Below are 72,089 nucleotides of genomic sequence, written 5' to 3'. Positions count from 1 at the left end.
GACGCCGGAGTGGTTCACGCCACTCCATCCCACGGGATCCCCGCCCCACCGGGTAGGGGAGAATCCCGGCCTAGATGTTTTTTTTACAATAATCTGGTACTGTCATGATTATCCCGGTGAGGGTAGTATTTCATCCCAGCTTTGTGAATTAATTGAATGTTCATCCCTCCAGCTGCCCTGGTGGGATTTGAACTCACGTATCAGTAGCATTAGTCCAGGGATGACTAGCCCAGTAACATCATCACTATCCTACTGTCCCATTCGACACAGTTGATCATGAGGGTCCAGGTGCCCTGGCTCCCTCACTGTGCTTTTATTAGCTCACACTTCAAATGAAAATGAAATGAAAATTGCTTATTGTCACAAGTAGGCTTCAATGAAGTTACTGTGAAAAGCCCCTAGTCGCCACATTCGGCGCCTGTTCGGGGAGGCTGGTACAGGAATTGAACCTGCGCTGCTATGAATTATCTAGGGCTTTCCACCTCCTGTGCAGGGGAGCTCGTATTCAGCGTGGTTCACCGGGAGGCTGATTGCTCCAACCCTGTAGGTCTGGTGCTGGTTATAACATCCAACGAACGGAGCACGCTGCAAGGTGCCCAGCTCCAGCATAATCTGGCTCATTATGTCATTGACTGTCGGAACAGAAACATTGGTTCGAGGAAAGGGGCTCAGGACTAAGTGGACAGCTCTTTCGGTGAGTTAGCACAGGCATGATGGACTGAACAGCCAGAAGTATCGGTGAAAGAAGGGTAGTGATGGGTCCTGGCTATTTTGATCCACTGACCACTTGCAGTTGGGTTTGAAGTTAACACACTGCAATCTCACCTAAAACTGGGAAGACGTTGATTTTAATATGTGGCAGCACAGTGGCACAGTGGTTAGCATTGCTGCCTACGGCGCTGAGGACCTGGGTTCGAATCCCGGCTTTGGGTTACTGTCTATGTGGTGTTTGCATGTTCTCCCCATATCTGCGTGGGTTTCACCCCCACAACCCAAAGATGTGCAGGATAGGCGGATTGGCCATGCTAAATTGCCCCTTAATTGGAAAAAATAATTGGGTATTTTAAATTTATTTTTAAAAAGTTTATGTAGGGTGCTGTTTCCAAGGGCCGGTGCAGACCCGATGGCCGAATGGCCTCATTCTGCACTGTAAATGCTATGATTCTAATGTTATAAGCAACAAAGTTAATTAAATGCAGAACTTGTACATTTGCACCAAATCTGCTCAGCTTAAGTACTGCCCATTGAAAATGGGTGCCCAAAATTTCCGGAAGAATAAAGAGAGTGCAAACTTTTCTTAAAAATGAACCCCGCAGTTTGACAAGAAAATAATGTTGTGCAAATTGTGTTTCATTTGCTTTCTTTTCAGACACGCTACTGGTACTATTGGACATTTTATTACTATTATTTTTGAAGTGCAAGCATGGGTTCCCCATAGGAACATCAGTGTCTTGGAAAGGCAGGAAATTTTCACCAAGTGATTCAACCATTTTTTTAAATGTGCCAGTAGCACAGCATTGCCACTTGATGGCACTCTTAGTACATCAGTCCCATTAAAACAACAGGCAGAACTTGGAAATCCTCCCAGAGTTGATTTGGTCCATGTTTTCTTTTCAATTAAATACAAATATTTTGCCATGCTTTCTTGTGCATCCTTTTTGTCTATAAGCCTTGCTTTGTGATTTTTGATGAGTGTGATCTTTATGTCCTCCAGCTACTTGGTGACTGCCCCGCCTATATATGTTAAAACTGATATCCTCTGGTGGGCAAAGTGTCAATGGGTTAACTAAGGCAGTGGTTTTCAAACCAGCCATCCTTCGCAACCCACGTCAGCCGACCTTTGCGACCTACGCTGCCCAAACTTCGGGACCCACCATTTTCACTTACCTTTAATGTGATAGGTGAGCCTGCTCGGTCCTCACAATCTCACTTGCTTTGTCATTCAATGTTACATTTCTGCTGAGGACTTCAGTTGATGCTATAAGATCTCACTGCATCTGTTGAAAAATATCAAGAGGTATGTCCTCGAACTCGCCATGCTTAGTCTTGAAATGCCTTTGAAGTTTATTGCCAGTATTTCCCTGCACATAACACACATGAACTTTGCGTCCTGATTTGCATTGGCACAATTAATAAATCCATACCTCAAGAAATCATCTTTATGCTGCTATGTTCCTGTTTTCAGCTTCTTCTTCATGGGTTGTTCACCAGAGGCCCTGGAGCTCACACCAACACTGCTGACAACTACAAAGTGGACAAATCTCTCTCGTGCCTGTGGCGATATGCCTGTGAATAATATTGCATGCACTTAGCAGTGTGACCTCATACCAGCAGGTGGCGTCAGACATCAGTCATGTGACATCTGGCTATCAGCAGAAGGTTGTAAGTCATACACCAGGACAGTCGCTCATAAGGGTAGTTCCAAGAGAGTCTCAGTGACTCAATCAATAACTTGGTCTATAGCATTCTGATTGTTACCTTACCATGGGCAGCACGGTAGCATGGTGGTTAGCATAAATGCTTCACGGCTCCAGGGTCCCAGGTTCAGTTCCCGGCTGGGTCACTGTCTGTGCGGAGTCTGCACGTCCTCCCCGTGTGTGCGTGGGTTTCCTCCGGGTGCTCCGGTTTCCTCCCATAGTTCGAAGATGTGCGGGTTAGGTGGATTGGCCATGCTAAATTGCCCTTAGTGTCCTAAAAAAAAAGGTTAATGTGGGGGGGGGGGTTACTGGTATAGGGTGGATACGCTCGGCACAACATAGAGGGCCGAAGGGCCTGTTCTGTGCTGTACTGTTCTATGTCTATGTCTATGTGTACATCAATAAAACAGCATTCTAGTTAAGTCACCAGCAATTTTGTAGATTCATTGCAGAGACAAGATCACGGAACACAACAAGGTACCAGGAGTGTTGAAGATTTGAGAGTAACAACAGAAAAGGCGAAGTTAAAAAAACCGGAGAACAAAGAAAGAAGAAAGTATTCTTCGACCAACCTAGTGAAATGCGACCATTGGTGACTCAATGAAATAATCGACATTGAAGTTTGAGATGGAAGGTTTAAAGGCACACCACTGATGTGTTAGGCACATTGGTTCGATGTGGACTGCACTCGATGCAGGGAAGTTAGAAACAGACGTCTAACACTGGAGAAGATCCAACACTGTTTTATTCAACTATAGAACTGATAAACATATTCAGCTGTGGGTGGGCACTATACTGATCTGACTGGTGACCTTGTAGTAGCCTGACCAGACTTACTAGCTACCACATGGTGTTTGCACTTGCTAGCTCGTGGACTCTGACTGTCTCAGTAGCTGGGTCCCGAGAGAGCGGGAAACCTAGTGCCCTCTGGCTTTATAGTGGTAGTGTCCTGTCTGGTGATTGGCTGCACTGTGCTGTGTCCTTACTGGTCATCCTGTGTGTCAATCACTGCCTGTCTGCATCTCATTATATACATGAGTGGCTATTATGACAACCACCAGCTTCAAGTACCTGGTAACGTAGATGAAAACTAGCGTGTTTTCAAACTGCAGTTTAAACTCTTATGTCTCAGCCCTTGGCCTGCAGGCACAACCTGACGAAAGGTGAATTGCGTTGCTGCTCACGGTGGTGGGTCCACAAGCAATTGGAATATATAATTTGCTTTTGATCATGAAGAGGAGAGCAAGAGGCACGGTTCTTTGATCGGCATTGCTCTACGAAAAAAAATGAAACATTTAAAAGATACATTTTTTGTACACGTACCCAGAAATCAGGTGAATCTTTCGGCCGTTTTGTCACTGACTTGAGGCTGAAGGTCCAGTCCTGCAATTTCAGTAATCTGAAATCCTTAATGATCCGGACCAAATAGTATTTGGTATATCAAATGAAAAGCTCTGTGAGAGATTGCTGCAGGAAGAAGACTTGATATTGGAACAAGCAATGAAGATTTGTCATGCGAGTGAGTTGGCTGCACAGCAAATCAGTATACTCAGCTCAAAACATTTTGCCGCCAACATCGAGGAAGACGCCAGCACCATCAGCACTGTGACACAGGTCAATAAGAAACGCGTTCTCAGTGTGGACGGCCATTTTAAGCGGCCCACAGGAACCGCCATCTTGTGCCAGAAATGTGGCAATCAACATGACCCACGGTAATGTCTGGCCTTTGGAAAAGAATGTTCCAAGTGTGGTCATGTTGGCTATTTTGCAAAACAGTGTTTTTCACGTCCCACAGTGGACCAAATCAGATCAGTCAACATGGTTGATGAGATGCCTCCGGATGAACAGTTCTTCATCGATCTCATTGCAACCAAGGACCAGAAGAGTCCGACCCAGAAAGATGAAGATATCATCTCAAAAAATAACAAAGTTAGTAAGAACAAACCTGATGTCATCGAAACCAGATGGAAAACTTTAGTGTTCATGAACGACTCATTAGTACGCTGCAACCTTGACATGGGAATGAGAGCCAATGTCCTCAGTCGGTCTGCTTTGCACAGAATGAACATGCAGCTGAAAGTCATTGATCGACCGGCACCGCCGATACGCTACGGTAAGAAAAAGATTGAGACGTTGGGTGAATGTGAGTTTCAGCTAGGCGTGCACGACACAATGTACCATTTTATATTGTGGACATGAAAATCAAATCCATCATAGGAGCCAATGCATTGTGAGGCCCTGAACCTAGTTGAGTAGCTGTACGTTCCAGACAGTGGATGGCCAGCCGAACTCTACAAATCCCAACGGGATCTGAAAGTGCAGTCATTCGATGAGGATTCAGCAGAAGTCCAGGCGGAGGACAACAAATCAGACTAAGAGACAGAAGAGCCAAAGAGCATTCCATGTTCTGAGTAATAAGTCTTCAAGAAGGTGTATGTACTCAGTGGCATGACGCAGGAGCATGATGAACCTGTATTAAAGCATCTACAAGATGTGAATGTTAAAGGTTCAGAGCGTGGGCAGCACGGTGGTGCAGTGGTTAGCATTGCTGCCTCACGCCGCTGAGGCCCCAGGTTTGATCCCAGCTCTGGGACACTGTCCGTATGGAATTTACACATTCACCCTGTGTTTGCGTGAGTTTCGCCCCCACAACCCAAGGATGCGCAGGGTAGGTGGATTGCCCACGTAAAATTGATCCTTAATTGGAAAAAAATGAATTGGGTACTCTCTAACTTTATTTTTTTAAAGTCAAAGAGCTTCACTCTGGAGTTTAAGTTTGAGCCTAACGAGTACTTTTCAAATGAGGTACTTACAAAAGTATACCAGATGGAACCACGGCCTGAGAAGCTTGAATCTTCATTCTTTGATGAACTAAAAATCATGGGGTGCACAGGCTGCCAGATCAACTGGAAGAAAGGAAAAAATGTCATGTTGAAAACCATTAAAACGAAGCCGCAGCATAAGGGTCGGTGTACTCGCAAAACAGTTACAAAAACTGTACCAAATGACTCCTTTCAATTTCTTGAAGTACTACGATGACATACATGCTGACTACGATGATGATGCAGGTAGCAAAGTTGCAGAAGATGAGCCAGAGGAAGACGACTATGAAACGTTGGTAAACCTGTTTCACAGGAGTAATGGTGAGCTTGATGAAGGAGTCCAAGAAGCATTACTCAGGTGGCTTGGCGGGAATGATGAGGTGGTCACAAGGGAAGTGCAAAAGCTAAGCTCTGCAATGGTGCACTCTGAAATAAAAAGTGAGATTGCAGTAGCTGACACCTCGGAAGAACCGAACTCGAATAAACTAATCACACAAGACATCGTTCCAATCTCCAGAGGCACAAGATGAATCATCTCAGGCCTCTGAAATGGTTCCAATAGTCGACTCCCTGCTGCTCGAGGCTACTTCAGCGGACGATGAGTTAGAGGAGCTGATGATTATATCACTATGTAGTTTGACAGATCACATGTACATACTAATGTAAAACTAAGGGGCTGGTTTAGCACAGGGCTAAATCGCTGGCTTTGAAAGCAGACCAAGGCAGGCCAGCAGCATGGTTCAATTCCCATAGCGGCCTCCCCGAACAGACGGTGGAATGTGGCGACTAGGGGCTTTTCACAGTAACTTCATTTGAAGCCTACTTGTGACAATAAGCGATTTTCATTTCATTCATTTCATTTTGTGAGGTGTGCTCTGTGCACCATCTTCAGCTGTATCAGCCCCAACCTCATGCATGAGGTGGAGGCATCCACTCTCCGGAGAACCTCACACCAGAACCCCTCCTCCATATCCTCTCCCAACTCTTCCTCCCACTTTGCTTTGATCCCTTCCAGTGGTGCCTTCTCCTCTTCCAAAATAGCTCCGTAAACCGCTGACACTACCCCCTTCTCCAGTCCCCCCGTCATCAGCACCTCCTCCAGCAATGTGGAGGCCGGCTCCACCGGGAAGCTCTGTACCTCCTTTCTGGCAAAATCTCGAACCAGCATGTATCTAAACATTTCCCCCTGCTCCAGCCCATACTTCGCTTCCAGCTCCTTCAATCCTGCATACCGACCCCTAAGAAACAAATCTTTTAGTGTCTTAATCCCTTTCTCTTCCCATTTCCGAAAATTTCCATCCCACCTCCCTGGCTCAAATCTGTGGTTCCCCTGAATCGGCATTTCCCTTGTCCCTGCCCCCAACCCGAAGTGTTGGCGAAACTGCCTTCAAATTCTCAATTAAGCTATTATTACCGGACTCCCTGAGTATTTCCCCGGAGCTATCGGGAGCGGCGCTGTTGCAAGTGCTTTCAATCCCGACCCCCTGCACAAACTCTCCTCCATTCTGACCTACTTGGAATCAACCCCTCTGACCCAGCTCTGCACCTTCTCCTCATTTGCCGCCCAGTAGTAATACATCTGGTTCGGAAGACCCAAATCCCCTGCCTGCCTTCCCCTCTGTCGCAGCACCTTTCTAACTCTGGCCACCTTCCCTCCCCATATGAATGAAATAATTCATCCCTCAATCTCTTCTCTCTGAAAAAAGCCTTTGGCCGGAAAATCGGCAGGCATTGAAAAATAAACAGAAATCGCGGCAACACATTCATTTTAACCGCCTGTACCCGACTCACCAGTGACAGAGGGAGACCATCCCACCTTGCCAGATCGGCTTTCACTCTCCCCACCAAACTAGAAATGTTGTACCAGCAGAGCCCCCCCGCCCCCCACCCACTCCTGGGCAACCTGCACCCCCCAGGTACCTAAAGTGAGTCCCTGCCCAACGGAATGGCAGCCCCCCACCCCTGCCCCCACACCCAGCCGAGACACCACAAAATACTCACTCTTGTCTCGATTCAACTTTTCCCCCGAGAAAGACCCAAACATTGGAAACAGCTCCAATATTCCCCCTATTGACACACTCGGTTCCGACATGTATAACAGCAAGTCATCAGCATATAAGAACACCCTATGCCCTATCCTTCCCGCACTATTTCTTTCCATATCCCCAAACGTCTTAATGCGATGGCCAACGGCTCAATCGCGAGTGCAGACAGCAGGGGGGACATATGACATCCCTGTGTAGTCCAACGGTGGAGAGAAATGTATCTCGAGCTGATGTTGTTTGTGCGGACACTCGCCCTCCGCTCCTTATATAGCAGCTTTACCCAGTTCACAAATCTTGGCCCAATCCCAAACCGCTCCAGAACTGCCATCAGATACTCCCATTCTACCCAGTCAAACGCCTTCTCAGCGTCCAATGCCACAACCACCTGTTTCCTTCCCCTCCGCCGGTGCCATAACCACGTTCAATACCCTTCTAATGTTTGAAATGGGCTGCCTCGCTCTCACAAACCCCGTCTGATCCTCACCTATCACCTTCGGGAGGCACTCCTCCAGCCTACCCGCCAGTACCTTTGCCAATACTTTTGTGTCCACATTCAGAAGTGATATGGGCCTATACGACCCACACTCCGTCGGATCCTTACCTTTTTTTAGCAACAGTGAAATCGATGCCTGCCCCAAAGTTTGTGGTAACACCCCCTTCCCTATCGCCTCTTCAAACATCCCCACCATCAGGGGTGCCAGCTTATCCTTGAATTTTTTATAATATTCCACCGGAAACCCATCCGACCCTGTGATGAACCATCAATCAAACGCGAGACGAGTTGCTGTACAAAAGTTAGGCTTTAATAAGCTAGAAGTTAGCCCTGCGGTCGACTACAGTAAATGGATGACCGCCGGGCGTTCTGGCTATTAATACCTCGATCTGGAGGCGTGGTTAACTCAGCCTCTCGACCAATTGGAGAGCCGTCACATGACTGGTCTCAACCAATCGGTCGAGACGCACATGACCGACCAGGGCCATTGGTAAGCCGGTGTTCTGCACCAATGGCAGACAGCTATGCAAATCATACCACCACATTCACCCCTTGCGGAGAAAGAAGCCGTGGTGGGGTATCAACGAGAACTGGGGGGCAGGGGGAGCGGGGGGGGGAGGGGGGAGAACTGGTGGTATGAGTAGCAGCCAGAGAAGGGAGAAAAAAATCTTATTTTTTTATTGGCTTCCCACTGGCCCAGACAATTAACAATAGTACAAAATGTCCCAACAGGGTCCATGGAGTAGTTGTAAATTAAATCGATTCAATCAGTCTTTTCGATGCCCGTGACGTCCTGGCAGACCGCCGTAGTGGAATAGGTGACGTTGGTTCAGCCGATGGTGGTGGTTCCGCTGATGTCCTGGAGTCCGGGAGCGATGGTCCTTGAACAGTCTCCGACACCCGAGCTGGCGGTGGAGACGCCATGGATGGGGAAGGGGTGGCCAGGGTGGGGTGCTGGCGGAAAAAAAACAGGGGGGGGTCTGTGGTGAAGAGGGGGAAGGGCGCACGCCGGCGGGTGCCAGGTCCCGGAGGGAGACCGTGTCCTGCCAACCGTCGGGGTACTCCACATACGCATACTGCGGGTTAGCGTGGAGTAACTGGACTTGTTCCACCAACGGGTCGGACTTGTGCACCCGCACATGCTTCCGGAGCAAGATGGGTCCGGGGGCGGCCAGCCACGTCGGGAGAGGGGATCCGGAGGACGACTTCCTGGGGAAAACAAGAAGACATTCATGAGGTGTCTGATTTGTTGCGGTACAGATGAGGGAGCGGATAGAATGTAGGGCATCGGGGATAACTTCTTGCCATTGGGAAATAGGGAGATCTCTGGACCGGAGGGCCAGTAGTATGGTCTTCCAGATGGTACCATTCTCCCGCTCAACCTGCCTGTTACCCCAAGGGTTATAGCTGGTCGTCCTGCTAGAGGCAATGCCCCTGTTGAGCAGGAATTGACGCAGCACGTCGCTCATAAATGAGGACCCCAGATCGCTATGTATGTACGCGGGGTAGCCGAACAGGGAGAAGATGGAGAGGAGGGCCTTAATGACAGTCGATGTGGTCATGTCGGGGCAGGGAATGGCGAAGGGGAAGCGGGAGTATTCGACAATTACCACCAGGAAGTACATCTTGCGGTTGTTAGAGGGAAGGGGCCCCTTGAAGTCAATGCTGAGATGTTCGAAGGGGCGGGATGCTTTGATCAGATGTGTGCGCTTGGGGCGGTAGAAGTGCGGCTTGCACTCTGCGCAGATGTGGCAGTCACGGGTTACTGTCCTGACTTCCGCGATGGAGAAAGGCAGGCTGCGGGCCTTAATGAAATGATAGAAGCGGGTCACCCCTGGATGGCAGAGGTCTGCGTGGAGGAAGCGGAGGCGGTCTATCTGCGCGCTGGCGCAGGTACCGCAGGACAGGGCATCAGGAGGCTCATTGAGCTTCCCAGGACGATACAAGATCTCATAGCTGTACGTGGACAACTCGATCCGCCACCGTAAGATATTGTCATTCTTAATCTTGCCCCTTTGTGCATTATCAAACATGAAGGCCACTGACCGTTGGTCTGTGAGGAGGGTAAACCTCCTGCCGGCCAAATAGTGCCTCCAATGTCGCACAGCTTCGACTATGGCCTGGGCTTCCTTTTCCACCGAGGAGTGGCGGATTTCGGAAGCATGGAGGGTTCTGGAGAAGAAGGCCACGGGTCTGCCCGCTTGGTTCAGGGTGGCCGTCAGAGCTACTTCTGATGCGTCGCTCTCGACCTGGAAGGGGATGGACTCGTTGATGGCGCGCATCGTGGCCTTTGCGATGTCCGCTTTGATGCAGCTAACGGCCTGGCAGGCCTCTGTCGACGGCGGGAAGGTCGTGGTTTGAATGAGGGGACGGGCCTTGTCAGCGTAATTGGGAACCCATTGGGCGTAGTAAGCGAAGAAACCCAGGCAGCGTTTGAGGGATTTGAGGGTATTGGGGAGAGGGAGTTCCATCAGGGAGCGCATGCGTTCGGGGTCGGGGCCTATCACTCCGTTACGCACTACGTAGCCGAGGATGGCTAGACGGTCGGTGCTAAACACACATTTATCCTTATTGAATGTGAGGTTAAGGAGTTTTGCGGTTTGGAGGAATTTCTGGAAGTTGGCGTCATGGTCCTGCTGGTCGTGGCCACAGATGGTGACATTATCGCGATACGGGAAGGTAGCCCGTAATCTGTACTTGTCGACCATTCCATCCATCTCCCGTTGGAAGACCGAGACCCCATTTGTGACACCAAATGGAACCCTAAGGAAGTGGTAGAGGCGCCCATCAGCCTCGAACGCGGTGTACTTGCGGTCACTCGCGTGGAGGGGGAGCTGGTGATAAGCGGATTTAAGGTCCACCGTGGAGAAGACTTTGTATTTCGTGATATAGTTTACCATGGCGGAAATACGGGGGAGAGGATACGCGTCCAGTTGCGTAAACCGGTTGATGGTCTGGCTATAGTCGATGACCATCCGGTTTTTCTCCCCAGTCCGGACCACCAGCACTTGGGCTCGCCAGGGACTGTTGCTGCCCTCGATGACCCCTTCCTTCAGCAACCTCTGGACCTCGGACCTAATGAAGGTCTGGTCCTGGGCGCTGTACCGTCTGCTCCATGTCGCGACGGGTTTGCAATCGGGGGTGAGATTAGCAAACAAGGAGGGGGGGTCCACTTTGAGGGACGCGAGGCTGCAGACAGTGAGGGGGGTATAGGGCTGCCGAATTGGAAGGTCAAGCTCTGCAGGTTACACTGGAAGTCCAGTCCTAGGAGTGCCGGTGCGCAAAGGTCAGGGAGGACAAGGAGTTTGTAATGTTTAAAAACCTTCCCTTGGACCGTGAGGTCCGCGATGCAGCAGCCGGTGATGTGGACGGAGTGTGAACCTGAGGCTAACCCGATTTTGTGTTTTACAGGATGGACAGGGAGCATGCAGCGTCTTACCGTGGCAGGGTGAACGAAGCTTTCCGTGCTCCCGGAGTCCAGCAGGCAGCCCTTCTCGTGGCCGTTGAGGTGGATCAGCGTTGTTGTTTTGGCAGGCGTGCCATGGTCGCGAGGCATGGAGAAGAACCATCGTCGCAGTTGTCGTCGCCCGAGTAGTAGCTGGCAGAACCTTGCGTGCAAGTCCGGGAAGATGGTGCCCAGGATCCGCACGTGGAGTCGGGGCCCCAAGATGGCGGCGCCCAGGACCCACACGTGGAGTCGGCGCCCCAAGATGGCGGCGCCCAGGACCCGAACGTGGAGTCGGCGCCCCAAGATGGTGGCACCCGTGGGGCCCTCGTGGTTGAGGGGGGGCGGAGATAGCGGTGCCGGCGGGCCGACCGGAGCGCGGTGCAGAGTGGCGCGCAGGCCAGGCGCAGGGGCCCGGGGGCAGCGAGGAGAGCTTTGCGCGGTGCGCTGGGGGGCCCGGAAGGGCCCGGAGGAGAGGGGGAGGCGCGCAGGCCGGGCGCAGTGGCCCAGGGCGGGGGGGGGAGAGATCGGCGCGGCGTACTGGAGGGGCCAGCAAGGGCCCGGAGGGGGGGATCCCCGGTCGCTGCGCGGTACAGCAGCGACCGATTTGGCCTGGCAGACGGAGGAGAAGTGGCCCTTCTTCCCGCAGCTCTTACAGAGGGCGGAGCGGGCTGGGCAGCGCGGGTGAGGATGTTTCGCGAACCCACAGAAATAGCAGCGGGGCCCCGTGGACTTGTCGGGGCGTCCCGCGGCGCAGGCCTGAGGGAGGTCGGGAGCGGCGGATGGCGGTGGGGAAGCGTGCCAGGAGGCCCAGGGTGGTGCAGCGCGGCTGGGGACATAGGCGCGGGCGTTTAAATCGGCGACCTCCAGGGAGGTGGAGAGAGTCCGTGCCTCAGTTAAGCTGAGGTCGTCTTTCTCCAGCATCCGCTGGCAGATAGCGGCAGACTGCATCCCAGCCACGTAAGCATCTCTGATCAGTAGTTCCATGTGCTCCGTGGCTGAAACTTGGAGGCAGGAGCAATTCCTCCCCAGGACAGCGAGGGCCTGGTAAAATTGGTCTAATGACTCACCAGGGAGCTGTTGTCTGGTGGCCAGCAGATGTCGGGCAAATACTGTTGACTGGTTTAAGAAACTGTCCATTCAGCTTAAGCATGGCCGCATCGTAATCTTTTTCTTCCCTGATCATTGCGTAGGCTGCCGTGCCCACGCTGGAGTGGAGGATGTGAAGCTTCTGTGCCGTGGTGGGGGAGCTGTTTGCAGACGCCAGGTATCCCTCGAGACATGCCAGCCAATGTTTAAAGATTTCTGAAGCGTTCTGAGTTTGCGGGCTGATGCGGAGGCATTCGGGCTTGATCCGGAGCTCCATCTTCAAAATTCTAGCTTATTAAATTGATGAACCATCAATTGAACGCGAGACGAGTTGCTGTACAAAAGTTAGGCTTTAATAAGCTAAAAGTTAGCCCTGCAGTCGACTACAGAAAATGGACGACCACTGGGCGCTCTGGCTATTTATACCTCGATCTGGAGGTGTGGTTAACTCAGCCTCTCGACCAATCGGAGAGCCGTCACATGACTGGTCTCAACCAATCGGTCGAGAGGCACATGACCGACCAGAGCCAATGGTAAGCCGGTGTTCTGCACCAATGGCAGACAGCTATGCAAATCATACCACCACACCCTGCCACCTTCCCCGACTGCATCCTCCCAATCGCATCCTTTATCTCCTGCTCCAGTACTCCAGCCCTGTCCCCCTCCCCTAACCTCGGGTACTCCAACCCATCTGGAAATTCCTGCATCTCACAGTCTCCCCAGGTGGCTCTGACCTGTACAACCTCTCATAAAATTCCTCAAAACCTTGTTAATCAGATCCGGAGCCACTATCAACTTCCCTGCCCTATCCCTCACCTGCACAACTGGACACGAATAGCTCCGAGGAAGACTTCTCAGACACCACCATTGAAGAGACGTCACATCTGTCACCCCCACCCTCCACCAGCATAGATACTCGCACCTCGGTGGCATTAAGTAATAGACAGGTTTCTGGATCACTCACTGGTGAGCACCTGACAACTGGTGATACACAGCAGGCAGGGACCTCCCAGGAATCCGACAGTCAGAGGGATCACAGAATCACTACAGTGCAGAAGGAGGCCATTTGGCCCATCGAGTCTGCACCGACCATCTCAAACAACACCCCACATAGGCCCACAACCCACCCTATCTCTGTAACCCAATAATCCCACCTAACCTTTTGAACACTAAGTGGTAATTTATCATGGCCAATACACCTAATCTGCACATCATTGGACTGTGGGAGGAAACCCTCGCAGAACATACAAACTCCACACAGACAATGGCCCAAGGTGGGAATTGAACCCGGGTTCCTGGTGCTGTGAGGCAGTAGTGCTAACCACTGTGCCACCATACTGCCCTGGATGCCGAAGCCCAGGTCCCTGCTGAGTCCCTGACCAATGATATGCTCCTGGTTCTGGTCATCCCAGAGTTGCTGGAAGTACAAAGGCAGAGTCACAAGCATCAGGAAGGGATGACAGCATTTCTCCTCGAAGTGCAGTGCTGACGAGAGGAGTCTCATTGTCTTCTGTCCAAGGAGATGCTGCCATCAGTCCTATGCAACAAGGCTAACAGTGCGAGTGTGGCGTCCTTAGTGGAGACCTTGGTGCAGGATCTGTACTCCATGGTCGGGGATGTCCACTCCATTGCTCAGCTCCTTACCTCCATGGCTGAGAGCATGAGTTATATGGTGCAGAGCTTGAACTGCATGATGCAGGCACTTGTGGGACTCTATGAGTGTCTGCGCCAGAGGATGGCGGGGCTTCTGGATTTCACTGCAGATGTTTCTCCATCCAATTGAGGGAGCACCAGGGACCCCAGGCACCCGAAGGGAAGATGATCAGCAGGAGCGCAGCCCAGGGCGTTCCAACTGGGAGACCCTGGGGGTATACAGACCATCTGACACTCCCCTCCCTGTGAGCGACACACCACCAGTTTCACACACCAAGGAGGGAAGCACAGCAAAACCTGTGCTGCCCGTGGTAGGCCGGACCCTCAAGGTCTAGGTCTCTCTCTCTCTCCCCCCCCCCCCCCCCCCAGGGACGGCAACCACGGTCACATTAGACAACAGGGCATGAAAGGCAGCAGGCCACTTGAACCTCAACCATAGATCCTGGGGACACACCTAGATGGAGTGGAAGGGTGAGGACGAGGAAGAAACTGTAGGCACCTTGTAGAATGGGTGAAGCTGGGCAATAGTTGAGATAGGTCACCATTGTAATCGAGCTCTTGTATTAAACATCACTTTGTTCACCAGCACATCCTCCATCCTTTCATTTCATGGCGCCATGCTCCTCAAACCCCCCACGCACACTCAGCGCTTCATCCCTGTGGAGTGTAAGAATGACAACACTTTTGTTTTTAGTGATGCTGATTGGGTGGGTATTGGCCTGCATACTGGGGAGTGCCGTAAAACCATTTACATTTGCCTAATAGACCAGATGGAATGATGTATCATCCAAAAGACAGCACGTCAATGGTGTAGCACTCCCTCAGTACTGTACTGGAGTATCAGCCTCAATTTTTGTGTTCAAGTCTCTGGACTGGGCCTAGAACTCATGACTTTCTGACTCAAAATGAGGGTGCCACCAGCTGAGCAACAGCTGTAACAGTTCCTAACCTTGGTATTGCTTTAATGATACTCTAAATTGAAAGGCCAACTGCTAAAATGATTTTGCAATGTAACTCATTACTAACCTTGTTCGTCTATCCATGCGGTCTTTCTCCTTTAAGGCAAGCTTGACAGATCATTCAGAGTAGATCACAGCACGAGCTGTCAAATGGTTGTTTCAAGATTAAATACAGTTATAAAAACCTAGCTCATCAAAGTGCAACTGTTTAAAATTAGTTCAGCTGTATCCAGATTTCGACTTATGCACATTGGGCTGAATTTTCTCGTGGGAAACCGACGTCGGGACTATACGTGCATCCCCAGCCCGCGCTCATCATCAAGGCATTTGCCGGCACAATTTTATCTGAGCTAGGCCCCTAACCCACTTTCACTGTCCAATGAAATGCATAAAATTCTGAAAGGAGAAGACAGACTGGATACAGGGATATTGTTTCCTCTGGCTGGGGTGGGGAGGGTCAGTCTCAGGATACCGGCTCTGCCATTTTGGACTGTGATGAGGAATTTATTCACTCATGGGGTGGTGAACCTCTGGAATTTGCTACCACAGAAAGTGGTGGAGGCCAAATCACTGAATATATTTAAGAAGGAAATAAATAGATTTCTAGGCTCTAAAGATGTCATAGAGATTTACAGGATGAAAACAGGCCCTTCGGCCCAACTTGTCCATGCCACCCAGTTTACCCACCAATTGCCCGCATTTGGCCCATATCCCTCTATACCCATCTTTCCCATATAACTGTCAAATTGCATTTTAAAAGACAAAATTGTACCCGCCTCTGGCAGCTCGTTCCAGACACTCACTAGCCTGTGTGTGAAAACATGGCCCCTCTGGACCCTTCTGTATCTCCCACCCTCACCTTAAACCCATGCCCTCTAGTTTTAGACTCCCCTACCTTTTGGAAATGATGTTGACTATCTATCTGATCTATGCCCCTCATTATTTTATAGACCTCTATAAGATCACCTCGAAGCCTCCTACATTCCAGGGAAAAAAATCCCAGTCTATCCAGGCTCTCTTTATAACTCAAACCATCAAGTCCCTGTAGCATCCTGGTAAATCCTTTCTGCACTTTTTCTAGTTTAATAATATCCTTTCTATAATAGGGTGACCAGAACTGTACACAATATTCCACGTGTGGTCGTACTAATGTCTTGTACAACTTCAGCAAGACATCCCAACTCCTGTATTCAATGTCCTGACCAATGAAACCAAGCATGCCAAATGCCTTCTTCACCACCCTGTCCACCTGTCACTCCACTTTCAAGGAGCTATGAACCTATTCTCCTGGATCTCATTGTTCTATAACTCTCTTAGTGTCAAAGGGCATGGAGAGAGCGCTGAAGTATGGCGTTGAGATAGAGTATCGGCCATGATCATTTTGAATGGTGGGAGCAGGCTCGAAGGCTGAGTGATCTATTTGCTATGTTTCCATGAATGATGGCGGATGGATCAGCGAGGTGGGAGGCCCAATGAGAGGGTTCTCAGCACTCACTGGCTGGCCGGCCGGCCACCAGCTCCACTGGGAGAGGTTGGTGTTGCTGAGGCAAAAAGGTGATTGTGAGAGCAACTGGAAGTGGAAACTTGCTGAAAAATTTAAATTTAAAGACGGTCCACATTTGTTAGCACCGTCATTGTGGGAGAAAAACCCACCCACAGGAATGGATTTGGCTACATACTTTCCATACTTGATACTTTCGTACTCATCTATCGGTACAGTGGTCTGCTACCTGTGAGGCTGCCCCTAAGTAGCTGTCAGCCTCTGGGCTAAACAGGGAATCATTCCGTTGCTGGGAAAATATAATCGATGCCTGAAAGCGGTCCCTAAGTGGGGACTTAATTGTTTGATATTCACTGGAATTTTCAGTGGGGATATTCATGTTTTGAACAATCAGCAGCCAATTAGGATCTGAATATTTTTCTAAGTGTGAATAGAGTTCCTTATTTCAAAATAAATAACCCTTCAATGTAAATTTTGTGAACAGCCTCTTTGGACATCTATCCCAGGTGTGGTGGATTCAGATATTCTCTTTCTGTGAAGTAAGTGTGCAAAATGTAATTCCACAATCTTATATGTGGCTTTTCACCTGCTCAGACAAGAATGTATGCGGAGTCATATAGTTTCACAGACCAGACTAGATCAGCGCTGGACTGCATTTCCTCCTCCTAACAAGATGCTCTGTAATGAATGAATATCTAAAGCCAAAACATGCAATGATTTCAACATGTGGAGGAAGAAAATTATATATGTCAAATATTCTTTTATGTATTATGTAGTACAATAGTCCAATTCTCTGCCAAAGGTACACATCAATGAGCTTAAAAATCAAAATCACTTGGTTGAAACAAGGACAGGATCAACCAGAAAACAAATGTTTATTATTCCAAGAACTGATTATTTACACATATAGAAAAACAAAGAAAATGTTATACAATATGTTTACTGTGGCAGTTACCCAGAACCTGAGGATGAAGGTGCTATAGTTAACCAGATAAACCAGATTTAAATGTTAAATGAGTTTCCCCCATTCGTTCTCATTAGACAGAATGATTGACAGAGTGATCACATATTGGATTATATCGATCTGAAAACACAAATCTTATTCCTTAATTACTTACCTTTTTGTAAATCCTCATTCGAATGGCCTCATCTTTTGCATGTGAGCCCTGACAGTGAAAGTTGGTATGCTTGTTGACCACTGAGGGTATAGACAGCTTGAACCTAAAGAACCATAGAATAGAATCTCTACCATGCAGAAGGATGCCATTTGGCCCATCAGATCTGTACTGACCCTCTGGAAAAGCCCCCTACCCATAGCCCGTCCCTCGTCCTAACCCCATAACCTCAACTAACCTACACATCTTTGGACATTAAGGGGCAATTTAGCATGGGCAATCCGCATAACCTGCATATTTTTGGACTGTGGGAGGAAACTAGAGCACCCAGAGGAAACCCACATAGACACACTGTCACCCAAGGCTAGAATTGAACCCGGGTTCCTGGCGCTGTGAGGTAGCAGTGCTAACCACTGTGCCACCGTGACACCCCGATCTCACTTGATCTCAAACACAAATGTCAGTCAGAATCACCATGCAGCAATCACCAGGACCGATTTTGCCCAACAAACTGCAGCTGCTTCCACCAATGAGCCTCCCTCTGTCACACAGTGAGGATTAAAAGAAAAACAATTATCCGGTGTATTTCCATTCACGGCTCTTCTGATAATGGAATACCCATGGCAACTGGGATCTAAATAAGTTCCGGTCTTGGACTCGCAAGTGGCAGGTGAAATTCGTACCACCTAAATGCAAGACAATACCATCTCCAACAAACTATTGCCCAATGAGATTTGTTTGTACTTTAAATTGAACCGTTCCGGTGCCTAGTTTATTTTTTATTCTGTGGACCTTTAATGGCCTCATCTTCATTGGAGCAGTTGTGGTACTATTATGTTGCTTCTCACGTACTGTTTAGACAGTGGCCACCATTCATAAGAATGATCTAAAGGTGCTTTCTTTGCATTTTCAATTATTTTAAATATTAAATTAATCCAATGTAACTGGATAGAAAAGTCAATTCTCAAAATGAATGTACCATGCGTGTATTTTAAGGCATTTGTTCCCGCCTACTTTGTAGTAAACTGATATTTTTTTAAAATTGATACCTGTACACAATTGAGGATGATCATTCTCGAGTTATACTTTAACACAAAACAGCTTTCAAGGATTGTTGATTGTTCCTGAATTAGGACATTGTAAGTATTTGCATAGATTTTCCAGACCCAACCGGCAAAGGGTGGGTTTTCCTTGTGACTCCACCCATTCCTGACAGTGCTTTCTTTCGAGCAGAAATCCCACATCTGACTGGTATTCCTCTGCTGGAGGAGAGGGAAATTGAGTTGAAGTACAGCAGTTCAACACTAGCTATGGATTAAGAGGCCAGAAGCATTAGAGGAGAGAGAGAAAAAAACAGCTGGAAGCAGAGCTCAACTAACAATTCCAGTGACAGAAGGAGCAGCAATTTAAAGGAGATTATAAGACACAAAGCCCGCAGATCTTTGAAACTGTGATAGATATCACATTACCAGAGAGAAACGCAAGAAAGAAAAGCTCTTTGATTGCCAGTTTAGGAACGTCCATGGATCATACTAGAAGCATGACTCACATCCGCACCATTCGCAGCCAGATAGAATAAAGAGGGATAAGTGGGCTAGATATATAAATTTGCAATTGGCTAAGGACTGCTGGCTTGAAAATGGGTAACTTGAAATTCATTGGGCGAGATTCTCCGCAAATGCGGAGAATCGTAAAGGCTGCTGTGGGACAGGCCGTGACCCACGACAGCCTTCACGGCCACTTCCGGGGCCGATTCTTCCCCCCCGGGCAGGGCTAGGAGCGCGGCCCCGTGCGTCACGGCCACACGTCAAGCGTCACGGCGGCTGACGCGGCCGATGACGTCAGCCACGCATGCGCAGGTTGGACAACGCCAACCCGCGCATGCGCAGTTGGCGTCTTTCTCCTCAGCCGCCCGGCAAGACGTGGCGGCTTGATCTTGCCGGGCGGCGGAGGGGAAAGAGTGCGTCTGTTTTGGACGCTGGCCCAACGATCAGTGGGCACCGATCGCGGGCCTGTCCCCTCCCGAGCACAGTCGTGGTGCTCCCGTGCCATTCGGGCCTCTAGATGCCCCAAACGGGCATCTGGCGCCCGTTTCACGACGACAGCGAGCAGGAGTGTTTGCTGCCGTGTTGAAACGGGCGTGAAGGCCCGGCCGCTCGGCCCATCGGCCTCGGAGAATCGCCACTCGCCGTAAAAAACGGCGAGCGCCGATTCGTGGCGTGTGGGGAGGGAGAATAGCGGGAGGGCATGAAAAATGTCGGGAGTCCCTCCCGCTATTCTCCCACCCGGCGTGGGGGGCGGAGAATCGCGCCCATTGTTCTTCTATGTCAACTCAGTTTGTTTGTTTTAATGGAGGTAGCTGTAATTCTGACAGACACTGCGTCAGCACACATGTAGGAAGTCTCCCCTAGTGTTGCAGTAAAATAAATACATGAGGCAGTTAGTAAGCATAAACCATTCTGGACAAGACCCGATAGCCACACATACCTTTCCTACTCATCCATTCCATTGTAACATACCATATTTCCTGCAGTGATTCTGTAAAAAAACGTAAAGGATAGAAATTGCAGTATTGACTAAACCTGAAAGAATTGTCACGATGGAATGAGTGAAAAAAGTATTTAAATCATGAACACTTTCAGCCTCTGACTTTGGATGATGGAACAGAGTCATCAACCTGATACGAGCAGCTACCCCCTGTGCATCAATCAACCTGATACGAGCAGCTACCCCCTGTGCATCAATCAACCATCCAGCACTTGTTGATAATTGCAAGTTGCCTGCATTGCTTGTGAACAAAATAATCACAGTTGCTGCCTGGGCAGCATGCATTGATGTATGGCACTCACCATCTGCACAATCTGTGAATGAAATTCCTTTCAGCTCTTGAAATGGATGGCACTTTCAGATGGGACCTTTATTGCTGCATGGATGACATAAATGGCACACTGCATTTGGTGAAATTCTGCCACTCAAAAGAAGTTGATTGCCCTCTCTCTTTCTCTCTTTCAGCTTTGCTAGATCCATGGGCATTTGTCACATGTGTAATACACTCTGCTGATTGACTGAAGTGATTGCTGTCACCAGAGGCCACTTAAACACAGCAGTTGCACAAAAAAAATTACTGCTATTGTTACTTTTATGGCCAATGGAAAATCTGTGCTCCTGATGCTGGGGGCGGCAGCCTCTGGCTTTGAAGTTACATGTGGCCTTTTAACATCTGATTTGTAAGTTCCTGCCTTCTCCATTTAGATTGCATTTTCATGAAAGAAATCCTAAAAAAATGTTAAGAAAAGTAAGAGCCATATTTTTATTGTAGGGATAAAAAGGAAATGCTGTACTTTAAGGTTTCAAGTGAGTATTTTAACAAAAATCATCAACGTGCTCTAAATCCATTTGAGTAGTTTAGCTACACCATGGTAATCAAAAATGCCTTTGGTATGGAAACAGGCTTTATGGTCGTAACTAGTTTTGTTTCTAACATAGCTGAGACAGTAAATTATTCAGAATATGCTATAAGAGGCTATTCTTTTATTATTAGAAACAACAGCTGAAAGAATTGTCTTCATTCTACACATCTTAAGTTACAGTTTGTTTTAAAGATGAGTATACTGGCAAAATTATAGTAAAAATAAATCCATTTATTGCAAACTCTGCTCTAAAATCACAAAGACCAAAACCATTCTTTCAGTTTTACATGCAAATTTATCATTACTGTTTATTGGAAATGTGCTGTTTTTGCATTAAATAAATTTGGTTCACCATTTTTGCATCTTTTTGCACACGATTATACATAATTCCTGCAAATTGACATATAAAACCTGAACATGCAAACTGGAAACACAAATAAACTTTTTTGTAATGCAGAATGTATCAAAAATGTGATAATTCAGAGTTAGGTCCTTTTATTTTTTTTAATTTATACATAAATTCAATGCAAGTATTTTATTTATTATATATGCATGTTATATCTGGTACCAGAGGCAATTGACAGCTTGCCGTCTGGTTTAGAAATGCTGATTTGGGTCATTTTTTGAAACAAGGCTCTTTGAAAGAGGGGCAGATGAGGTTCACCATCTGCCATGTTACTGTATCTGTATCGATCCTCAGTTACTGCTTCTAACAAAAGTCCAGGGAGGACCTACTGTAATATTCTGCACGGGACTCAAGGGTGGGAATCACTACCTTCCCAGTGGTTCTCACAGAATACGAGCTCCACCGGTGGGGGAGGGAAGGGGGACTCCATTCAGCATTGTATAAAAGGTCGGCCAGTAAGGCATCGACCAGAAAGAGACCGAGTAGCGATCTACCGGGAAGTGTATGTACTGTAATTGTAAATGAATCAAAGTTCTTTATTGTACTTGGTGTGGACTCCCCGTATCCTTATTAAACCCACTTATTCTGCAGATCCTGTGGCGTGGATATGAGTTATCCTCTTCAATGGACGAGAATAGTAGAATATGAGCATGCATATGAACATAGGTATTAGGAGCAGGGATAGGCCATTTGGCCCCTTGAGCCAGCTCTGTCATTTGATAAAATCATTGTGGCCTCAACTCTACTTTTCATGCTACCCCTTAACCATTTGACTCCCTTATCAATCAAAAATCCATCTATGTCCGCCTTAAAAATATTAAATGACGATGCCTCCACAGCTCTCTGAGGAAGAGAGTTCCACAGATTAATGACACTTTGAGAGAAATAATTCTCCTCATCTCCGTCTTGAATGAGGCCCCTTATTATTAAACTGTGTCCCCTAGTTTTAGTCTCTCTCATAAAGGGAAGCATCCTTTCAGCACCTGTCAAGTCCCCTCAAGACTTTTTATTTTACATTTTGATCATCTCTCATTCTTCTAAACTCCAATGGATAGAAGTCCTACCTGCCCAACCTTTCCTCACAAGGTAACCCCTTCATTCCAGGAATCAATCAAGTGGACCTTCACTGAACTGATTATAAAGCAATTATATCATTTTTGAGGTAAGGAGATCAAAACTGTACACAGCACTCCACATGTGGTCTCATCTATACAATGGTAGAAAAACTTCCTTCTATACTATTCCCATTGCAATCAACACCAACATTCCATTTGCCTTCCTAATCACTTGCTGTACCTGCATTCTAAAAAGCATAAATCTGGGTCACTAAAACGCAAAGAACAAAAAGAAGCAGAAAGGAAGGAATCAGCCAAGCGATGCAGGCCTATTACAGAGTTTATAATACCACAAGCACAATCCACATCAATATCCAGTTCTGCAACAAATAATCAAGAAGCAAGAAACAATGCTCATGGTGATGATGCAATGACATGCGAGTTACAAGAACAGAGAAGAGCTACTTTGAATGTAGAGACAAGTACAAGTGCATCCATTACTAATCAACCCAGGCCCAATATTTCTTCTGGCTTCCTTGTTCCGGTATCTGTACTGCCTGTAGTTGCAACATCTGAACACACAACTTCAACTAGTGACAGGGAATGAGATATTCCTTCAAGCATAAATGACTTGGTTTCTGAAGCACATCCTGTAAATGAACTTACGCAAGAAAATGAAATATCAATTACTGGAAACTTCCAATATCCATCACGAGCAAAGCTAAAACAGTTTTTTGCTGAACATCCACTTCAGCCACTTGATGATCTGCCATTTGATGCTTGTTTGTATGAGAGGAAAATTATGAATGACTCAGTCCCAAGAAAATGGCTAACATATAACAAAGAAAATAGATGCTTATATTGTTCATACTGCTTAGCCTTTGAGTTTTCCAACACTTTGAATCCATCACCCTTTGTACATAAGAACATAAGAACTAGGAGCAGGAGTAGGCCATCTGGCCCCTCGAGCCTGCTCCGCCATTCAATGAGATCATGGCTGATCTTTTGTGGACTTGGCTCCGCTTTCCGGCCCAAACACCATAACCCTGAATCCCTTTATTCTTCAAAAAACTATCTATCTTTACCTTAAAAACATGTAATGAAGGAGCCTCAACTGCTTCACTGGGCAAGGAATTCTATAGATTCACAACCCTTTGGGTGAAGAAGTTCCTCCTAAACTCAGTCCTAAATCTACTTCCCCTTATTTTGAGGCTATGTCCCCTAGTTCTGCTTTCACCCGCCAGTGGAAACAACCTGACCGCATCGATCCTATCTATTCCCTTCATAATTTTAAATGTTTCTATAAGATCCCCCCTCATCCTTCTAAATTCCAACGAGTACAGTCCCAGTCTACTCAACCTCTCCTCATAATCCAACCCCTTCAGCTCTGGGATTAACCTAGTGAATCTCCTCTGCACACCCTCCAGTGCCAGTATGTCCTTTCTCAAGTAAGGAGACCAAAACTGAACACAATACTCCAGGTGTGGCCTCACTAACACCTTATACAATTGCAACATAACCTCCCTAGTCTTAAACTCCATCCCTCTAGCAATGAAGGACAAAATTCCATTTCCCTTCTTAATCACCTGTTGCACCTGTAAACCAACTTTCTGTGACTCATGCACTAGCACACCCAGGTCTCTCTGCACAGCGGCATGCTTTAATATTTTATCGTTTAAATAGTAATCCCGTTTGCTGTTATTCCTACCAAAATGGATAACCTCACATTTGTCAACATTGTATTCCATCTGCCAGACCCTAGCCCATTCACTTAACCTATCCAAATCCCTCTGCAGACTTCCAGTATCCTCTGCACTTTTTGCTTTACCACTCATCTTAGTGTCATCTGCAAACTTGGACATATTGCCCTTGGTCCCCAACTCCAAATCATCTATGGAAATTGTGAACAATTGTGGGCCCAACACGGATCCCTGAGGGACACCACTAGCTACTGATTGCCAACCAGAGAAACACCCATTAATCCCCACTCTTTGCTTTCTATTAATTAACCAATCCTCTATCCATGCTACTACTTTACCCTTAATGCCATACATCTTTATCTTATGCAGCAACCTTTTGTGTGGCACCTTGTCAAAGGCTTTCTGGAAATCCAGATATACCACATCCATTGGCTCCCAATTATCTACTGCACTGGTAATGTCCTCAAAAAAATCCACTAAATTAGTTAGGCACGACCTGCCCTTTATGAACCCATGCTGCGTCTGCCCAATGGGACAATTTCTATCCAGATGCCTCTCTATTTCTTCCTTGATTATAGATTCCAGCATCTTCCCTACTACCGAAGTTAAGCTCATTGGCCTATAATTTCCTGCTCTCTGCCTACCTCCTTTTTTAAACAGTGGTGTCACGTTTGCTAATTTCCGATCCACCGGGACCACCCCAGAGTCTAGTGAATTTTGGTAAATCATCATTAGTGCATCTGCAATTTCCCTAGCCATCTCTTTTAGCACTCTGGGATGCATTCCATCAGGGCCAGGAGACTTGTCTATCTTTAGCCCCATTAGCTTGCCCATCACTACCTCCTTAGTGATAACAATCCTCTCAAGGTCCTCACCTGCCATAGCCTCATTTCTATCAGTCGCTGGCATTTTATTTGTGTCTTCCACTGTGAAGACCGACCCAAAAAACCTGTTCCGTTCCTCAGCCATTTCCTCATCTCCCATTATTAAAACTCCCTTCTCATCCTCTAAAGGACCAATATTAACCTTAACCACTTTTTTTGTTTTATATATTTGTAAAAGCTTTTGCTGTCTGTTTTTATATTCTGAGCAAGTTTACTCTCATACTCTATCTTACTCTTCTTTATAGCTTTTTTAGTAGCTTTCTATTGCCCCCTAAAGATTTCCCAGTCCTCTAGTCTCCCACCAATTTTTGCCACTTTATATGCTTTTTCCTTCAATTTGATACTCTCCCTTATTTCCTTAGATATCCACAGTCGATTTTCCCTCTTTCTGCCGTCCTTCCTTTTTGTTGGTATAAAACTTTGCTGAGCACTGTGAAAAATCGCTTGGAAGGTTCTCTACTGTTCCTCAACTGTTCCACCATAAAGTCTTTTCTCCCAGTCTACCTTAGCTAGTTCTTCTCTCATCCCATTGTAATCTCCTTTGTTTAAACACAAAACACGAGTATTTGATTTTACTTTCTCACCCTCCATCTGTATTTTAAATTCCACCATATTGTGATTGCTCCTGCCGAGAGGATCCCTAACTATGAGATCATGAATCAATCCTGTCTCATTACACAGGACAAGATCTAGGACCGCTTGTTCCCTCGTAGGTTCCATTACATACTGTTCTAGGAAACTATCGCGGATACATTCTATAAACTCCTCCTCAAGGTTGCCTTGACCGACCTGGTTAAACCAATCGACATGTAGATTAAAATCCCCCATGATAACTGCTGTATGATTTCTACATGCATCGGTTATTTCTTTGTTTATTGCCTGCCCCGCCATAACGTTACTATTTGGTGGCCGATAGACTACGCCTATCAGTGACTTTTTCGCCTTACTATTCCTGATTTCCACCCAATGGATTCAACCTTATCCTCCATAGCACCGATGTCATCCTTTACTATTGCCCGGATGTCATCCTTAAATAACAGAACAACACCACCTCCCTTACCGTCCACTCTGTCCTTCCGAATAGTTTTATACCCTCGGATATTTAACTCCCAGTCGTGACCATCCTTTAACCATGTTTCAGTAATGGCCACTAAATCATAGTCATTCACGATGATTTGTGCCATCAACTCATTTACTTTATTCCGAATACTACGAGCATTCAGGTAAAGTACACTAATGTTGGTTTTTTTACCTCTGTTTTGAATCTTAACATCTCCAGTTTTAGTCCTTTTAGTATTACTGGGCCTATTCACTGAGCTCCCCTTAGTCACTGTACCTTGTACTGTCGCCCTTTTTGATTTTTGACTATATCTTCTCTGCCTTGCACTTTTCCCCTTACTTCCTTTTGCTTCTGTCCCTGTTTTACTACCTTCCAACTTTCTGCATCGGTTCCCATCCCCCTGCTACATTAGTTTAAACCCTCCCCAATAGCTCTAGCAAACACTGGACATCGGTTCCAGTCCTGCCCAGGTGCAGACCGTCTGGTTTGTACTGGTCCCACCTCCCCCAGAACCGGTCCCAATACCCCAGGAATTTGAATCCCTCCCTCTTGCACCATCTCTCGAGCCACGCATTCATCCTATCTATCCTAGATTACCCAATTATTTTTTCCAATTAAGGGGCAATTTAGTGTGACCAATCCACCTACTCTACACATTTTTGGGTTGTGGGGGTGAAACCCACGCAGACACGGGGAGAATGTGCAAACTCCACACGGACAGTGACCCAGAGCCGGGATCGAACCTGGGACCTCAGCGCCGTGAGGCAGCTGTGCTAACCACTAGGCCACCGTGCTGCCCCATCCTATCTATCCTGACATTCCTACTCTGACTAGCTCGTGGCACTGGTAGCAATCCTGAGATTACTACCTTTGAGGTCCTACTTTTTAGTTTATCTCCTAACTCCCTGAATTCCGCTTGTAGGACCTCATCCCGTTTTTTTACCTATATCGTTGGTGCCTATGTGCACCACGACAGCTGGCTGTTCACCCTCCCCCCCCAGAATGTCCTGCAGCCGTTCTGAGACATCCTTGACCCTTGCACCAGAGAGGCAACATACCATCCTGGAGTCTCGATTGCGTCCACAGAACCGCCTGTCTATTCCCCTTACGATCGAGTCCCCTATCACTATAGCCCTGCCATTTTTCTTCCTGCCCTGCTGTGCAGCAGAGCCAGCCATGGTGCCATGAACCTTGCTGCTGCTGCCTTCCCCTGGTGAGCCATCTCCCTCAACAGTATCCAAAGCGGTATATCTGTTTTGCAAGGAGATGACCGCAGGGGACACCTGCACTGTCTTCCTACTCTTGCTCTGTCTTTTGGTCACCCATTTTCTATCTCCCTCAGTAAGCTTCACCTGCGGTATGACCAACTCGCTAAACGTGCTATCCACGACCTCCTGAGCATCGCGGATGCTCCAAAGTGAGTCCATCCGCAGCTCCAGAGCCGTCAAGCGGTCTAACAGGAGCTGCAACTGAACACACTTCTTGCACGTGAAATAGCCAGGGACAGTGGATGTGTCCCTGAGCTCCCACATCGCACGCGAGGAGCATGACACGGGTCTGGGATCTCCTGCCATGTCTTAAACCTTATGTAAACTTAAACAACTACAATTTCAAAATAAAAATAAATAAATTAGACAATGAAAAGAAAAAGAGAAACTACTTACCAGTCGCTTACCAGGGTTAAAAAGCACCTCCGAAAAAGCACCTTCTCTCACTCTGCAGCGAATTACCTCACTGCACCAAATTACCAAGGTCCAACTTCCCACTCTGGATTTGCCTCACTCCGGAAGTGTCTCCTTGAAAAGCGCAAGCTTACTGAGTGCGCTTTCTGTCTGTCTTTTATGCAGACCTCAGCTAACCGATGACTCAAAAAATACCTAAACTTCAAAGAGAAGAATACAATGTGCCCCTAAACAGGCCTCGGGTGACTGACAGATAACTGCCTCTCAGCAATTAGGGTGGGGCCAGCTTCAACCAATCAGACACTAAGCTACACACTGCACTTTTAACTGAAAAACAGCAGAATTAGATTTTCCACTTACCTTTCCTGATTACCTCACTGCACCAAATTACCAAGGTTCAACTTCCCACTCTGGATGTGTCTCCTTGAAAAGCGCAAGCGTGGCTTTAGTGACTACAGGCGTATTAGCCAGAGCTTGACTTTACATGAATCGACAACAACACATGTCAGAAATGCTCAGCAATATATCAGTGTGGTTAATGATGGCACCTTAGATAAATTTTTTGCAGCATCACTAATTAAAAGGAAAGAAGAAGTATTGAAACAGATAAGTATTGTCATGAGGATTATAGACATCATAAAGATGTTAGGCAAGCAAGCACTTCCTTTTCGAGGTCACAGAAATGAATTGGCGTACACTCTAGATAATGAGGTTCTGAATCATGGCAATTTTTTAGCTGCAGTGCAGTTGATGGCAAAATATGACCCCATTATGGCAGCTCATGTTTCTGCAGTGCAAAACAAGTCTAAACAAAGAATCAAACGATTAGAGCAACAAGGAAAGGCTCAAAGTAAAGGCCGTGGTGGACTTGTTACATACCTGAGTAAAACAACTATAAACATGTTAATCAAATTTATGAAGAATATGATATAAGAAAGAATTAGTCATGAAGTTTCTCAAGCAAAATATTATTCTATTCAGGTTGATTCAACACAAGACAATTCATCCATCGATCAGTTTAGCATTATTATTCGGTATGTGCTTAAAGGTATTATCTGTGAGCGACTACTTTCAGTTGTGCCAAGTAATGATGGTACAGGACAGGGACTTTTTGATCTATTGATTGAAACATTAGAGCATCTTAAAATTGACCCCCAAAAATGTTTATCTGATAGCACAGATGGCGCTGCAAGCTACCATGGCCAGTATAATGGTTTACAAAGTAAAATTGCTGATGTGGCTGATCAACATGTTCATATATGGTGCTATGCCCATGTCTTGAATTTGGTGATAACTGAAACAACAAAATGTGTGCCTGCAGTTTCTTTTTTCAATTTGCTCCAGAATATAGCAACTTTTGTGAAAGCATCATACAAGAGAATGGCTGTATGGATAGAAGTTGTTGGAAAGCATCTAGGACAAGAAAAAATGAAATGATTAAAGCTAATTGCTTAGACCAGATGGTCAGGAAAATCCAATGCAGCAACAACTATATTTGGACATTTTGATGATGCCGTTGCCAGTACTTTCGTAAATCTATTGACATGCTTATCAATTATACAAGATTCAGAAAAGTTTGATGCAAAAACAAAACATGAAGCAAATGTTTTACTTCAAAGTCTTCTAAAGTTTGAAACCATATTGACACATTTACTTACTTGTATATATTTGAAACTACAACCCCGTTATCAAGTTATCTACAGACAAGTGGTTTAGATATGTTTACTGCATGGAGTTAGGTAGATTCAGCTACAACACAGTTGAAGGAACAGTCAAGAACATTTGATAACGTTCACAGCAAGGCTTTGGAATTTGTAAATAAATGTAATGACAGGATTTCACAGATGAATATGGATGAAAATCAAACATTGGAAATTGATGCATTGGAAACAGCATTGCCAGTTAAGAGGCAGAGGAAGAAGAAAAGAATGGCAGATGAGCTTATTGATGATGAAAGAAATTCCTCAGATTCTCTAGCTGATTTTCGAGTAAATGTGTTTAACCTAATAATGGATCGCATTGTCCAGTCACTAGAATCACGCTTTGTACAACACAAACAGTTGTATAAAGATTTGTCCTGCTTGGACCAAGCAAAGTTTAAAACTATTGCAGAGAAGGGCCTTGAAGATGAAGCATTGGAAGGTATTATTAAGCTGTTTCCACAAATCAGCAAAGATCAAGTAATATTGGAATTGTTTTACATAGATAGAATTTACAGTGCAGAAGGAAGCCATTTGGCCCATCGAGTCTGCACCGGCTCCTGGAAAGAGCACCCTACCCAAGGTTAACACCTCCACCCTATCCCCATAACCCAGTAACCCCACCCAACACTAAGGGCAATTTTGGACACTAAGGGCAATTTATCATGGCCAATCCACCTAACCTGCACATCTTTGGATTGTGGGAGGAAACCGGAGCACCCGGAGGAAACCCATGCACACACGGAGAGGATGTGCAGACTCCGCACAGACAGTGACCCAAGCCGGAATCGAACCTGGGACCCTGGAGCTGTGAAGCGATTGTGCTATCCACAATGCTACCGTGCTGCCCAAACTTTTGCTTCAAACTTTGATGTATTAAAGCTATTGCTTAATGATGGTGAGAATATGGATTCCAGTTGCAACAATTGTAAAATTTGCAGCACTTGCCCATCGTGTGTACTAAAAATTCTGGCATCCAACAGACTTCATGACAAGGCATATGATAACCTTTATGAACTTTATAAAGTCATCTGCACACTATCAGTTACTCAAGTCCAACGTGAGAGGACATTTTCAAAGCTAAAGATCATAAAGACAAGGTTAAGAAATTCGCTGTCTGAGGAGAATTTGGAATCATACATGTTGCTATCCATTGAAAAGGAATTGTTAGATGAATTGGATGCAGAAGCAATTATTGACAGATTCGCACAATCATCTAGCGAACACAAACGATTGCTCTGAATATAGTGGACTGCATGCAATGCTCTATTGTGCTTTTGAACTATCTGTTAATGTGTAAATTGTGCAGTAAACTATTTAAAAATATCAACCAATTACTTTAAAAAAATTTTAAATTAAAAATTCAATTATAACATTCTGTATTTACTTTTGGTATCTACTGCCAGTAATATGTACAGTACATGTACACTGTAATTACTAAGAAATACGCATTTTTTCCACAAAAAATTTAATTGCACCCTTTTTTCCATATGTATTTTTTGAAATTTTTATTTATTCGTTATGAAAATTAAATGATAGCATTGTAGTTGTGGGTGGGCCCCCTTTGTCTCCTGGCAACCAATATTTTTTGACCCAGTCCGCCACTGGTCTCAGGTATTTTAATGTTTGGGAGAGTGTGAGAGCCTCTGCCAATCTTTCGTCAGATCCATTTGAGAGGCTCTTCGCTGTCTGCCTCCTCTGCCGCACATGGAGGAGGCAGCAGCAAGTTGTTTTAATGTGGTAAATCTGATTGGTTCTGTCGCTGAGTTTCTGCATTGATTGTGGCCCCACTTTTCCACTGGCTCTCACCAGGCCCCTTGGTGCAGAAGTCATCTTTGCACTTTGACCCCGGCCTGCCCCTGACGTCACGGGCGGAGCCAGGCGGTGGCAGCAGCGACAAAATGGCGGCAGCGGTGGGCCAGTGTCCGGGAGCCGGACTGTCCCCCGCGGCCGGCCAGTGTCCGGGAGCCGGACTGTCCCCCGGAGCAGGCCGGTGTCCGGCAGCCGGACTGCTCCCCGGAGCCGGCCAGTGGCTGACGGTCGTCCTGCTGGCGCTCTCTGCTTTCCTGCTCAGCCGCTACCTCCTGCAGCGCTGCAGGGCCCGAGGCCGGAGCCGGCTCCCCCCCGGCCCGCCTTACTGGCCGCTGATCGGCTCGCTGCTCTCCTGTCTACCGCGCCGCGGGGCACAGCTCCCGCCGCATCTGCAGCTCACCGCCCTGGGCGAGGTGTACGGCGACGTTTGCAGCCTGCACCTGGGCGGCCGCCTCCTGGTGCTCCTCAGTGGTTTCCGGATGGTTAGAGATGCGCTGCAGCGAAACGCCGAGGTGTTCTCCGACAGACCCACCATCCCTCTGATCACCATCATAACCCAGCGTAAAGGTTAGAGAGAGAGGGAAACAACCGATTAAAGGGAGTGCCAGTGGGTGACAGAAACCAACTGGTTAAGAAAAGTGCGGGTGATAAAACAATGACTCAATAACGAGAGTGCCAGTGCCCTTTGATTAAATAGAGAAAAAAACAAGATACTGGAAATATGAAATAAGAACAGGAAAAGCTGGAGATGTCTATCAGGTCAGATGGCATCAGTGGAGCAAGAAGCAAAGTCAGGTCAGTGACCTATCATTGCAACTGGGAAAATGCTAGAGATCTAACTGGTTTGAACCAAGTAGAGACAGAAAGGACTGAAGGGAGGAAAGAACAATACAGCAGGACTGAGAGGGTAGAAAGCTGGAAAGACTAAATGATAAAAGGATGATTGTGCATGGCAAAATGCATGCCACGAGACATGTTTTTAAAAAATGAGTCAGGACGAGCTGTCAATGGCAATGGCAGAATCATTTACAATAGTTGTCCAAAAAAATAGGAGCGGTGTTTATGATCTGAAATTGTTGAACTCAAATATTGTCTTAATCGAAAAATTATGTCCTTTCCCTTAAACTTCACAACAGCACAGTGGGCCAAGATTAGACTAGGAAAAGGTGCATAAAAGTTGAGTACCCATCAAGGTGTGATATAGTGTGGTGAAGCTGTCCCTAATGAGGATATGTTGAACACTTGATATTGCGTGTGGTGAAATAAATGCAGTCGATGAAAGATGTGCTGTTAGGTGAATTGGACATTCTGAATTCTCCCTCGGTGTATCCGAACAGGCGCCCGAGTGTGGCGACTAGAGGCTTTTCACAGTAACTTCATTGCAGTGTTAATGGAAGTCTACTTGTGACACTAATTTTTGTTTTTTAAAAATAAATTTAGAGTGCCCAATTCATTTTTTCCAATTAAGGGGCAATTTAGCGTGGCCAATCCACCCACCCCGCGCATCTTTGGGTTGTGGAGGTGAAATCCACGCAAACACGCGGCGAATATGCAGATGCCACCCGGACAGTGACCCAGAGCTGGGATTGAATCTGGAACCTTGGCGTCGTGAGGCAGCAATGCTAACCACTGTGCCACCGTGCTGCCCTTGTGACACTAATAAAGATTATTATTAAATGGACATGGTGTGAAGAGGTGTAATTTCTGAACAAAAAATAACACTACAGTCCTCCATTTTCCTCGGCAATTAATGACTTGATAACGAACAAGATTACATTTTCATAAAGCCTGCATTTTAAAGCTGTACAGTTGCCTGATCTTGTTCAGTGGTTTGTAGTTTGAGAAAATTTTAACTTGAATAAGATAATTTCATCCACAGCCAATTATACAATTTTAATTAAAAGTCATGAATCTTTAATATTATCCATATTCCAAATACAGACAAGGGATTGATGTTTTCTAACTTCTGAGTTCTTCCCAGATGATCATTGGCTCTTCAGGAGTGTTAATTTAATAATTTAATTTTTATTGTCATAAGTAGGCTTACATTGCAATGAAGTTACTGTGCAAAGCCTGTGGTCTCCACATTCCGGCGCCTGTTCGGGTACACAGAAGGAATATTCTGAATGTCCAATTCACCTAATAGCACGTCTTTCGGGACTGGTGGGAGAAAACCGGAGCAACCGGAGGAAACCCACGCAGACAGAGGGAGAATGTACACATTCTGCACAGACAGTGACCCAAGTTGGGAATCGAACCTGGGACCCTGGTGCTGTGAAGCAACAGTACTAACCACTGTGCTATTAGGGAAGTAAGGAACAAAGAGTGAAACAGGACAGAAACAAACTGTGACTTAAGAACAGGAACAAAGAAAGCAGAGGGAGAAACAGTCAGTGACAAATGTATTACTTGATCTTTCATCTTCGCTTTGGGATGCCAAGGATTTCCTAACTTAAGGTAGAAACTGAAAAGAAGGGTCACTCCGAGTGGCATTCATACACCTTTGCACCTATATATGCAGATCTGAAATGAAAACAGAAAATGCTTGCTAGTTAAATGGTTACCACATAAAATACCATATGTTTCAATTAAATAGAATAATCGAAGCCCAGAAAGGCTACAAGAGTAAGCACCGTTCACTTAAAAAGATTTTAAAAACTGGGAGGTGGAGAGACAATGCAAGGAAAGTTCTTCAAAGGGACAATACAGCAAAATCCCCTTTCCCCAACCAAAAAACCCCAAATATAAAAAAAAATTCCAGTGGCCTCCCCTCATAAATCTAAAGGGGAATAAAGTTGTCACCACCCACCTGCCTCAAAAATATTGACTGGTTCCTGAAAAATCAAAATTGATAAAACAACGAGCACTGTATAAAATCACAGGGTAATTTATAGAACAGATTAGAATCAATTTCTTGTGAAACGAATTCTGTAATGACTAGCAATAGTTAGAATACAGTACTCGGGAAGATTGCAGTCATAGCTGGAACTGTTGCCCATCCAATAAACATACAAGTCACAAGCCATGCCACAGCTCAGTCTGGTTGCTGAGCACGATGCCTGACAAAGATTAGCTCTTCCTCTGTGGTTAGAAAGAAAGGTGAAACGTGATTCATCACACAGCATTATGACTTAGATCACTTGGGAGAGGGTGAAGATGTAAGGATGGTACAAAAGCATATGGAAAATAAAAATGTACTATTGTGTTGTTTGTAGCATTGTTTTGTGCTATTATAGTGGCACAGCATAATGCACCAACATGCCCCCGAGCGAAGTATTATGTCATCGTTATAGTTCAGTTAACTCCTAATTTGAACAAACAAAAAGGCTCTTTTCATAAGCAGACTGATTGTCGTACAAATCAAAATCTGTTGTTATTTACAGATAGCTTGGCATGGAACTTAATTTTATAACTTTGACACATTTGGGCAGTAATGAGGGAGTGTGACATTGTCAAAGGTGTTGTTTTTTTACAGAGCATATCAACCTGCTCAGGTTGACATGCTCAGCCAAATTTATATAAGTCACAGTCATCTTCACACCATGAAGATGAGGAAGGAGCTCTCCTGGTATCTCTGCCTAGATTTTTCTCGAAACAAGTGGATACTGAAAATCTGAAATATAAATAGAAAGTGGTGGAAACACTCAGCCGGTCCAACAGCTTCTGTGGAATGAGAAGCAGAGTTAAAGTTCCAGGTGAATTATCTGTTATTAGATACATTTTTCAAAATAGGCTTGTAGTTTGTAAGTGAAGTCACAAGAGCATTATAGGGGCTTGTTTAGCACAGAGGGCTAAATAACTGGCTGCAGAATAATGCCAGCAGCGCGGGTTCAATTCCTGTACTGGCCTCCCCAAACTGGCGCCGGAATGTGGCGACTAGGGGCTTTTTACAGTAACTTCATTGAAGTCTACTTGTGACAATAAGTGATTATTATTCTTGTTCCATAGAAGTAAAAATATAGATAAATTAATTACATCTTTCTAAGCTACCTCCAGCAGTTCCTTAATGTTCTGCTGATTACACAGAAAATGGAAGCAGGAGTAGGCCATTTAGCCCTTCAAGCTTGCTTCACCATTCACTGATCATCAAGTCCAATATCCTAATCCCCACCCCCCACCCCGGTTCCATTAGACCCAAGAGCTATATCTAATTCCTTTTTAAAATCAAACCCGTTTTGGCCTCAACTACTTTCTGTGGTGGAGAATTCCACAGATTCATCAACCTTTTGGTGAAGAAATTTCTCCTCACCTCAGTCCTAAAAGGTTTACCCCTTAATCTCATAAACTATGACCCTAGTTCTGGACTCCCCCACATCAGAAACATTCTTTCTGAATCTGCCCAACCCTGTTAGAATTTTATATGTTTCAATGCGATCTCTGCTCACTCTTCTAAACTTCAAATATGATCCTAACCGACTTAATGTCTCCTCATAGGGCAGTCCTGCCATCCCAGGAATCAGCCTGGTAATTCTTCGCTGCACTTCCTCGAAAGCAAGAACATCCGTCCTCAGATAAGGACACCAAAATTGCACACAATATTCCAGATGAGGCCTTACCAACAATTGCAGTGAGACAACCTTATTCCGATACTCAAATCCTCTCGCTATGAAGGCCAACATACTATTTGCCTTTTTATGCTTACTTTCAGTGACTGATGCACGAGGACACCAAGGTCTCGCTGAGTATCCACCTCTCTCAATTTACACCCATTCAGATAATAATCTGCTTTCCTATTTCTGCTACTGAACTGGATAACCTCACATTTATCCACTTATACTGCATCTGTCATTGTCATGCATCTGCGCACTCATTCACCCTGTCTAAATCACGTTGAAGCATCTGCATCCTCCTCACAGATCAACCTCCCATCCAATTTTGTATCATCTGCAAGTTTGGAGATACTACGCTGAGTCCCCTCGTCCAGATCATTAATATATAATGTGAACAGCTGGGGTCCCAGACTACCTCACCCGTCACTGCCTGCCATTTGGAAAAAGACCCATTTATTCCAACTCTTTGCTTCTGGTCTGCTAATCAGCTTTCTATCCATCTCAAGACACTACCCGCAATCACATATGCTTTAACATAACATAGAAATCTGCTATGCGAGACCTTGTCAAAAGCCTAAACAAATCGCATCCACTGGTTCTCCCTGGCCAACTCTACTAGTTATATCCTCAAAGAATTCCAGTAGATTTGTCAAGTATGATTTCCCTTTCTTAAATCCATGCTGACATTGTCTTATATTGCAGCTTTCCACATGCTGTTCTGTGAAATCCTTAATAATGGACTCTAGCAACTTCCCTACTTCCGATGTTAGGCTCAGTGTTTAGTTAGCTATAGTTCCCTGTTTTCTCTAGGGCCACTTCCTTCAGTACTTTAGGGTGAAGATTATCAGGCCCTGGATATTTATCCACCTTTAACTCCATCAATTTCCCCCAAAGCATCTCTCTGCTAATACTGATTTCTTTCAGCTCCTCCCTAAAACTTGTATTTCCCAGAACTTTGGTACATTATTCATATCTTCCTTTATGAAGACAGAAGTACGAATTTAGTTCCTCAACCATTTCCCCTTTATGAATTCCCCCATTTCAGACCAACATTCTTTTTTGTCATTTTTTTTAGCTTTACTTATCAATAGAAACTTTTACAGTCAATTTTAATGTTCACACTGCTATGAGCCCTAAAAATCTGAGTGGCACTGCTCTGCCCAGCTGATAGTTCTTTCAAACAGGTATACAACCTTAATTTTTATGTTCAAATAATATCTATTTTTGGTAGGTGCTCTGAACAGAGCATCAGTGAGTTGGTTATTGGTGAGAAAATGCCTCTTGGTAGCTCTGTCCATGACCCATTCCATCACATTGCTGATTATTTTGTTCTGTCATGGAATGTGGACATAGTCATAAATCATTACATGCCCTTGAGAAGGTGATGGTGAGCTGCTGGCTTGAACTGCTGCAGTCTATCTGATGCAGATACACCGGTGATGGGCAACCTAGGCTAGTGAGTGGCCTCCTTCATCCCAGTGAGCATCAAGATTGAAATCAGGCTTGTTCTCTAATTATTATAATAATCTTTATTATTATCACAAGTAGGCTTACATTAACACTGCAATGAAGTAACTGTGAAATTACCCCATTAATAAGATTAAATACATTTAATACATGCCGAATATTTCATAAATTAAAGAAAATGCTTAATCATTTATATATTAATAGAACTGTCATTAACTTCAGGGCGGAACGATGGAGCAGTGGTTAGCACTGCTGCCTGCGGCACTGAGGACCCGAGTTCGATCCCGGCCCCGGGTCACTGTGGAGTTTGCACATTCTCCTCGTGTCTGTGTGCGTTTCACCCCCACAACCCAAAGATCTGCAGGTTAGGTGGATTGGCCAAGCTCCCCTTAATTGGAAAAAATAACTGGGTACTCTGAATTTAAAAAAGAACTCATCAACTTCAAATGATAGTTATACTTTCGATGCGAGGGAGTGCATGGCTCTCACAGTCAATGTTGTGTGCTGCATGCAGCTCGTTTTACTTGTCTTTGCCTTACATACGTATCACTTCAGTCATACCGGTAGGAAAGAAAACTACGCATACAGAAATCAGCGGAATGTGGCAACCCTGTGGGAAACAGTCAACAAAATGCCTTGCTGCTTCCGGTGGCAGCCAGGAGCTGAGCGGTTGCACAAAAGGTTGCTCTTGTCGAAGAATTTTGACCATGACCTTTAACCCCAACAAACTGGCATTAAACGGACAGAAAATCCCTCATCAACCCCAGTGCCAACCAACATGCCAAGGAACTAACAATCCAGCAGGAAAAGCAGCAAAAACAAGGAGAGAGAAACCTCAGCCTCGGAGCAGGGAAGCACACGTGGTGTAACAACCTGTGATGGCCGACCCCACAGAATTTCCAGCAGAGACCTAGGTGCGGATGGAAAAGATGATGAGTTTTATCACCTCCGAATTCCAGAAACATGGGGGTAATGAAGGAGGACCTCACGGCAGCCATGGTGGAGGCTGCGATGGCCCCCATGAAGGAGGCTATGGATAAAATGGAGAGGAGGCTCAAGACCCAAGAGGCAACATCTCCAGACCTCGAGAAAGTTGCCACGGACCTGGGTGATCAGATTGCGGCACCTGAAGTAGGCAAGACTGTTCAGGACTCAGAAAGGGCTGAGGGAAAATGTCGACGACCAGGAAAACAGACCATGTCGGCAAAACCTGCGGATCATGGGGCTACCAGAGGGCACTGAGGGGAAGAACCCCACAAAGTATGTTGCAGGGATGCTCGGAAAGCTAGTTGGCAAGGAGGGCTTCGCCAAAACCCCGGAGGTAGATCGTGCCCATAGGTCACTTCGGCAACGGCCCAAGGCTGGGGAATCACTGCGGGTGATAATTGTGAGGCTCCACAAATATCAGGATAAGGAGCGGATCCTGAGGTGGACAAAATGCATAAAAGCAAAAGGGGATAAACAAATTCAGGGGAAGCAAAGAACAAGAAGGGAGGTAATGAGGGTAGAGACAAAGGAGGAGGCCAGGGAGGGAAGCGGGATGGGCAGAGGGGGTGGAGAATGGGGGAGGGTAGAGTGCTGGTTACAACCGGTTTCACGTGGCGACGGAAAAAGAGGAAGTAGACTGCGGCCATTTTGATTGGTCCGAGAGAGAGGGCTGGCCGAGGTGAACAGGGCCAGGCACACAGAGTGAGTATGGCTTACCCATAGGAGGGGATGGGCAGAACGCCCCACCCCATTAGGATAGCTAAATGAAATGTGAGAGCCCTCAATGGACTGGTGAAAAGATCCAGAGTCCTCGCCCATCTCAAGAGCCTGAGGGTGGACATAGCCTTCTTACAAGAGATGCATACCGAAAAGAGAAAGACCGACTGCGAGTAAGGAAGGACTGGGTGGGACAAACCTTTCATTCAACTTCGACAGTAGGGCAGAGGGGTCGCCATACGGTTAACAGGGCACTTGTGTTCATGGTGACGGACCTGTATGGGGGGGGGAGATGCGAGTCGTTATGGACAGTGGGACCCCAGAAGGGGCCCTGGTAAATATATATGCCCCAAACTGGGACAACGCGGAGTTTGTCAGGGATCATTCTTGTGAACCTTCTCTGGACTTTTTCCAAGGCCAGCACATCCTTCCTTAGTTACAGGGCCCAAAACTGTTCACATTATTCCAAATGGGGTCTGACCAGAGCCTTATACAGCCTCAGAAGTACATCCCTGCTCTTGTATTCTAGCCCTCTCGACATCAGTGCTAACATTGCATTTGCCTTCCTAATTGCTGACTTAACCTGCATGTTAACCTTAAGAGAATCTTGAACTATGACTCCTGTGTCCCTTTGCGCTTCTGATTTCCAAAACCATTTCCCATTTAGAAAATAGTCTGTGCCTCCATTCTTTCTACCAAAGTGCATAATCTCACACTTTTCAACATTGTATTCCACTTCTTTGCCCACTCCTAGCCTGTCCAAGTCCTGCAGGCCCCCTGCTTCTTCAACACTACCTGGACTTCTGCATATCTTTGTATCACCTGCAAATTTAGCAACAGTGTCCTCAGTTCCTTCTCCCAGATCTAAGCCTGGTGCAGCTCAAGGTGGTACACAGAGCACACCTAACCAAGAAAAGGATGAGAAGATTCTTCCTAGAGGTGGAGGATATGTGCGAGTGGTGTCAGGGGGGGCCCAGCCAACTACACTCACATGTTCTGGTCCTGCCCAGACTCAATGGGTTTTGGACAGCCTTCTTAAAGGCTATGTCCATGGTTGTCAGAGTTAAGATGGCACCATGCCCATGGTTATGGTGGTCTTTGGGGTGTCAGAGCAACCAGAGGTATTCACAGGGAAAGGGGCGGACGGCCTGGCCTTCGCTGCTCTGATCACCTGGTGGAATGGGGGGGGGGGGGGGGGGGGGGGGGGGGGAGATGGCGGTGGAAAGGTGGGGAAGGCATGGAAAGGTGGGGAGGGGGGGAAGGAGAAGAGGTGGGGGAATAACCACGGGGAAGAAGGGAAATACATGCCCAAAACAGTGGAGAGAGTGTGACGTTGGCCCTACACCTGGAGGATCACAGGCCCTTCCCATGCATTAAAAAGAAGAACATCCTACTCACCCTTTAAAATCATCAGGTCGACATGGCTTTTCCTGTTAACGATAAATGTAAATTAAATGTTTTCTGTGTAACTAAGAATACCACTGTAAATAGGGAAACCTGATTATGAAGACTATGGTCACAGACGAGGTGACAACCTGTGATACATGTGCTGTCGATGTGATTGCTGTTCAAGTTCTGTTTCTTTTTCTTATTTTTGTGTTGTGTAAATTTTGATATTATGTGTTAAAGTTCCAATAAAAGTACTTGGAAAAAAAAAGAACAGAAAATGTCTCGTGGCCTGCACTCAGAACCCAGATGGACTGCACGTGGCTCCTGGACCACAGGCTGCCCACCACTGAGGTTACACCCTCTGTTGGTTGGTCGGGATTTCCAGGATTTTGAACCTATGACAGTGAAGGAATATCAATATAGTTCCAAGTCAGGTTCATGTGTTGCTAGGAGGGCTATTTCCAGTGCATCCACTCCCCATATTCTTCAAGGTTAGGGTTGTCCAAACTTTTTCTGTGCGGGGTCACATTTCAATACTTTTCTCACTCAAGAGGCCAATGAGCAAATTTTGGAAACATAAGAGCCGGAACTTTCCTGCCATTGATGCTGGTGGGATCTTCTGGCTACAAACACACACACACAGATATTTTCTCACACTCTCAAACACACACACATTGTGGGCTGGATTCTCCGCAGCCCTGCGCCGTAATCGCATTTGGCGTGGGGGTGGGGGGGGAATCAACCTTGGCGCTGAAACCGGGCTCGACGCCGATGCGCCGATTCTCTGGGACCCGAGGATCGCCGATTTCGCGAATTACTCTGCGTGGCTGGGGGCCCATTGCCAGAGGTCCACCCAGCGATCCTCCGCTCCCGACCGGCCGAGTTCCCGACGGCTTGGAACTAACTTGCTATGGCCGGCTGGGACTCTCGCACGGCGGCTGCGGACTCAGTTCCCGGCCGCCCTGGTGGGGGGCGAGGGGATTGGGCCTTGTGGACGGCCGGGGGACAGATCGGGCGGGTTGGATGCAAGGACGCGCAGCCGATCAGGGGGGCCTACATCTTGCAGCTGCCTCCGTGGTCTGAGTCCGCCATGGCGCTCGCCGTGGCCGCTGGAGGCCGCCGCAGTGCGCATGCGCGGACTCAAAACTGGATGTGCGGGGGCCCGGCAGGATGTTCCACCCCCATTCCCCCGCAGTCTTTTTCCCAGTGGCCGGTGGTGGAATCTTCTGATACCCAGCTGTCAACGGGATTTCCCTTTTTATGCAACCCCACTGCCTGGAAACCTGCGGTGGGGTGTTTCCTTCAGTAAGACCAGAAAATCCTGCTGGTAAGAAATGCCGGTAGATTCCGGCCACTCACCGCCTCACTCTCGCCTACACCACATTCACATGGACTCTCACACATGCATTTACCAACACAAACTCACTGCCTGTCCAGGCGTGGGAGGTTTGGATGTTTTACCTCTGATGAGGAATCCGGGACAGATGTCAAGGTCTCAAAACAGGTTTCTTTACTCCGCCCTGTTGGAGAATCCAGCTGCCCCGGCCAGTGAGCTGGAGGACGGTGTTGCTGTGACTGCTGTTCCTTGTGGCTTCTTTGGCCCGTTCCACCATCTTGACCCTCGTGCTGCCTTAGGGGCCTGGCACCTGCTTCTGAGGGCAAGAGAGAACATGGCACCTACTTTCACACTGCTCGCAGCTTTTCCAATCACAAACGTTCCCTCTTGCAATTCCTCCTGAGATCAACAGCAAATGTGGGAAAGAACCGGCCTGTGATCAGAGGAGCAGTTCCTTGAACATCTGTCCCTTCCACTGTATTTTGAACAGTGAGTCCGCAGGGCTGGATGGAAAGTCAGATTGTGGCCCACCGGTCATATGTTGTTCCAGGTGGTAGAGGTCGAGGTTTTGGAAGGTGCTGGTGATGGAGCTTTGATGAGTTGTTGCAGTGCATCTTGCATGTGGCACACAAAGGAAATGATTGTTGGTAGGCTGATGAAGTTGGTAGTTGATGGGATTGAATTTGTATCGCTTTTTATGGACAGGACATAGCTGGGCAATTTTCTGCATTGTTGTACTTGTGTAGCTGTACTGGAACAGCTTAGCTAGAGGCTCAGTTAGTTCTGGAGTGCAGATCTTCAGCACTACTTCCAGGATGTTGTTTGGGCTGATACCTTTTCCCATATCCAGTGCATTCATCATTTTGAGATATAATTGGAGGGAATTGAATTGACTGAAGACTAGCTTCTGTAAAGGTAGGACCCTCAGAAGGTCATGATGATCATCCACTCAGCACTTTCAACTCTTACTAGGATTGTCATGGATCTGAAGCTATAAGTGTACCAAAAAAGCACTGTATAATGGAATTGTTAACTGTTGTGTGATATGATACTGGAAAACACTTCACGATTCATGATGTCGGGAAGCTTGTAAATCATTTGTCACTCTAGCTCTTGATTTTTTTTTACCTAAATCATTTGTTAATGTCTTCAACAGTCCTTTGGTCAGCAAATATTAAAGAAAATGTATATTCAACTGAAAAACCACACAACAAAATGTTATAAAGGTGTGGAATAGACATAATATACTCAGTCAACCCTTGTGCTTGTCTCTAGGGCTCAGTGTTGCCATTTTAAATAGAACATCCTATTTTAACAGTGCCACTTAGATAGCTACAATCAATTGGCGGGAGCAACCTTATTCATTATGTATTAAAGAAGAACTTTTTCACAAAGAGCTGAATTTTCATGGAGTGGGGGAAGACACTAAGGAAAATGAAATGAAAATGAAAATCGCTTATTGTCACGAGTAGGCTTCAATGAAGTTACTGTGAAAAGCCCCTAGTCGCCACATTCCGGCCCCTGTCCGGGGAGGCTGGTACGGGAATCGAACCATGCTGCTGGCCTGCTTGGTCTGCTTTAAAAGCCAGCGATTAGCCCTGTGAGCTAAACCAGCCCCAGAGGGGTAAGTAGTGGCAGTAGGGAGCCAATTCCAGATTCCCGACCTCATTCCTGGGGTTTCCGATTTTCAGTAGAACCTTTTAACGAAGCAGGCAGGCTCAGGTTGCAAGTCTGCATCCTGTACCCCCGACCTAGCTAGCTCCATTGCAGAGATAAGCCGTCCAAGCACTCAAGTTCTCATGGAACTGGGCCAGCTTTTCAAACAGTCATGCTTCACGGCACTTCAGAGATATTGCAAACTATAGTCTGCATGTGGGACTCTTTTGAAAGATAAGTTCAAAAGGTCCTCTTCATGCCCCTCCATCCCTCATGCCCACATCATGCCGTGGTATTGTATTTCCATGCCCACTCACCCACTGTACAATGTACAGAACCAATGATCTTTATAGTGACTATCGGATGTGTAAAAAAAACGTTAAAAACAGTTACGCAAAGATAACTTTTTTAAAAAAACTGTTTACTACAGGCCAATAAAAGTGTCAAACAACCAGAACCTTTAAAGTATCAATAGCAGACTCTACAAGCACTTGAAATCTCGTTATCTTTATAAATAAACATTGTGCATTTGACAGAAGAGAGTTAGAGTTGCAAAACAAAGTGTTTTCTCTGGGGCCCAGCTATTTCAGTTGTGTAATCGATTTCTGAGCTCTTAGCCACAAAAAAGTAATGAGGCCTGGCTGAGAACTCAGAAATGTATTAGACTGTTGAAAGAGCTTGGCACAGCACCCAGCAACCCCTACAGCAGCCTCCAAACGTTTTCCTGGGATTGGTTGGTCAGACTCCAGCCTGCAAACCACCCCCCCCCCCCCCCCCCCCCCCACCACCACCACCACGCCAGAATGGAAATCTTGGGTGGGATTCTCCGGAATCCGACGTGCGGGCCGTATCGGCGGCGAAGAGTGGCGTGAACCGTTCCGGCGTTGGGCCACCCGGAAGGTGCGGAATCTTCCGCATCTTCGGGGACTAGGCTGGTGCCGACGGGGTTGGCGATGCATCAACCGGCGCCAATGGGCCTCCGCCGGCCGGCGCGAGTTGGCGCATGCGCGGGAGCGCCAGCATGTTCTGGCGTTCCCAGCACATGCGCAGGAGGTTCTTCTCCATGCCGGTCATGGTGGATCGTTATAGCGGCCGGCGCGGAGGGAAAGAGTGCCCCCACAGCACAGGCCTGCCCGCAGATTGGTGGGCCACGATTGCGGGCCAGGCCACCGTGTGCTCCCCGAGGACTCCGCAGGCCACCCGCAGAGCCAGGTCCCGCCGGTAAGGACACCTTATTTGACTTACGCCGGTGGGACTGGATGAAAACGGGTGGCCACTCGGCCCATCGTGGAGCAGAGAATCGCCGGGGGGAGCCACTGCCAACGGCCCCTGACCAGCGCAACGCGATTCCCGCCACCGCCGAAAAACCAGCGCCGGAGAATCTGGCGGCCGGCGGCGGAGCGGAACTACCCACACCTAGAATGAAAATCCAGCCAACAGTGTGTACTCCCCATGCTCCCTTTGAATGGCAGTTTTAATACAACGTGGCATGCAACTGCAAGTTATTGAGCAGTGCACAAGCATCTAGCTTCAGAACATTTAGGATGATGTAACCATTTAGGAAAATGCAAGTGCTCTTTAAAGTAATAATAAGTACTTATGTGATTATTTTCAGGAATAGTCTTTGCACCATATGGCATGGTCTGGAAGCAACAAAGGAAATTTTCTCTCTCTACGCTGAGGCACTTTGGTTTTGGGAAACTTGATCTGGAGCCTAAAATCATTGAGGAACTGCAATTTGTGAAGTTGGAGTTTTCCAAAGCAGTAGGGACAGCCTTCTCTCCTTTTCATGTCATTAATAATGCTGTGTCCAACATCATTTGCTCAATGTGTTTTGGGAAACGGTTTGATTATGAAGATGAGGAATTTAGAACCATGCTGAGTTTGATTGTCCGAGGGATGAAATTAGCATCAAACAGCCCAGCAATGCTCATCAATATTATTCCTTTACTTCAGTACTTACCCTTTGGGCCTTTCAAGGAGGTTGCCCAAACTGTAAAAGATGTCTCTGCATTCCTGAAAAACATCATTGCTCAGCACCGAAAGACTATGGACCCTGAAAACCCATGTGATTTTGTTGATTTTTACCTGAAAGAAATAGACCGTGAAATACAAAGAAACCAAAATACAAGCTTCAGTGAAGATTATTTATTTTATATAATTGGGGATCTCTTTGTAGCAGGAACAGACACGACATCTAACTCTGTGTTGTGGGCTATTCTCTTTATGGCTGCACATCCGGAAGTTCAAGGTACACAACTGAAATTGAGATTTGAAATGTTCAATACAAGAGATCACTGGCATAGGGTTTGTAAATATTGGGTCGAAAGATCACATTTATTATGTACAAGTAATGTAGTTATGCTTTTCAATACATATGAAAACTTGTCCAGCTTTTCTATCCCCATTCTTTTTGAAGTATTTAAGTATCCAAAGGTGGCACAGTGCATTGACATTGTTCTACGTTGAGCTACAGAATACCCCACAAAATGTTTTTAAACTCTGGGGCAATGTGTCATGTAGGAGCAGTCAAGGACGCGCTGTTCGGCTCACGGTGCCGTTGCCGGCTTTTTGAAAGGTCTTTCCAATTAGTCTTATTCCCCTGCCCTTTTCCCATAACTCTGCAAAACTTCCCATTTTAATTATTATCCAATTCCTGAAAGTTATATTTGAACCTGCTTTCACCACCCCCTTCAGACAGTACATTTCAGATCATAATGCATTCTCCACATCAGACCTGTACTTTTTCCAATTACCTTAAATTTGTGTATGACCCTTCTACCCTTGAAATAGATCTTATTTAACTCTTACCAAAGCCCTTCGTAATCTTTAAGACTTCTATTAAATTTCCCTTTAATGTCCTTTATTTTAAAATGACAATTAAAGTAGTTATAGCACATAGTACATAGAATATAGAGTGCAGAAGGAGGCCATTTGGCCCATCGAGTCTGCACCGACCCACTTAAGCCCTCACTTCCACCCTATCCCCGTAACCCAGTAACCCCTCCTAACTTTTTTAGACACTAAGGGCAATTTAGCTTGGCCAATCCACCTAACCTGCACGTCTTTGGACTATGGGAGGAAACCGGAGCACCCGGAGGAAACCCATGCAGACATGGGGAGAATGTGCAGACTCCGCACAGACAATGACCCAGCGGGGAATCGAACCTGGGATCCTGGCGTTGTGAAGCTGCAGTGCCAGCCACTTGTGCTTCCAAAGCCACTTGTGCTGCCCAATTATAATGAAGAAAATTGCAATTATTGTTTGCAGCATGTGGGGCTGAGTTTTAGCATGCCAAGCTGGAATAGACTCAAATTGTTCATGAACTGAGACAAAAAAGTCTTCTTATCTCTATCTTAAATGGGATGCTCCTACTTTTTAAATGGTCTCCCCGAGTTTTAAACTCTCTCAGAAGGAAACATGTTCTCACCACTCGTTCTGTCAAATTCCTCATGATCTTGTATATTTTAATAAGATCACCTCTTATGTCTTCTAAGTTCTAATGAGTATAGGCCCAATCTGCTCAACCTTTCCTCATACGTTAACCTTTTCGTCCAGCAATCAATCAAGTGAACCTTTTCTGAACTGTTTCTAATACAATGATATCTTTTCTTAAGTACGAAGACTAAACATGGTAGTCCTGATGTGGTCTAATGGAAGTTCTGTGTAGCTGCAGCAAACTTGCCTACATTTAGCGTTGATTTCCCCGTGCACTAAACTTTACCTTCCAGTATTGATTAGAGTTGTGGAGGCTAAAGGTGCCAGATCAAAGGTTACCACACAAAATACGAGCTCATGGTGTATGGGTTAAGATATTAGTATGGATAGAGGATTAGTCAGCTAAAAGGAAGCAGAGAATATGGATAAATGGGTCATATTTGGGTTGGCAAGTTATCAATCAGTAATGGAGTACCACAGAGCTGGGGCCACAGCTATTTACAATCTATATCAATGACATGAATGATGGGACCGTATGTGCAGTAGCTAAATTTGCTGATGACACAAAGATAGGTAGGAAAGTAAGTTGTCAAGAACACAAAAGGGTCTACAAAAGGTCTTAGGTAGGTTAGTTGAATGGGCAAAGATATTAGCTGATGGAATAATATACTGCTTTTCTGTTCACATGTGAACTTCTCAACTTTGGCAGGAAGAACAGAAAAGCAGTATATTATTTGAATGGGGAGAGACTGCATAATTCAGTGGCATGGAGGAGCGATCTGGATGACCAGCTGCATAAATCACAAAAGGTTAGTGAGGAGGTCTAGCAAGTGTTTAGGAAGACACATAGAAAGTTGTCAATTTAGCACAAGGGGAATCGACGATAAAAGTAGGCTGCCGCACAGGGCTTCCATTAGATTGCATCAGGAGTAGCGTGTTTAGTCTCCTTACTTAAGAAAGCGTATCATTGCAACAGAAACATTTCAGAGAAGGTTCACTTCATCGATTTCTGGGGTGAAAGGGTTATCGTATGAAGAAAGATTGAGCAGTTTGGGCCTATGCCAACTGGAACTTAGAATAATTTGTCAAGCACTTTTGCCCAACAGTGTTGTATTTATTTTATTGATGTGCACAGTCTCTTCATCAAGGCTTGCATTTTTAAAGAGCAAATGAATCTCACTTAATTTTCTTGCAACCCCAAATGTTATGCCCAAAGATGATAATGAACATCCTTTGTTGTCCTACTTTAAACTCGAGAATCATTTGTCAGGGCTCTTTTAGCTATTGGAAGCAGACATTTTCTGTGGAACTTATTCTTGAATCATTATGATGTTTTGCTCCAATCAGGCCATGATTACAATATTGCTCTCAATCTATTCCCATTTCTAATACAACTGAAACAGAAGTTTTATGATTTTGTGCACAAAATGTTTGCTCCCAGGCTGTCTGTAGCCAGGTATTCTAATGCAAGTTTGATGGAATATTCTGTAAACATTCCCTTAATTTCTCCTTTTGTAGAAAGGGTTCAAAGAGAGATCAGCATTGTTGTTGGTGAGTCTAGACCTCCTTCCCTCAAAGACAAAGTTCACATGCCCTTCACAGAAGCAACAATAATGGAAATTCAGCGGATGACGACGGTGGTTCCACTTGCCATTCCACATATGGCATCAGAAACTGTTGGTAAGGGTGCTTCTGAATTAACAGTTATTAAACTGGAAAGTTCAAACATGTGCTGCTGATTTTATGTTGGAACAGGGACAGAGTTAACCAAGTTTTGTTTGATGTCCTACATTCTTACATTATTAATCTGATAGAAATTGATGACATATGCAAAATGATTAGAATATTGACTGCCACTCTCTGGCCCTGATTCTAAGCCCCATGCATGACACAGTAAATGGGCAGGTGAGTGGTGGAAGTGAGGGCAGTGGCTTACCCTCTCTGATCTCGCTGCTTTATCGCCATGTCCCATACTAAGATGTTCCTTTGAACAGTGTAAGAGGGCAACTAATGAATACTGTTTAATTACAATGATTTATTATGGCAGACAATAATTAAAGTCTGTTAAAGGATCTTAGAGAGGTTTTTTTGAACTTATAAAGTGCTTTAGAAAGGCTAAGGAAAACTCTGCACCCAGGGTAAAGGCATCACTCAGCAACATAAGGACACAGACCCCCTTCTGGGGCCAAATCAGTAATTTGTTTTTCAGTAACTTGTTTTTGGTAATCTCTACAACTTGCTTTCTGTGACCTAAAGTAGCAGATATAGCTATCAGTGCAAGGTCTAGTTGGTTAGCTTCAACGGAAGAGATTAGAGAGGAGACATAGAGGGATAAGGGTGAAAAATACTTACTTTGCCTTGTAAATACCTGCAACTTGTTTAATGTAAAAGTTTGGACCAGACAATGTTCAGATGTAAATAATGCTTTTCTCAACCGGGCAGAGTCAGCTCCAGAGATCTTGCTTTGAAGTTGTGCTCTCCCAATGCATTGGCTAATAAATAATCTTTCTGTACCTGGATCTCCTGAGATTATTTATTTTAATAATCTGCTCCACACCAAGCAAGCGAGCAGGTCCCTTCTTAAAGTTCTCCTTTAAATATGCAGTTTGGATCTAATTATTTCATTGTTCGCCTGATCTGCAATTTTAGTTGCAGGGCAGATGACAGACTGTGAGCAAAAAGAGGACTTGCAAGGCAAATTTTAATACCTTGTCGCCAGCCCCATCATGCTGATTGGGACAGGAGAATTCCCACAACCACATGTGATTGCTAGGACTGTTTCCTGGCGGTGGTCTCCTGCTGCCAAATTCTGCCTCCCACCCAATAGCCTGGTGATGGTTCTGTCCCATTTTGGACTGTAGAAAATTTATGGAAATGAGGCTCAGCTGTTAAAAATTTTCAGAAATCACAAAGAAGTTTCCAGCAGGAGGGTTGTTGAATAACAGTAAACCTTAGGTGCACTGTGGTCTAGTCTATATATTGGTATATTTTAGAAAGAAACAATAGTTCCTGATTCCTATGTGTAGCGCACCATCATAGACCATGCTTTGGTTAAAATAAGAACAAACCATAACCCGATCCAGATTTATCTGTAACTACAAGGACCAGAAATATCAACTAAACAATCAATAAACCAATCAGGTTTACACAATGTTTTTAAAGTTGTTAAGAGTGACCACTTTTTCTCTTAGTGACTGGAGTTTCTAATGTCCAAAATGAAATGTTTAAGGTATAAAAAGACATACTCCAGAATAATGAACTTACTACAGGTGTATTTTGAGTCTTTTAGTGGAGTTTTTTTCTTTTCAGGGTCTTAGCATCTGTCAAAAACTTAGGCTTGATGTTAATATTTTGCCCCAGATTATCGCTGTCATCAGCGTCATGGAGGTGGCAGTCTGAGCATGCCTTATCATACGTCAGTGCTTCTAATTATGTTTTCTCAGTGCAGGAAATAATATTCAGTTTCTTTCCTGATGACTTGAAAGCCAGCTGTAGAATTGTTCAGGTAAATGTTCAGTTATTTGTTTAGCTGAGACGGACAGAACCTGTCTTGACCTTCAGTGTCTTAACTTTTGTTTCTCCAAACGAAAACACATTAATTTATTTCAGTAAATCAATTTTGAAATCTTCCCGACTTTAATTTTGACAACCTCATGGAATCATAGAATTTACAGTGCAGAAGGAGGCCATTTGTCCCATCGAGTCTGCACGGCCTTTGGAGAGAGCACCCTGCTTAAGCCCACATCTCCATCCTATCCCAGTAACCCCACTTCAGTAGGTAATATGAGCAGATAAATAAATTTTATCTGTACTAACTATTTGTTAGCACGCAATGGGTTAGCAAAAATGATCTGCACATTGTACTCCACAGTATTTTATTTTCCCAAATGCCCATTTCCAAGTCTTCATATTTCCAACTGTTAGTTGCTCTGCAAGTATCTGCTATTCAGCCTTTACATTGCTTAGTTAGCTCTCAACTGCCCCATTGTAACTGCGCATCTCAATTATTTATTACCCCCATATTCATTAACTTCACCCGCTCAGTTAATGTCAACACTACAAACTTTCACTTGCCACAGCCATGAACCCAAATTTACTGTCCCACACCCTACCTAAAGCACTCACCATATCAACACCTTCCCCACCTCCTCCCCGCCATACAAATTTACAAATCAGCCCCATTTCCCCAAGCAACGTATCTGCTAATTCGTTGTAATGCCACAAAAGACATTTCCATATAAACAGTTTCCTTCAACTTCTGACGTACAATGTCATAGGAGATTAATTAGTAATATGTTAAAACCACACCTCAGCACCCTCTATATCACATTTTGCTACAATCTTAAAATCCTGTGTACTTGTCAGATGCAAAAGAGAATTGGCAAGCAGATTGCAATCTCTACATTTCTCTGGCCACACAACAGTTAAACTTATTCTGCTCATATGTAGACAGTATGAGACTCAAAACGCTGATGTGATTTTGTTGCTCATTTGTGGTGCCATTAATGAGAGCCATGTTTTTAAATCGTTTGGGCTAGTACTCTGAGTAAGCTGCAACAGTTATTGAACTGTTTGGAACCACTCCAGGATGCATGTGGCTATCTCCTAACCAATATTACAGGAACAGCCAACGAAGATAAAATGGGGATGGGAAAAAGAATAAAATGTAAAAGCCCTCAAATATATTTAAGAAAGTACATATGCGCGGAAACCAGAAATTACCAATTTTAATTTATAAGTATATAAAATGTTAAACAGAGAAGATGGGACTAAAAGAAATAAAAATCAGATTGAATTTAAGTTCTGCTACTAATCCTTCCCCTTTATATGTGATGCTAATTCGTATTTTACTTTTTTCCAGACTTTAAAGGCTATATTATACCCAAGGGAAGTATAGTGGTTGCAAATCTGTGGTCAGTACATAGAGATCCAAGCATGTGGGAACATCCTGATGAATTTAATCCTTCTCGCTTCTTGGATGCAGATGGAAATATAATGAGAAATGAAGCATTTATGCCATTTGGAATAGGTAGAGCCTATTTATTTGTGAAATGTTACGCTTTAAACTTATTTCTGCAATTTGAACTCACTGTCATGTTTCAGCTAGGTTGATAAGTGGACAGTCCATTTCTAGTTATCTGTGAGTGCCACTCCGTGTTCAGTGCTCAACTGGCTGAGAAGATGGCCCAGAAAAAAGAGGCCAGTGAATCCTGCAATTTTGCAGCTCACTGTCTTCATCTGTAGCAAATGCTGCAGAGACTGCCATACATAGTGGGGCTCCTGAAAGGAAATTACAGAGTAGTTCTAATAGGGACTTTAATTATTTGAATATAGACTGGGATAGTATTACTGAAAAGACAGAGAAGAGCAAGAGTCCCTCAAGTGCAGCACGGTAGCATTGTGGATAGCACAATTGCTTCACAGCTCCAGGGTCCCAGGTTCAATTCCGGCTTGGGTCACTGTCTGTGCGGAGTCTGCACATCCACTCCGTGTGTGCGTGGGTTTCCTCTGGGTGCTCCGGTTTCCTCCCACGGTCTAAAGATGTGCAGGTTAGGTGGATTGGCCATGCTAAATTGCCCTTAGTGTCCAAAATTGCCCTTAGTGTTGGGTGGGGTTACTGGGTTATGGGGATAGGGTGGAGGTGTTGACCTTGGGTAGGGTGCTCTTTCCAAGAGCCGGTGCAGACTCAATGGGCCGAATGGCCTCCTTCTGCACTGTAAATTCTATGAAGTGTGTTCAGGAGCATTTTCGACAGCAGTGTTGTTTCCGGCACACTGAGAAAGGACGTGTTGCTAGACCTGTTTTTTTGGGAATGAAGTGGGCCAAGTGGATCAAGTGTAACTGTCACCTGCAAGATGGTCTCCAAGCCACACACCATCCTGACTTGGAACTATATCGCCATTCTTCCATTATAACTGGGTCAAAATTCTGAAATCCCTCCCTAACAGCACTGTGGGTTTCCTACACCACATGGACTGCAGCAGTTCAAGAAGGCAGCACCTTCTCAAGGGCAATTAGGGATTCACAATAAGTGCTGACCTGGCCAGCGACACTCACATCCTGTAAAAGAATAAAACAAAGTAGAGGAACACTTAGGAAATAGTGATCATTGCTTCAACAGGTTTAGGTTTGCTACGGAAAAGGACAAGGAACAATTCCGGGTGAGAGTAACTAATTGGGGGAGAGCCAACTCCAATGGGGTAAGAATGGAGCTGACCCAGATCAATTGGAATCAAAGGTTGGCAGGCAAAGCTGGAACTGACAAACTGGTTGCAATCAAAAATACATTTCGAAAGGCAGGGAAAACATACAGAGCTCCCTGGATGAGAAAGGAGATTGAGGTTAAATCCTTTAAGTAGAAGAAATATATGCTTATGGCAGATGTCAGGTGGTTAATACAACTGAGAACCAGCCTGAATATAGAAGGCTCAGAGGGGTGGTGAAAAAGCAAACCAGAGAAACAAAGGGAGCAGAAGGGAAGAAACTGGCAGGTAATATAATAGGGAATCCCAAAATCTATAGGCACATAGTCAAAATGATGTAAAATGAGATAAAAAGAGGAGTGGGACCAAAAAGGGAATTGGTTACTAAATAATAATAATAATAATCTTTTATTGTCACAAGTATGAAGTTACTGTGAAAAGTCGCCACATTCCGGTGCCGGTTTGAGTAAGCTGGTACGAGAATTTAACCCGCGCTGCTGGCCTTGTTCTGCATTACAAACTAACTGCCTAGCCCACTGAGCTAAACCAGCCCTATGGAGCTTTATGGAGGCAGGGGGCATGGCTCAAGTATTAAATGAATACTTCACAACTGTTTTTACCAAGGAAGGAGATGTGCAGGTCATGATTAAAGGGTAGGTAGTTCAGACATTTGAAATTGATAAGAGATATAGGATAAGCTGTCTACTTAAAATTGATCTGGCATCAGGACCAGATGAGATGTATCCAAAGATTCTGAAGGAAGTGAGACTGGAAATTGCAGAGACACTGGAGGGGGGGGGGGATGCAGTAAGAGGGCGTTGGAGGCCTGAAGAGGGGGGCCCCAGGGAACCCATACTGCGGTGTCCTTACCTAGGGGGTGAATGCCCATGTGTGTGGGGGTGACATTGCTCATTGGTGGGTGGGAGGTGCGGGGGACTCACACGCTCACTTAGCGACTGGAGCACCTTTCAGAATGGCGTCCCGATCTCTGCATTCAGCTCTCCAATGCTGAAAAAAATACTAAGTGTAGCTAAAGCGGTGAGAAACTCAGTGACTAAGTGCGGCATTCTCTGGCTGCGCGGCAACCGGAGAATCCCACCCCAGGTCAATTGACTTTTCCATTGTCTGCATCTTGCCTGTGGAAATCTTGCGGCGGGCAAGGCGGAAAAATCTAGCTCTAAGTGTCGTTAGATAGCTGTGAGGAACTTGCCGGCAGAGCTGGTGGGAATCTCCCTGAATGAAAAACCCACCACAAAGGAACTTGGAAACATTTCCATTAACGTCCGCCCGATATCGACATCTTCCGATGGCGTCATATATGTGGAAGCTCCACATCGGGTGGCTCCTGCTCGAGGCTCTCATTTTGGAGTTTAATACCCGGTTACATAAGAACATAAGAACATAAGAAATAGGAGCAGGAGTAGGCCATCTGGCCCCTCGAGCCTGCTCCGCCATTCAATGAGATCATGGCTGATCTTTTGTGGACTCAGCTCCACTTTCCGGCCCGAACACCATAACCCTTAATCCCTTTATTCTTCAAAAAACTATCTATCTTTACCTTAAAAACATGTAATGAAGGAGCCTCAACTGCTTCACTGGGCAAGGAATTCCATAGATTCACAACCCTTTGGGTGAAGAAGTTCCTCCTAAACTCAGTTCTAAATCTACTTCCCCTTATTTTGAGGCTATGCCCCCTAGTTCTGCTGTCACCCGCCAGTGGAAACAACCTGCCCGCATCTATCCTATCTATTCCCTTCATAATTTTAAATGTTTCTATAAGATCCCCCCTCATCCTTCTAAATTCCAACGAGTACAGTCCCAGTCTACTCAACCTCTCCTCATAATCCAACCCCTTCAGCTCTGGGATTAACCTAGTGAATCTCCTCTGCACACCCTCCAGCGCCAGTACGTCCTTTCTCAAGTAAGGAGACCAAAACTGAACACAATACTCCAGGTGTGGCCGCACTAACACCTTATACAATTGCAACATAACCTCCCTAGTCTTAAACTCCATCCCTCTAGCAATGAAGGACAAAATTCAATTTGCCTTCTTAATCACCTGTTGCACTTGTAAACCAACCTTCTGTGACTCATGCACTAGCACACCCAAGTCTCTCTGAACAGCGGCATGCTTTAATATTTTATCGTTTAAATAATAATCCCGTTTGCTGTTATTCCTACCAAAATGGATAACCTCACATTTGTCAACATTGTATTCCATCTGCCAGACCCGAGCCCATTCACTTAACCTATCCAAATCCCTCTGCAGACTTCCAGTATCCTCTGCACTTTTCGCTTTACCACTCAGCTTAGTGTCATCTGCAAACTTGGACACATTGCCCTTGGTCCCCAACTCCAAATCATCAATGTAAATTGTGAACAATTGTGGGCCCAACACGGATCCCTGAGGGACACCACTAGCTACTGATTGCCAACCAGAGAAACACCCATTTATCCCAACTCTTTGCTTTCTATTAATTAACCAATCCTCTATCCATGCTACTACTTTACCCTTAATGCCATGCATCTTTATCTTATGCAGCAACCTTTTGTGTGGCACCTTGTCAAAGGCTTTCTGGAAATCCAGATATACCACATCCATCGGCTCCCCGTTATCTACTGCACTGGTAATGTCCTCAAAAAATTCCACTAAATTAGTTAGGCACGACCTGCCTTTTACGAACCCATGCTGCGTCTGCCCAATGGGACAATTTCTATCCAGATGCCTCGCAATTTCTTCCTTGATGATAGATTCCAGCATCTTCCCTATTACCGAAGTTAAACTCACTGGCCTATAATTTCCTGCTTTCTGCCTACCTCCTTTTTTAAACAGTGGTGTCACGTTTGCTAATTTCCAATCCACCGGGACCACCCCAGAGTCTAGTGAATTTCGGTAAATTATCACTAGTGCATCTGCAATTTCCCTAGCCATCTCTTTTAGCACTCTGGGATGCATTCCATCAGGGCCAGGAGACTTGTCTACCTTTAGCCCCATTAGCTTGCCCATCACTCCCTCCTTAGTGATAACAATCGTCTCAAGGTCCTCACCTGTCATAGCCTTATTTCTATCAGTCACTGGCATGTTATTTGTGTCTTCCACTGTGAAGACCGACCCAAAAAACCTGTTCAGTTCCTCAGCCATTTCCTCATTTCCATTATTAAAACTCCCTTCTCATCCTCTAAAGGACCAATATTTACCTTAGCCACTCTTTTTTGTCTTATATATTTGTAAAACCTTTTACTGTCTGTTTTTATATTCTGAGCAAGTTTACTCTCATACTCTATCTTACTCTTCTTTATAGCTTTTTTAGTAGCTTTCTGTTGCCCCCTAAAGATTTCCCAGTCCTCTAATCTCCCAGCAATCTTTGCCACTTTATATGCTTTTTCCTTCAATTTGATACTCTCCCTTATTTCCTTAGATATCCACGGTCGATTTTCCCTCTTTCTTCCGTCCTTCCTTTTTGTTGGTATAAACCTTTGCTGAGCACTGTGAAAAATCGCTTGGAAGGTTCTCCACTGCTCCTCAACTGTTCCACCATAAAGTCTTAGCTCCCAGTCTACCTTAGCTAGTTCTTCTCTCATCCCCTTGTAATCTCCCTTGTTTAAACACAAAACACTAGTATTTGATTTTACTTTCTCACCCTCCATCTGTATTTTAAATTCCACCATATTGTGATCGCTCCTTCCGAGAGGATCCCTAACTATGAGATCATGAATCAATCCTGTCTCATTACACAGGACAAGATCCAGGACCGCTTGTTCCCTCGTAGGTTCCATCACATACTGTTCTAGGAAACTATCGCGGATACATTCTATAAACTCCTCCTCACGGTTGCCCTGACCGACCTGGTTAAACCAATCGACATGTAGATTAAAATCCCCCATGATAACTACTGTACCATTTCTACATGCATCAGTTATTTCTTTGTTTATTGCCTGCCCCACCATCTCGTTACTATTTGGTGGCCGATAGACTACTCCTATCAGTGACTTTTTCGCCTTACTATTCCTGATTTCCACCCAAATGGATTCAACCGTATCCTCCATAGCACCGATGTCATCCCTTACTATTGCCCGGATGTCATCCTTAAATAACAGCGCAACACCACCTCCCTTACCATCCACTCTGTCCTTCCGAATAGTTTGATATAGTTACAGGGGCAGGTTTTGGATAAGTTGGTGTAGGAAGACATAAGGAAGGTGGGGAATGTAGAAGACCCATAAAAATGCCGCTGGGAAGAAGGGGCGAGCAAAAGTTGGCCGTTGTGTGAACTGGTCAGCCCAGCAGCAGGAAAGATGGCGGAGGCAGGGTCGCTGGGTGGGGCCGCACTCTTCACAGTCACTTCTTTGACCGAGGTGATGGCCGGAGATTTTAAATGGCAGTGAAGTTAAGTGTCTTGGGTTACAGGAAGATATAGACGTCATGGTCAAATGGGCAAAAAGGTGGCAGATTAAATTTAACCCTGAAGTGCAAAGTGATACATTTTGGAAGGAATAATTTGACAAGGAAGTATTCAATGAATGACCTGACACTGGGAAGCTCCGAGGAACAAAAGTGGTATGATTGTCCATAGATCTCTGAAGAAAGAAGGGCAGTTTAATAGAGTGGTGCAAAAAGGCATATGGGACACTAGCCTTTATCAATCGAGGTATAGATTACAAAAGCAGGGAAGTTGTGTTGGTGTTGTATAGAACTTTGATGAGGTCACAGCTGGAGCACTGTGTGCAATTGTGGTTGCCAGATTATAGGAAGGATGTGATTCCACTGAAGGGGATGCAGAGGCGATTCACCAGGATGTTGCCTGGGATGGAACATTTGGGATGGGAGTTATGAAGAGAAGACTGACGGTCGACCTGATCGAGGTGGACATGATTATGAGGGGTATGGACAGGGTAGATAGTGAGCAGCTGTTCCCTTCGTTGAAGGGCCAGTTACGAGAGGACACAAGTTCAAGGTAAGGTGTGAGAGGTATAGGGGGGATTTGAGGAAAAGCCTTTTTTACCCATAGGCTGGTGACGGTCTGGAATGCACTACCTGGGAGGGTGGAGGAGGCGGGTTGCCTCACATCCTTTAAAAAGTACCTTGAGAGGCACATGGTGGTGCAGTGGTTAGCACTGCTGCCTCATGGTGCCGAGGTCCTAGTTCAATCCTGGCTCTGGGTCACTGACCGTGTGGAGTTTGCACATTCTTCCTGTGTTTGCATGGATTTCGCCCCCACAACCCAAAGATGTGCAGGGTAGGTAGATTGGCCACGCTAAATTGCCCCTTAATTGGAAAAAAATAATTGGGTACTCTAAATTAATTTTCAGAAAGTACCTTGATGTGTACTTGGCAAGTCATAACATTCAAGTGCTGGCAAGTGGGTTAGGTAGGCAGGTCAGATGTCGTTCATGCGTTGGTGCAGACTCAATGGGCTGAAAGGCCTCTTCTGCACTGTATTATCCTATGATTATAGGAGGAAATAAAGTAAAGATCCAGCAGTATTTCTACCTGGGAGGAATACATAGATAATTGTATTATTTTGCGATCCAAATCTGTTGTATTTTAGTGAAACTGAAGACATTTTTGGGGGTGATTTTGAACCCGCAGTGGCCGCCAATGAGAACGGTGACGCGGGTGGAAATCGGTGAGAATCAATAAGATCGATTCTCTGCAGTGAAATCACAATTTCCGATTTTTCAGGTCCCTTGCTGGTGGTGCGATGAGAAATCCGCCACGGAAGGTCTGGAACCTCATTATAAAATATTATAATATCATTAGTGAGCCCTCCCTCCAGGACTTCCCCACTTACTGAATATTCATCGGTCATCGGAGTGCGACTTACAACATGTCTGAAGACAGGAACCATGCAATCTCACCTCCAAAGGGGATATCAGGGTTGAGCACTCAGGTCACCATTACCCTCCAGAGTGCCTGTTACGGAGGGGGCAGCAAAAAGGACATGGGGAACCCAGATAAGTTCAACTTGGGGCTGGCGGGGTTCAGTCTTGGCATCTGGGGTGTGGGGGGTCAGTCACAGCCCTTCATATCTGTGAGCCTCTAAGTTTAAAGGGGTCTGGCAGCTGGTATGTAGGCAGCACTTTCCTTGCTGGCCCTTTCCCAGGGAGCGTTCCTGATAGTTACATCTTGCAGCACTCGCAGATCTGTCGTCTTTGTGGGAGAGCAGTGGCTGGAGGGTAGCTCCTCTGGGATAAAGGGTACCCCTCAGGAGGTGGTTGATGACGTCAGTGAGACTTGCTGTAATGAGGCTTGTGTGTCATAGGTGCACAGGTTGAGCAAGCGATTGGACTGCTCAAAATGCAGTTCTGATTCCTGGACCGATTGGGCAGAAACTTCCAATATAGCCCCAAAGGATGCCCCACACCATAGTGGTCTGGAGGATGACAAATCTCAGCTCCTGTGTATTCCGAGGTCAGGGGTGCCGGTATTTGTCCCCACCTTCTGTATGAGGTGGGCAGCCTCTCAACAGTTTTTCAGCCCTTGGCATCCTCATCACTAGAGAACAGAGAGGTCTGAGGATTAATGTTTTTGGGGTGGGGGGGATTAACTTCCCTGGAGGGGACCAGGAGCATTCACCTGAACCTTGAGGGTTGGGGCTTACTTTCAGGCTGCATGGGTGTTGCAGTACTGCCCTACTCAGTGTGTGATGCCACTCACAGGGAGGGAGGTGTCAGATGGACTGGACACCCCCAGGACCTGCTGGATGAAAGCCAAAGGCTGCACGCTGCTGATCTTCTTCCCTTTGGGTGCCCGGGGGCCCCTGAGCTCCTCAATGGGATATAGGGGTAGTTGGATTGACACCCAGAAGTCTCTATTACAGTCGTGGAATCCCACAAATGCCTGCACCATGCAATTGAAGCCCTGCACCGTGGAGATCATGAGCTGAACCATGGAATGCGCCAAGTTCTCCACTGTGGACGCTAACCTTGCAGTGTTGCTCTCATTGCGTAGGAGTGACGGCACTATGTCCTCGGACAGAAGGTAATGAGACTCCTCCAGTCAGCCTTGTAGTCCGAAGGTGGATTCTGTCATCCCTTCCTGATCTTCGCGACCCTGCCTTTACAGTTCCAGCAGCTCTGGGATGACCGGAACGAGCAGCATGTCATCGGCCAGGGTCTCAGAGACCTGGGCGCTGGCATCTCTCTGACTACTGGTTCCCTGGGACATTCCTTCCTCTGCCTGCTGTGGATCTTCCGCTGCGAGGTGCTCACCAGTCAGTGACCCAGAAGCCTGCCTACTAGTTACTGCCACCCTGGTGTGAGTATTTGTGCTGATGGAGGGAGGTTACAGCTGTGACTCCTCCTGAATGCTAGTTTCTGAGATGTCTCTCTCGGAGCTGCTTGGATCTGTGGCCCCTACATGGCACAAGGATGGTCCGGGCTGTTCGACTGATTGACCTGCAAGGGAAGCGAGATGGCATTGGTACATCACGGGACATAAATGATGGGAGTAAGTTAACTTGCGTGAGGCTTGCACCATGGCTGCATGTCTTGACGGTTCTCACTTTTGTCTGCTGCCTGTACTTTGCCCTCTGTACAGGTGCGGTCCTGCTCATCGCCTAACAGCTCAATAGCTCTCTCCTCAAAGGGCGTTAGGCATCTCAGTTCAGGCATGATTCTGACAGGCTATGTCCATTCACCCTGGTTGTACTCGAGTTTGTCCTGCAGTGAGTCAGACGGGAAGAGCGTAGGTGGCAGTCCTTTCTGGTGGTGATGAAATCTGGTGTGCGTGGGATGCGAGTGGGAGCAGGGATCTGAGGAACAAATTATTTACTGGGGGCGGCATGGGGAGTGAGGAAGGGGAGGCAGCCTTGGGAAGTGTTGGGAATCCGTGAGCTGGCTGTGTGAGAGATCACCGTGGAGATGTGAAGGGTGTATGAAGCGCGCAATGGTATACATAAGGAGGCACACTTGTTCTTTATGTAGAGAGCTGGCCCATAGTATAGTGGCCACTGCCTCCCTGGCAGGGGTGGTTGATGGACACCTGCGATAACGCGGGCAGAGAACATCACGCCTCTGCCCCACACCATCCAGTAGTTTGGTAAGGGCTCCCTCTGAAATTTTGGTGCTGTCTTTCTGGCAGCCATCGCCAACTAGACTTGGCACAAGTTGGGGGGGCGTTTATGAAATGAAAAAAATGAAAATCGCTTATTGTCACGAGTAGGCTTCAAATGAAGTTATTGTGAAAAGCCCCTAGTCGCCACATTACGGCGCCTGTTCGGGGAGGCTGTTACGGGAATCAAACCGTGCTGCTGGCCTGCTTGGTCTGCTTTCAAAGCCAGCGATTTAGCACTGTGCTAAACAGCCCCCTTTATAAGGAGTGCCCCACTGATAGCAGAGATTATTTTTTTTCCCATGGCAAACAAATCAGCCAAGCTGCCACGAGTGCGCCGTGAATCATGAGGGGAAAGTTAATTTTATTAAAAAGGCTCACTATTCGGTGAGTTTTCCCACCATTGGCAGGATTCTCACCGGAACTGACACTTTGAAAAAATATGGTAAGATTTCACCCTTTGCAATGCACCACTTTACACAACACATTGGGCTAAATTTTGCAGGCACCAACAAATATACACTGCTAGCCATTCAGACATTTACACTTTCCCACAGACTTGGTTGACCTTTGCACTAGAACTTGCAGTTAGCCAATCAGATTGTTAAATCCTTATTGATTGATGCAGAGTCAAACTAGGGAGTACATGTTAAAATATTTAACTTGATCATGCACAGCAAGTGAAACAGTGGGACAGAAAGAAAAATGGGATGGAGAGAGGAGACAGAAAAATCTCCAACAATAATTAAAATGTGAAGGAATGAGGCACCACACTTTTAAAGCTAATTTTCAGTGTCAACGATGTTTGACAGTAATTAAAATACAGAGTAGGACAAGAAGAAGAAGGATGGGTAGAAGGGCTCAGCCGGGGTTCAGATTGGCAGAAGCTTTTAGGGAGCAGATTTGATAGAGAACAGATTTCAGGAGTGTTGTAGCATTCTGGAAGCTCCTTTCCACACTTATACCTGCAGCCACAAAAGCAGCAGTCTGAACCTCCACTGCGGCACTCAAATGCTGATCTCATGTGCTGCTGTGGAGTTAAAAATATGCTTAGATTTGAGCCATGTCTCATGTATGTATGACCAGGAATGATGGTGTGCTATAATGCAATACCAGTATGTTTTATACTGATCAGTTCTGTTTCTTTGATTAGGAAAACGGATCTGTATGGGAGAGCAGATGGCAAAGATGGAACTCTTCCTGATCTTCAGCACCCTCCTGCAGTCATTCTGCTTCAAACTTCCTGAAGGCAGTGAAGCACCAAACATGATTGGGAAGTTTGGCCTGACACTGTCTCCACACCCTTTTAAAATCATTCCTGTCAGGCATCAAACTACTTGTTGAAATGGATCACAGTCTTCAAGGTTAAGAATGTACCACACAGACAAAGGAGGGCTTTATCTCTCTTACCCTCTCTGAGTATTATATCCATTATAACTCACTAACAGTCCATACTATGTAGATAACTATGACATTATTCGGCTGCTACTTTCAACTAACAGAACAGCTACAATCAACTCCATGCTCACTCCTTGAATGTGGTGGAAGATATTCCTGTGCAGAATATGATCAAATACTTGAAAATGTCTGACTTCCTTTTCATCCTGGATTTGACGTCAGGACTGAAGACACTCCAAGATTATTTTATTTTATTTTATGCATTTCACATTTTAAAGTCTGTCTACCATTTACAGTGAACCTATGGAACAGTGCAAGCGATTCAATGGAAATAACTTTATGCCTTTGTGAATATGATTCTCTTACATCATTCACTGCTTATTCAAGAAAAGGCACAAACTCATAGAAATTAAGATCACAGGGTTGAAGGGTGAAGTATACTCTTATATTTGCTGCTTTGGATTTAACAGAAGGAAATAAATGACAAAAAGCTCCAGCAGCTGGTTCATTTGGAAAATACTTCTTTACTAGCTCAGTGGCATAGTATCATGACATAGGTTGCGTGTTCTGGAAAAGGTATATACTATGCACATCTTTAGGGGCAAACATTGGGCTCAGCAACACCTTCAAAACTTTCCTCTAAGTTCCAAAATGGTGTCCACAGCCATCAGTCGCACGCTGATGCCAATTGTACGTACAGCCATATTGGTAAAGGGATTAGCATCTGTACTAAAGTACTCAGAGTAATCAGATCATTATGCTGATCAACTTCAATGCTGATTTGAGTCCCAAGGGGCGAGACTCCCCATCGGCTGACGTCAGAATCGGGAACCGCAATTGGGCGGAGTATCGTTTTTGACACCAAAATCGTGGCGGATTCACGCCAAATCGCAATTCTTCGGTGCCTCGACAGCGGCGTCAATGGGTTCCACTCCGCACTTACAGTAAACACCCTTGGCATATCATTAGTGGGCCTGACCCGGCGTTCTCTGGGGCCTCCATGATTCACCGCCTACACCGGGCCGAATTCCCGGCAGCAAAGGTTCACTTGTACTTTTAAAAATCATGAAACAGGTGCCATGGCTGCTGAGGGAGACAGAGGGGGTACGGGAAGTATCCAACATCACTATAGTTTGCTGACAGTTGTGCCGCTGGCCAGAGGGCTTCTGCCAGGGCGGGGAGGAGTAGCAGAGATCGGCTGTGGGGTTGGGGTAGACGAGCACAGAATGCCATTGCTGCGGTCTGCAAGGCAGCCATGCAGCTGTGCACGCTACTGACTGCCCACTGTGAACTTAGTGCAACAAATCGTATGGGTGTCCCCCCAGGCCACCCCCCTTAGGTGCCCTGTGGCCCCAGTTGACCCATCAGTGGGATGGGTGTATTCCAGCACAATCAATGCTATCATGTTGGTTGGGATGGTGTGTGGGGAGTGAAGTGTGTATATGCGGCTGCAGCTTGTCAGACTCCTATGTGAATCAATTGTGTTCCACATGGCTACCCTTTAACAGTTGTTGAATTGGTCCAGGTGTTAACATAGTGAAACTACAACACAGGACTACTTGCATGCCAAATAACAAGCAGCAAGTGAGAGACAGCTAAACAATCCAACAATCAACGGATCAGATCTACTTCAGTCCTACCACATCCAGTTGTGAATGGTGATGGATAATTAAACAACTCACTCAAGGAGGAAGCTCCACAAATATTCCCATCAATGATGTAGGAGCCCAGCACATCAGTGCAAAAGATCAGGCTGAAGAATTTCCAATCTTCAACCAGAAACGCCAAGTGGATGATCCATCTTGGACTCCTGCAGATGTCCCCGGCATCGCAGATGGCAGCCTTCAGACAATTAGATTCACCCCATGTGATATCAAGAAATGGCTGAAGGCACTGAAAACTGCAAAGGCTATGGATCCTGACAATATTCCAGCAGTAGTACTGAAGGCTAGTGCTCCGGCACTTTGTCATATGAGGAGAGATTGACTAGGTTGGGATTGTTCACGCTGGAGTTCAGAAGAATGAGGGGAGAATCTCACAGAGACTTATAAAATTCTAACAGGACTAAACAGAGTAGATGCAGGGAAGATGTTACCAATGATAGGTGTGTCCAGAACCAGGGGGTCACAGTCTGAGGATTCAGGGTAAACCATTTCGGACAGAGATAAGGAGACACTTCTCACACAGAGTGGTGAGCCGGTGGAATTCATTACCACAGGAAGTAGTTGATACTAAAACTTTGAATATATTCAAGAGGCAGCTGGATATAGCACTTGAGGAGAATGGGATCAAAGGCAATGGGGAGGAAGCAGGATTAGGCTATTGAGTTGGATGATCAGCCATGATCGTGATGAATGCCGGAGCAGGCTCGAAAGACCAAAAGGCCTGCACCTGCTCCTATCTTCTATGTATCTATGAGATGTTTGCAATTAATTTTTTGCAATGTGAATCTGCTGTGTAGAACTGTAATTTGGTCAGAAAACATCAAGTAAGTCACCCTGCTCAGGAGAGGCAAGAATAAGTTCAACTAATTTCAGAAACAACGGGTGGGATTCTCAATTTCTGAGACTTAGTGTTGACGCCGTCACATAATTCGTAGAGTTCCTCGACAGCAAAACTGGCAGCGCACCTGGACCGATTCAGCTACTGTTGAGGGGCTAGCACCGGCACCACGTGGTACACAATTGATTCTAATGAGAATCAGTGTGGGATTTGTCGGTTCCGCGATTGACACTCAGGAGGTTGACACGCTGCAGCCGCATATACACACTTCACTCCTCACACTCCATACCAGTCAACAAGATTGCAGCAAAGAAAGCAGCTACACGCTTCACCGATGCTGAGCTGGAGATCCTTCTGGACGCACTGGAGGAGAGGAGCTTGACCCTGTACCGCAGCCCGGGAAGGAGCTGCCAACCCCCGCCGTTCGCCGTGCCTGGACGCAGGTGGCAAAGGCGGTGAATGCTATGGGTAACATCGTCTGGACCGGCCAACAGTGCCGATAGAAACTGCACGACCTCCTCAGGGCGGCCAGGGTGAGTAGGCAGCACTGTGTCCCTGGAACTAACCCACGTCCGACACACCTGTAACCTGACTCCTCACAACTTGGAGGGCGGGTGAACCCCCACCCATCACCATATGCCGGCACCCATATTGGCCGCCATGGCTGGGTACCCTGGCAACTAAGGCCACCAGCTACCCACCCCAGGGGAACGTCGCCCATAATCGCTGGAAGACTAGAGGGGGACCTCCGGATTTGGGACCCCTCACCATGGCAGTGCATAGTGTTCTGGAAATTGCAGCAGAGCTTCTGAGTGTGGTCCAGTCATAGCGGACCATGGTTGCGCAGCGGGTTGAACAGGGCGACACCTGGGACACCAGAGCAGCAGCCGGGCCCATCCAGGCCCGGTCGCCCCAGAAGACAGCCGGCAACGGGGACCCAGGTCTTCAGGTGGGAATCACAGCAGGCCACGTCCACTCCTGCTGTACCATCTGGGGATCCACCATGTTAACATTAGATCCCGTAAGGCCAGAAAGTTAGACACCAGTTAAGTTGACACAGTTTAGTTATAGGGGCTAGGGCACAAATCTGTATGTACGTTGTCACATTAAACAACTGTTCACACTGTTACAACGTGCCTTGGTGCTCTGTCAGTCAGATGGGTGTGAGGGATAGGCTGGTCTGGGTTGACCAGAGAGGGTGAGGGGGGGAATGGGTGAACTTTGGATGGGGAATGGGTGGATGTTGAGGGTGGCCTGGGCTCCCCACACTCCCCCCCCCAACCGTCTCCACCACGGTCAACCCAGGGATTTGATGGGACCGTGTGATGGAATGGCAAGCTCACATGCAGGAATCTCTCGGTGGGTGGTGGAAAGTGCTACTGTGGGCAAGAGTCAGACATTGTCAAATGGTGTGGAGCACCAGAGCTCCTCGCAGAGTGGGTTATCATCATCCTCCATCCCATGGACAGACTCGGTGTTACTGCCAAACCAGGGCCTGCACCCCGTAATGCAACAGGTATGCATCAGAGAGGGGGTTGCAGGCGAGTGAGTAGCCCGGGTATGTGGGGGGGGGGGGGGGGGGGGGGTGCGGGAATGCAGTGTTCTCCGGTAAAATTCTCATAGATTGGCCATTCAAAGTGCTGGGCAGCCTGTCGTCTCTGTGTGCTCCAATTACAGCGCTCCGGATGAGAGTGGCAACTTCGTTGCCCCTCTGCTAGTGACAGTGGCACCTTCTCAGAAAGTAACGACTGGGGAGTGCCCAGCCATGTCACTGGTCGCACCCTCCCAGACAGAGATTGCTAAGGCTCTGCCGGCCAGAGGACAACCGCAAAGGTCATCAGGGCCAACCTAAAAGCAGAGTCAGCAATCTGCCTAAATGCCAGTGTAGGTTGCGGGGTTACATCGCGCTCACAAGCGGACATTTAAGGCATCGTGAGCACCGGATGGGTTTTCACAGGTGACCTTTGCTCATTTCATCCAAGTACTGCTTTGTTTTTGTGTAACTGTGCCAACCACTTTATGTTCTGTTCCTTGTTTGAAAGTCTGCTGAAAATATAAATGAGTATTGTGTTGCAATGAGCTGTGTGTCCATGATTTTGATAGGTGCAGGTCTCATCACTGCCTTATGTTGAACAGCAGGGGCAGCAAATTTATTACCAAGGTTGTGAGGTGCCATGGAATTGCCATTTCAGAAATGTGTGAGAAGAGGCGGCACTATTTCACTCGGATGGAAGCCAAGCCTTGTCACCCAAGCTGAAGAAGCAGAGAATCATGCCTCCATGGTGCTCCAGACTGCCTGAATGTTCATCAGGCCTGCCTCCTTGTCTTCCTGCGCATACCTGAACTCCTCATGAGGTCCATCTATGCAGCCTTTCTCTGAGGCATGTGGAGCTGCCTCAGTGATCTCATCCTCAAGTGGGATGCCCCTTGCCAGTTCCAGATTGTGCAGAGCGTAGCTTACCATGTCAATAAGCGACATGCTGCCTAGAGCATATTGCAGGAACAGTCCAGGCAGCAGGACTTCATCTCCATTAGCCCATTATCCCTCTCGACCGCTGCCCTTGTGGAGGCATGGCTCTGATTTATCTCTCCTCCATCTCTGCCCTGGGGTGCGGAGTGGCATCATGAGCCACCTTTTCAATGGATACCCAGGAGCAACTAACCAACCAGCTAAACTGGAGCCACGACCAGCCTTGCCACCAGGGAGTGTTGCAGAATGTATGCATCATGGGAGCTGCCACAGCACCATGCACTGACTTGAAGAATGTGAGTTCTGTGGTTGCACATTATCTGCACGTTTGTGGAGTGATAACAAAGGCCCCCCTTCTGACACTGGAGCCTTAATGGCCACATGGGTACAGTCTATGGCACCCTGGATGTGGGAGAACCCAACAATAGCTGTGAAACCCCTGGCTCACTCAGCCTGGCTGGCTTGATCTAGCTGGTAATGAATGAATGTGAGGACCTGTCTGAATAGAGCTCAGTTATGACCTTAACCCAGCAATGGACAACTTACTGGGGCACTCTTCACAGATCCACCACAGACCTCTGGAAAGATCTGGATGCATAGAAATTGGCCACAGTGACTTTCAGAACAACTGGTATCGGGTGTCCACCGACAGAGTTGGAGAATATCTCTGGGCCAATCATAGAATGATAGAATCATAGACTTTACAGTGCAGAAGGAGGCAATTCGGCCCATTGAGACTGCACTGGCCTTTGGAAATAGCACTCCACCTAAGCATACACCTCCACCCTATCCCCATAACCCAGTAACCCCACCTAATCTTTTTGGACACTAAGGGCAATTTAGCATGGTCGGTCCACCTAACCCGCACATCTTTGGACTGTGGGAGGAAACCAGAGGAAACCCACACAGACACGGGGAGAATGTGCAGACTCTGTACAGACAGTGACCCAAGCTGGGAATCGCTGCCTGTACATTCTGGCAGCAGGATAGTGGCATCTTCTGCAGTGCCATTCTCTTTGCCCTCCCTGCTGACCCCGCAACCCCTGTGCCTGCACCTCTCCTCCCACAGGTTGCTCCCTGTGATGCTGTATGTGGACACCTGGCCGCCTCTCCATTCTGTCCCCCCCCCCCCCCCCCCCCCTCCTCCTCAGAGAAGGTGGCCACAGTGGAGCACACAATCCCCATCTGCTGAAATGCAGATGGTACTGTCTTGTGCACTGAAGGCAACAATGGGCAGAAATACTCCAAAAGAATTTTCAAAAGAGTCCTCAGAACAAGGTTAACAGTGCTCTAACCAGAGCAAAAGGTCCAAAATCTCAGCAGTAACTCTCGAGTAAACTCGAACCTGAATTCCTAACAACTCACACAGCCAATGTTCCAGCCCCCTTTTATCCCACCCTTTGATGAGAAAACTAAACAAAACGGGATGGCTGAATGCCCATGCTGTCAGTGACCAACCTAAAAATTGCATGGGCAGCATGAAATTCCAGCCAATTGGACTTTTAATCCCCTTAACTGGCTGCTTAATTATCAGCAGGCAATGCATCATTTCATGCGCTCCTGGGGCGGGTGCGTGGCTGCCTGAACAATGTAAAATTCTGGCCATACAGACAGAAAGGCCTTGAGGATATGCTTTTGCAGGCAGGGAACCAGGCTTAAGCTGATAACATTGCAGCTTCAATGCAAAGTAAAGCATGTTTTATTTTTTCAAGAATTCTCACTCAAACAAGAGCCTTAGAATCATAACAGACAATTGCCATATTGTTGAAATGCAACAGATTTTATTATATTAGAAACTTAGGCAATTAAGTCAGTCAGCTTTGCATGCCCGTCAGAATCGGGATCTAGATTTCCTCTCAAGCTGAGAAAAAGGCAGCAGAAAACTACACTTTATACTTTTAATTGTGAGTTTAAAAACAAGTTGCAATTTGTTTGAATTCCCTCCTTTTGTTTTTGAAGTGGATTTGAATCTTTCATTTACTTTTAAGTAAATTTGGACTTTATTGAAATATAGATGGATTAGTTTATCTTGCATTTACACTCTAATATTCAAAACATTGTTAGAATGAAATCAAAGATTTGAGTTTATAATAAAGTATTATTAAGTAACCATATAAAAAGTTGTAGACTCGCTCTACATGCCTCAAGAACCTCAACTCTTCTCGGATTCTTATCTCCAAAGCTCTGGAAGAAGTGAAACCCTTTAAGAGGGACATTCTGCTATAATATACCTGTAAAGTGTATGTTTTGTACAGATATATCTTTTCTTCAACTAGATTCTTGGGCTAGAGGACATTTTATGTTAAGATGAAGTTCATAACAAGCGTAGCTGATGATATATATCTTATGATGATTTAAAATCACTCTTCGCTGAGAATTTAAACTGACAATGAATTCGACTGAATAAATGTAACGTGCCCCGGGATAAAGAAAGCTGAACCCCAACATAACAATTGAACCACAAATGCTGTGTTTGTATTGATTACACTAAATGGGTATTTTAACATTAACTTTTTTTTTAAATTCAGAGTGCTCAATTATTTTTTTACAATTAAGGGGCAAAATAGCATGGCTAATCCATCTACCCTGGGGGCAGCTTGGTGGCACAGTGGATAGCACTGCTGCCTATGGCACTGAGGACCTGGGTTCGATCCCGGCCTTGGGTCACTGTCCATGTGGAGTTTGCACTAGGTTTCACCCCAACAACTCAAAGATGTGCAGGTTAGGTGAATTGACCATGCTAAATTGCCCCTTAATTGGAAAAAAATAATTGGGTACTCTAAAATAATCCACCTATCCTGCACATCTACCCGGGACCAAACCCCAGGCCTCAGCACCGTGAGGCACCACCGTGTCGTCCGTTTGAACATTAACTAATACTGAATTTGGAATTAATTTAGAATGTAAGTATCACGATAAAAACATTCTTGGTTTGATATTCTTGATTCTGAAATCCAGTTTTAAAGAATATTCTTTAACCATTTGTAGTGCCTGCTCATTTAAGATTTGAAATCTGTGTGTTTGTGATCAAGGGGAACAGGCCATGAAAAAGGCTTGGAAACATATTCTACAGGAGATTATTTTGTCGGTCCCAGCATCCCCCCACATTTAATTACATATGCAGCCATTATCTATATTTAACCTTGGGTGGTGATTATCAGCACTTCCGTCAATTATTGAATAAATCCAAGTTGAACTTGATCTCATCCGAAACAGGTATCCACTCATGGATCATTGAATTTTAATATTTTTCTCTTTCTAGCCAGGGGACCCGAAGGCCATTTGTGCTGTGAAATCTGCAGCTGGGGTTTGGTTGTGAGGACTGGACAGTTATAGTATTGCTCAGTACCACACTCTATTTTGGGCATGACAGCATAAACAGCAGGCGATCCTTTACAACCTCATTGAATTTGCTCGACCACGACTGTGAAGAAAATGTCGATAAGATACTTCACTGCTAAAACAGTGAATCATTGATTTATGAATCATTGTTTTGATATCCTTGCCTGACAGCTTCCCTGGACAAGAATGAATATGCATGACACTGAGCAAAGGTTTTTAGCAAAATGGTCCAGTTGATATCACTGGAACCGTAGTGTCGTTCATGGATTATGTCATGTCATCTTTGTCAGGGTGATGTTACTTCCAACTGATGTGACAATTTGATGTGATGCAATGCTTATCACATAGCATATTACAAACCAAAAAAATTATTCATCAACCACTTTTGGCATGGGATGGGGTTCTTTTTAATATTTAATTAACACCCTATTAATTACTCACGTGACCGTATTTCTCTAAATTACATTTTAGCTTTTTGAAATCCCAGTCTTAAAGCATGTTCGCCAGTGGATGGACAAAGCAACGAATCAAAGGGTTTACATTTCAGCAAAAACAGAGTTGGGTAACTTCAGACATCAAACACAGGCAGCATAAAAGGGGCTGTATTGATACCTAATTTTAACGTATAATCTTTTTCAATAAGTATAAGTCTTCCACATGGCTCTTCAAAGGATAAATATAACCATTTAAATTAGTTATGTGGTAATTATAACCCATATTTCATGTTTATATATGCTTTGTAGGTTAAAACATCTTTAATGTGTAAAACACTATGATCAGTCTGGAGCAGCAAATAGATACTGGGGATGAAAGTTGGTTGATTTCATTTAATTACTTAATGAAACATAGCTTCTTGAGTTCTAAAACTTTCATTCTCCCCCAGGAAACAGACTCAAACTGTCAATGGCTTTTTGATAATAATATTCGGTAAAGTAGAGCATGAGATTAAGTCCCATCAGAGTTTGCATACAATGTGAGGGATGTAGTAAATTATCAGCTGAAATATTGCCAAATTATCTGACTTCTTTTCATGTTGACTTAGAAAGTATGCAGTAAGCAAACAAGATATAAGGGAGCCAACCCAATAGCTCAGTTGTGTTTCTTCTTTGTGGTATATGTTAATACAGCCTATTTCCAGGAGGGGGTGCTGTTTACAGCTCTCTTAGACCCTCAGTGCTCCTGTGGTCTAGTTTGAGAGAATAGCATGTGTTCTGTTTGCACTCACTTCTCCAAAGGAAATGAAATACTTGCAACAGGTTTTTCTCTAGATTCCCCCATGCCAATCAATATGACTGCACAGTACAATCCAATGTCACGTATTCAGTCCGTCTC

General features: G+C 45.9%; 1 protein-coding gene across 1 annotated transcript; it reads left to right on the top strand.

The window, feature by feature from the left end:
- The first annotated feature begins 31,301 nt into the window (after positions 1–31,301).
- LOC119965319 (cytochrome P450 2U1) lies at positions 31,302–62,942 on the top strand. The gene is made up of 5 exons (XM_038795906.1): positions 31,302–31,815; positions 44,966–45,601; positions 48,308–48,469; positions 51,651–51,818; positions 62,199–62,942. The coding sequence occupies exons 1-5, from the start codon at positions 31,338–31,340 to the stop codon at positions 62,387–62,389; spliced, it is 1,635 nt and encodes a 544-aa protein (XP_038651834.1). The 5' UTR covers positions 31,302–31,337; the 3' UTR covers positions 62,390–62,942.
- The last annotated feature ends 9,147 nt before the right edge of the window (positions 62,943–72,089 follow it).

The sequence above is a fragment of the Scyliorhinus canicula genome, chromosome 4 (genome assembly GCF_902713615.1).
Source record: "Scyliorhinus canicula chromosome 4, sScyCan1.1, whole genome shotgun sequence".
NCBI lineage: Eukaryota > Metazoa > Chordata > Chondrichthyes > Carcharhiniformes > Scyliorhinidae > Scyliorhinus > Scyliorhinus canicula.
The sequence above is the reverse complement of the archived record's forward strand: the minus strand, read 5'-3'. Positions and strand labels throughout refer to the sequence as shown.

Bases quoted from the DNA above. Each gene is read 5' to 3' on its own strand.
- LOC119965319 (XM_038795906.1), top strand. From the start codon at position 31,338: ATGGCGGCAGCGGTGGGCCAGTGTCCGGGAGCCGGACTGTCCCCCGCG. The intron at 45,602-48,307 runs GTACACAACTGA...CTCCTTTTGTAG, and splicing joins TGCACATCCGGAAGTTCAAG to AAAGGGTTCAAAGAGAGATC. The intron at 51,819-62,198 runs GTAGAGCCTATT...TTCTTTGATTAG, and splicing joins ATTTATGCCATTTGGAATAG to GAAAACGGATCTGTATGGGA.